This window comes from Microtus oregoni, unplaced genomic scaffold (genome assembly GCF_018167655.1).
Source record: "Microtus oregoni isolate MIOR12 unplaced genomic scaffold, Mior012 000006F_ref0000085, whole genome shotgun sequence".
NCBI lineage: Eukaryota > Metazoa > Chordata > Mammalia > Rodentia > Cricetidae > Microtus > Microtus oregoni.
Genome location: NW_024543065.1, coordinates 48,758,341 through 48,817,569, shown reverse-complemented (window position 1 = coordinate 48,817,569; position 59,229 = coordinate 48,758,341). Strand labels below are relative to the sequence as shown.

Genomic DNA, 59,229 nt, shown 5'->3' with positions numbered 1-59,229 from the left:
GTGCCTGGCACACAGCTAAGGTAGAGTTGATGTGGTTGCCCTTAAATTTTGCAGAGAAAAAAGACACCAAAGTCACTCAGGGGTTTCTGGCTGATTGTGTTAAGGGAAACATCCAGCATCTGGAAGTGAGATGGCTCAGTGGGTAAAGGCACTTGAAGTCAAACTCACTGACCTGAGTTCAGTCCTGGAGACCCACACAATCAAAGGAGAACGAGCTCCTCTGGGTTATCCTCTGACCTCTACCATTCTCCGAAACAAATAGTGCAATACCAGGAAACTTACAAAGTTAACATCTATTGAGAGTCTGTCGCCAGGCCTGTGTAATCAACCCAGCTCCATCAGGGGAAATTCGGACGACTATTCTAATAATCAGGCAGAGGGGACCAGTTAGTTTTCACATCCAGAAAGCTGGAGCTTTAAAGGGGAGTGACTTGTCACAAGAGCCCCCCTTACTGGTTCAGTGCTGCTGGGGGCAGCTGAGGTCGGTACAGTGTTGGCTGTCACCACATCCGGGGGACAAGGGTTGGGGAAGGAAGTCTGAGGCTGGAGTAAAAACCCAAACTACCACCTGGGGAAGCTGCAAAGAACCCAGAGGGAAGGGGGGGGGGGCAAGGCCACGTGGAGCTCACAGCTTGGCCACTTGAATGTCACCTAAATATCACACACCCACCTGTGCCTTCTCCTAGATGGGCATGACCCCAGCACGATCGCAGGCCTACCTCTGAACCTGGACTTACAGCCCTTTTTACCCGTGACCCTTGTAGAAGGGCTGGCAGGTTGGAGTCTCAGCCTGAGATCCTTGAGCAGACCTCACTCTCTTCCTCTACAGTATGGACTCCCAGCCCTCTGGGACGAGGACTCTGCACTGCTGTGAGGACCAGATCCCTGCATGTGCTCTACACCCTGCCTAGGCTGCTGGTCTACCAACACTCTTCCTGTTCTGTCAGTCTACGACTGGGTATGGGGTAGGAAAGGGGCTTTAGTTCTTAGTTCCTGAGCAGGCATGGGGTCTTCAACTAAATTGTTTATTGCCACAACATAGCATCTGTTGACCAGTTTACTGCCCCTGGGGAAGACATGTTTAGTGACAAAAAGGAAGGGCTGGCTCACAGAGACTCAGTCCCGTGTTCCACTTCTGCCCTTCCACTGGCTTGCCACCCAGCTCCACCCCAACCCTGTTCTATGACAGAACCCCAATCCCATCATCTCTCTCTCCCCAGATTCCACTCAGCCAAGGCAGAGAGAGTGACCCTCCCCCAACACCCCCTACCCTCTTGAAAGATGGCCTGGGGAACCTATCTTACTCCAAAGGGTTTATTGAGACAGTTTTTTTTCACATACAAGTTGGGGACAAAAGGGATGGGGCTTATAAACAGGAACCTGAAGGGGGAACCAAGGGCACAAGGTAGAACCCAAATAAAGAGTGAAATAAATAGAGGCAAAAGTGTGGAGTTGGAAGGAGACTGACAGACTATCACACAGTGATAACGTGGGGTGGATGCCATTAAAATCCCATTTATACAGATAGACAGCGAGCTAGGGGCCAGGGGCCCACTTCACCCTCTATATCTCAAGGAGGGCCTGTAGCTGGGAGCATGCCCCAGAGGAGTGGAGGCCCTTTCCAGAAGACCTGGCCCCAGATGCTTGTTAGTGTTGGAAAGCAGAAAGAAGGGACTGAGGTCCAAGAGGACAGCCTGGGCCCACACAGGAGACCCCTTTCAGCACAACCCTTCATCTGATGGGCGGGGGAAGGGTGGCACTCTAGGGTAGAGCCTGGCACCTTCTATTGTCTTAGAAAAAAACAGATCCCCCAGGACACCCAGCCCTGGCTGTGCTGAACTCAGGAGGACAGCTGTATCAGGAGTTCCGGCTGGGGCATGAGCACAAATCCCAGAGGCCATCCTTGAAGGGCGATTCCTGGGGAAAGGGCCATTAGCACCACCAGGCTCCAGGAAGATGAAAGAGGCCGAGACTCTGAGCCTCTCAAGGGAGGCTTGGGGCTGCCTGCAGAGAGAGGGAAAGCAACTGGTTAGGCTAGAGTCCCACTCTAGCCCCCATTCCTCCATCTTCTCAGGGAAGTCTCATTCTCACGGGACTGTGGGCTTTGGCACAACTCAAACTGACAGGCAAGTGGGATATCTTCTGGGGCAAGGATGCTGGGTTTCTGCATTCCCACCTAGAACACAAATGGCCTCTGGCCCTTACCTCAGCCCCACTGGCCTGGCCCCGCTCCCTGCCACTGTGTAGCCAGGGCGAGGCCAGGTGGGATCATACGAACACCTTGGCTAGGGCGTCAGCACCAGCACTGGCGATAAGTGCCTTGCTGGGATGGCAGGCCACTGCATGGATGGCCTCCTCATGCTTCTTGCGGTGGGCCGTGATCTCCTGCACACATGTCTTGTTGTCTAGGCTCCATAAACGCAGAGAACAGTCATGGCCTGCACAGGCATGGAGCAGATGAGGCTGTTACCAAGCCTGAGCTCAGACTTGGATTCTGAACCCTTCACCCGGCCTCATGTAAAGGCCTTAAGGTGGAGGCAGCTTAGCCCTAAGTGTAACCCTTCTGTCACCATCCTGCTAACCATTCTGCTAACTGCCAGATGCACACAAACACTGAGCAAGAATAGCTTAAAGTGGTAGGGTGTGGCTCAGAGGCTGCCAGCCCAAGGTCCTGGGTTCTATTCCTAGTACAGCAGGGAAGAAAGAAAACAGAAGAAACTAATTCCAGGTGATAGGCAAAAAGTATCAGTTCAAGGAGGGGAAGCCTTCCAGGTAGAGGGATGGCCAAGGAGGGCCTGGGGCAAGCAGCCTATGAGGCCTGATGACTGCAGGGAATTGAGACTGGCTCAGCTAGGGACTTTGCTGGGCATGACTAGCTTGAGGCTCTGTTCCTCAAGTCAGCCCAGCTAGAAGGACTCAGCCCAGAAAGCAGTGCCTCTGATCTTAAGCTTGTCTGTACCACAGCTGGGTCTGATACCACTGGCCGGGAGCAGAAGGTCTGCGGTGTAGCTGTTCAGCCAGCACATGGCAACATCAGGCAGAGCGAGCTGTGATCTGCTCACAGCCTCCACCACCACTTGCACATCTGCAAGCACAGGTGCACACACTCATCACAGCTGACATTGGTCTGAGGGACCCGTCTACCATTCTAGGAGATGGCTGAGCCTATTATCTGAGAGCAGAGAGGGACCAAGTGCACAAATTCCAAGGGGATCTGGGTCCATCACCATACACCTGTAACATAGGACAAACCCCCAGGCAGGAATACCAGGGGCAGTCGGTGAAGATGAGGCAGGAATGGAATTGCCTGCCATGGCTGTAGCCCCTTCTCTTTGCCTCCAACCCTCCTGAGGAAGGAACAGCAAAAGAGGCCCAACTTACTTCCTGACATCAAGAACACGCCATTGGGGTCCACGGCTAGGCAGGTGACTGCGTCCAGGTGGGCAACCATGGAGTGCACAGATTTACCTGGAGGGAGGGACAGAGAGTGGCTGGCAGTGGCTTCTCTCTGCAGGCCTTATCTGGGAAGGTGAAGCTGGGGGGTTGGGATTGACAGCCTATAGTATAAATATCAGGATTTGGCAGTCCAAATGTGTTCCCAAAAACACAGTGAGGGGACAACTAAGGCTGGGCCTCACCTGTCCGATTGTCCAGGAATCGGATGCCCCTATCGTCGTGCGCAGTAATGGTGAGGGGCTGATTTGGGTGACTCACCACCTGGTTGATCTGTGTTGGGCCTGGAAAGTAAGTGGGGAGAGGGGAAGGGACAGAGGAGGAAAATAAGAGGACTGGGACAGAGGAAGGAGGAGCAGGCCACTTCTGCAATTGGGGACATTCTACCCAGCCCGCTATGTCAAACTGGCTGGCCACCACTGAGCCTTGTTTCCTTCCTGCTTGTGGGCCCAGAGGGCACATTGGTAACATTCTGATCTCACTGATGGCTAGGTCCCCAAAGCTACAGGAGGAACTGGGGTCCTATGGGCATTCAAATCCCAGTCCCATTGGCCTGCCTGGCCAAAAGCCCTCACCGCTGCTCCCTCGGGACTCCAATGTGAGGAGGGCACTGCCAGCTTCCAAGTCATAAAGAACAGTGTCACCAGAACGAAAGGAGGCCACGACATGGGCAGACTCGGTGCTGGTGAAGGCCACTGAGGTGGGGATCCCGTGTTCTGAGAGCACAGGGGAGAAAAGGATACTTAAGGGGTCAGGCCCGCCCTGTGGCTGGGGGCCTCCTCTGGAGCCACCCCAAGCCCTAGGCTCTGCATCCTGTTGTGAGACACTGGCTCAACGCTCACCTCCAGACATGGGGAAGGTACAGAGGCAGCTTGGACTACTGCTGCTGGGGTCCCAGATGCGGACGGTGCCATCAGCGGAGCAAGATGCCAAGCGGTGGGAGGTGGGACTGAAAGCCAGACCCCACACAGCATCCCCATGGCCTTCCAGGACGTGGCTCAGCATGCTTGGGTCTGGGTATGCCAAGAGGAAATAGGCTATTAGTGATGTCAGCCCCACCAGACAGCCCAGGGCCTGCAGCTCTGATGGGACCTGGGTGGCAGCCCACTGCCCATGAGCTCACCTGGGCAGATTCCTCATCTCAGGAAGCAGCTCAACAGCTTAAAAAAATGAAGCTTCCGAGTTCACTGTCTCCCCAGGGCCAAGGTCAGCAGCTCGGGGCACCAGTGGAGCAAGAGGGACAATGCTGTCTTTGCTGACCAAGGTTGGCCCCCTTTAGCCCTGGAATGTCCTTTCTTGCTAGTTTCTCACAGCCCCTGCTGCTCAAAGACCCTTCTGTAGCCTCTCAGGCTGTTGGACTCCACACAGTTCTGGGTCAAGTCCAGCTGACACCTGAAGTATGGGCAGTTCACTTAGGACTGACCCTTGACCTTCCAGATAACTGTTATCTTGATGGTAAACACAACTCCATACTCTGCCACAATATTCAAAAGTAAAGCAGCACTGGAGAAGCAAAGGCAGGAGGATTTTTGTGAGCTGGAGGACAACCTGGTCTACATAGAGATTTTCAATATGGACAGGACAACACAGTGAGACCCTGTCTTTAAAAAATGGGGTGGCAGAGGCAAGCAGATCTCTGAGTTTTGAGGCCAGTCTGATCTACAAAGCCAGTTCCAGGACAGCCAGGACTACACAGAAAAATCTTGTCTCAAAAAAACCAAAACCAAAACCCAAAAAAAAAAAATGTGGTGGAGGTGGGGCTGGATAAATAGCTCAGTGGGTAAGAGCTCTTATGCCAGGCTTGGTTCCCAACCTTGGTTCCCAAATGGTGGCTCACAACCATCTATAACACACACAAATACATGTAAAAAGAGTAAAACAGGTATCAATGAATAGGGCAAAGACACTGAGTATGAGAAACTCTGGGTACCTTTTCACTTAGGAAAAAACAATTAGCCAAGCAAGCAGTAATGGCAGATGGCCTTTAAAACCCAACACTCGAGGGCAGAGGCAAGATCTCTGTGAGTTTGAGGCCAGCCTGGTCTACAGAGCGAATGCCAGAACAGACTCCAAAGCTATACAGAGAAACCTTGTCTTGAAAAAACAAAAACAAAAAACCAAGAAACCAAAAAAATTAACTACTTAAAAATTTTAAAAACTTTTATGGCCAAGCAATGGAGGTGCACTCCTTTAACCCCAGCATTCAGGAGGGAGAGGCAAGTGGATCTCTGAGTTTGAGCCCAGCTTGGTCTAGAAAGTGAATTCCAAGTCAGCCAAGGCTACACAAGAGACACCCAAACCAAACCAAACATTTTTAAGCAAGCATACCTAGAGTTGCTTTCTTTCTTTCAATTATTTAGCCTTATTTTATATACATTGGTGTTTTGCTTGCATGTATGTCTGTATGAGGTGTCAGGTACCCTGGAACTGGAGTTACAGTTGTGAACTGCCATATGGGTGCTAGGAATTGAACTCAATCAAAATAACAAAAACAAAAAAATGGGGTGGAGGTGGGGCTGGACACTCAGTATCATCTTTAAAAAAATGTCTTTTAATAAACTCCAGCCCTGGTGTGTAGTTAAGAGCATTGGCTGCTCTTCCAGTGATCACATTCTTTTCTTCCCCAACTCTTCCCAGATTCTCCCACCTCCTTATCCACCCAACTTCATGTTCTTTCTCTCTCTCAAAAAAAAAAAAAGAAAAAGAAAACAAAAATCAAAATAGTCAAAGACAGAGGATAAAAAAGCAAAAACTGCCAAGAAGAAACAAAACAGACAAACAAACAAACAAAAGAATCAACAACCCTAATAAGGAGTTTATTTTGTCCAACTATTCCTGGGCACGGAATAGTTGACATCACCCAGTGACACTGATCAGAGAGACTCACTTTCCCTTTCTCAGTATGATTCAATTGCAATAGCTTCTTACTTAGAGACGGGATTTGGTGTACACTTCTCCTAGTGAAAGACATTTTTGTTCATTGTATTTGAGAAAGGGTTTCTCTGTGAAACAGTCTTGGCTGTTCTGGAACTAGCTCTTGTAGACCAGGCTGGCCTCCAACTCACAGGATCCGCCTGCCTCTGCCTCCTGAATGCTGGGATTAAAGGTGTGTGCACCAGCTCCTGGCTCCTCTACTTAGCTCTTAAAGGGCTAAAAGTAAAGCCTAAACTCCCTGCCATATGGTCCCACTAATGCCTCTCAGCTCACTTCCTCTGCTCCTAATAAACCCCTCCACTGACCCATGATAAGACCTTGGCTGGGCCCCAAGAACAGAGTCTACCAAGCTGTCCCAATCCATTGGGGCCCTGACTTATGCTCTCTTGCCTCTGCTTCCCTCAAAAGGCCAGGCCATGCTAATTCTCAGTTGTAGCCCAACCTTCTCCTCACCACTACCACTCCTGCTTCAACTCCCTCTGCCCTACCCACTAATGCTAAATCAGATGGGGAGCTCTATAGAGTTGTTCCCCAGGGTTGTGACATGAGGTGGGTGTGGGAAGGGTCTGTCCTCACCGTAGCCATCATATGGGTCCATATTGAGGTCAGGAATCTTCCAGCTGTGGATGCGGGCATCAGCCCCACCGCTGTAACAGTACTCGCTGTTGCTGCCCATGGTGACTGCCAGCACAGGGCCCCTGCAGGGCGCAAGGGTAGGTGATGAAAGGTAGCTATGGCTCAGGCCTTCCTTGCTCATAGAAGCTTGAGGGTTTCTCCTAGCTATTTGTCTATTTGGTTTTTGAGACAGAGTTTTTCTGTGTAGTCCTGGAACTCACTCTGCAGACCAGGCTGGCCTAAAACTCAGAGATCTGCCTGCCCCTGCCTCCCAAGTGCTGGGATTAAAGGCGTGTACCACCAGCACCCAGTTTCTCCTACCTACTTTTAAAAATAGGTTAAATTTATTTATTGTCCCATATAACACTGTGCATGTGGAGGCCAGAATACAATTTTGTGATTCTTTCTCTCTCTCTCTCTCTCCTTCCTTCCTTCCTTCCTTCTTTCCTTCCTTCCTTCCTTGTTTTTCGAGACAGGGTTTCTCTAGCTTTGGAGCCTGTCCTGGAACTAGCTCTTATAGAGCAGGTTGGCCTCAAACTCACAGAGATCCACCTGCCTCTGCCTCCCAAGTGCTGGGATTAAAGGCGTGTGCCACCACTGCCCAGCCAGAATACAACTTTCTGGAGTTGGTTCTCTCTTCTCACCAGATGGACTGGAGAGATCGAACTTAGGTTGTCAAGGTTAGTAAAAGGTACCTTTAACCACTGAGCCATCTCATCAGTCTCCTTTCCTAGGTATTTTTTAAGGATGTCACAGGGAATTTTGCATCCATGCTCTGGTTGAGCCATCTGGGAAACCTGTCCGTCTCCTACTCTCTTCCTTTATTGCTCAGAAGGGCCTCAGTGAAACCTCAGTGGGAATGAACATGTCCCTGAGTAAGGGATGTGCTGAGGATCCACTGTACAGAGGGACCAGGGTGGAGACTGCTGTTCCAGGTCTCCAGGGTAGCAGACATCAGCTTAGCCCATGCTGCTGGAATGCAGGGCTTACAACAGGCTCAGGTGCCTCCCTACCTGTGAGCACGGAAAGCGTGAATCGGCTCCACGTCCAGTGCAGCATTTCTGTGGGAAAAAAGAAGAACCCGTCACTAAGACCCCAGGTCCTAGGGCTCTGCCCCTTCCAGGATAGCATCCTTACTTCTTGGCTGTAACTGCCTTCTGTAGGTTCCACAGTTTAAGTGTGCCATCCTCAGAAGCAGTGAGCAGTGCTGACTGGCTGTGGTGGAAGGCCAGCGAGCGGATACCATCGTAGTGTGAGCGGAGGGTAAACTTGGGGTTCCATGTCTTCTTGAAGGCGTCTTTGCTGTCAGACAGCTGGGGATGGGAAGCTGCCTCAGTATCCTCTTGTATATCCCAGCACTCATACAGACAGCGACACCACTCCTTTCAGACTGAACTGACCAGCCCCAGTCTGATCTCCCCTCCGCAGGCCAGAAAAGCCCTTCACATACTCAGCAGGTCTCAGCAACATGGAAGGCTTGAAGGGGTCAGGGAGCCTAATTCTTTGGGGCTTCACAGTTCAGAGGTCCCTCAGGGAGACAGACAGGTCTTAAATACACAGAACCAGGAACTCTGAGCCTGTGGCAGGGACACCAAGGCAGCCTAGCCTCCTCTGCAGGGATCAAGAGGCCCTGGTGAGATAGTGACAAAGCAGGATTTAACTAGCACCTGGTAAAGCAAAGAGACTGAAGAAAGAGCTGTGTGTGTAAAGGCCCTGAGGCAGGAGGCAACAAGACCAGGATACACACCAAAAGTGTTGCACGAGAGAAAGCCCGCAAGGTCAATGGCAGGCAGAACAGTGGGTTCCACTCAGAAACTTACAATTTGTTTCATCCTAAGCAAAAGCTCCAGAAAAATGGGAAGCCACATGAGGTTGTAGAACCTTAGGTCTTGGCCTCTCTAAGGAGACTGGGATTAGGGGAAGGTCAGAGTAACTGCAGATAGGTCCCTAAGCTACAAAGCCCTAGGGAACAAGTCTTGAAGTCCCTGACAGGGAAGCGAGCCACTGGGTCCCAGGAGAGATGCTCTGAGAGCATGGGTCCTACAAGATGAAGCTGCTCACTGCAAGGGGACGGCCAGGTTTGGGAGACACCGAGCTGTCAAGGAAGCCTCAGCACCATCAGACCCCCTTCACCTGGGCTCAGCAGCAATTTCTACCATGATTATCAGGAACTGGAGGATTTGTGCTCAAGCGGGTTCCCTACTCCCCGAAGCACCCATGGGGCAGGTTGAGGAACCCTGCAGTACACTCCCAGTAGACCCTGCCCAGCCTCACTTCTGCATTCTACACTAGCCTCCAACCTGAAAAGCGCATCCAAACCCACCACAGAAAGTCCCAGTGACCAAGATGCACAGCACAGGATGCTAGTCATGAGGCCCCTTCATTCTAGCCCCTGTTCCACTCACAATAGAGGTCCCGAGTGGGGAAGCATGGCTGGCAATCATCTCCCCACATCACCTAAGAAGGCATGAAACGAAGAAACTCCTGTGTTTTTCAGAGCTTGCACCTAAGTGAGGTGTTTGCCAGGTACCCCCTCTGTAAGGCTTGGTGTGTTGAGGTCTCCTGCTGGGGTATGGAATGACCTCTCACAGTCCTCATATGAAAGGGAAAGAACCCAGACCTGCAACATGCTCAGAGCTAAGAACTGAAGGGGCACCCCAAAAACTTACATCACAGCTGAGGTCGTTGTCATTGGTGACGGTGAGATCTGCCAAGTCCCCCAGGCTCACCTCCCCGCCCCCGATAGTGTCCATGATGAAGACGTCTGAGGAGAAGCCAAAGGAACCTGGTAGGGGGGAGGGGTAGGTGGGGCAGACAGGGCCAGGGAGAGAGAGAAAGGCAGAAAGAGGCAGAAAGGATGAGGAGCAAGGAAGAGAGGCAGGAAGACAGGATCAAGAATCTCAGCTGGAAAGGAAGACAGGGACGGACAGACAGACAAACAGGGGAGGACAGACAAAAAGAGAGGGAAACAGACAGACAGACGACCTTTTGGGACAGGTAGGCTGCAGATTGGAGACTGGGCCTTACCTCTGAGGACACAGAGACCCCGGGCTTAGCTCTGCAGCACCCCCTCTGTTATGGACCCCAAGGTACTGGCATGTGGGGTTAGAGATTACCTTCATGAGGCCGGGGCTGGGGTGTGCCAGGAGGTGGAACGGTCACTTTGGGGGGCAGCCCGTCCACATCCCGGAGGTCAGCAAGAATTCCCTGGAGTTTGACCCGACGGCTTTCTGCATGAAAGAGTCATAAACAAGAATTGCCCACCAGTTCTACCCAATCTTTGAGGGAAGCCCACCCCACTGCTGCTGGACACACAGACTGAGGAAATAGACTAGCAGGGACCCAGTGAGAGATGGCAGGCATCTCTCTACCCTAGGCCCAGGGGACCCCCAAGGCCCTTCTAGTCGGGAGTCACAAGGTAGGAAGAGACATAGCCCCATCCCCCTCTCCATATCAGTTTTCATCCTACCCCCTACTTGAGTTAGATAGGCCCTGGACACTTGCTGTGAGGACCGGAGCTGACTTCTGGCAGGGCCACTTGAATACAGCTCAAAGGGACTTTCCAGGGAAGGGTAAGGGCCTGGACCTGGCTTGGGGCTTCAGCTATCCTTGACCCACCTCAGGAAGTACATCCGCCCAGGCCTGGACAGGAAGCACCTGAAGCATGCAGGGTCAGATCCTGTCTTAGCCAGGCCTGTCAGTCAGTCTCCGACTCACCCAGCTCATGGGGGTTCCCCTCTGCAGCACAACGTTGAGGATCTGGAGACCCTTCCCCATCTTCTCCTGAGCCCAGGAAATCAAACTCATTGATAGCATCTTCCGAGTCATCTTCCTCATCCTCGTCCTCCATTTCAGGCACTAGGGCCTTGGATGGGAGCTAGGGTAGGGGAAGAAGTGGGAAAAGGAGCTGGAGTTCAGAGAGCAAACCCAGCTGGTTCCTGGGAAAAGGCAAGTCATCAGCTCATTTCCCAAAGCCTAGATCTGGGGACTGCAGAGGGCCCTCCTCTACCGCCAGCACTGGGCACTCTCATCTCTCCTCAGCTTTGTTGAGCCCCTCCCCAGCACATGGCTCTCAGGAAGTCATATGATACAAGCCCTGGGAGTATACAGAGACATACAATTGCAAGGGGATGAACAGAACCTCTATTTCCACTCTGGGCATAAAACTTACAGTGATAATATACCCTTGTCACTCAGCTGTGTGCTTGAGCAAGAACTAGTGGCTCACAGATGAGTTTACAGACATGGCTTCATTTTAATCCACAATCCTGTGAACAGTGACCCAAACTACTATCCTTCTTCCCATCCTGTATGTGTAGGAATAAGCTATACAGAATGAAGCCCATTACCCCAGGCCCCCAAATTCAAACTGGGCCCCAAAATGGGCAGCACCAACAAACTGTGGAGCCCAGGACACAGCTGATTCTCCAAAGTGGTCATCCAGAGGGTCTGAATCTAGAATTAACAACTCTCAGGCATCCACACCAGGGAGCCCACAGGGCATGGGGGACAAGACAGTGAAATGCACAGGCCTCTTGGTATACAACAGTGAGGGGGAAGATGGAGGTGATGCTCATGCCTGATTTAGTACTCAGAAGTTGAACAAGGCAGAAGGTGGCCAAGAGTTCTAGACTAGCCTCTACTGTAGTATGAAACTCTGCCTCAAAAGGAAACAAAAGAGCTGGGATGAAGCTCGGGCACAGAGTGCTTGCCTGGCATATGTGAGACCATGAATTTGAGCATGAGAACCACAGAATACACACACACACAAAAAAAAAATAAAGTGAAGAATCATTTCTGCTGTGAGGCCTGGTTCCTAGAAAAAGTGTCATCCAGGCTCAGAAGAAGAGTCCTGAGAGGCTGGGGAGACAGCTCAGTTGATTGCCTGCCAAACAAGCCTCAGGTCCAAGTTCCATCCCCAGCGCCCAGATAAAAAGACAGGTATGGTAGTGTGATGCAGGGCTGGGGAGAGGAGACAGTGTTTCTGAGGTTTGCTAGTCAGCCAGCCTGGAGGCTCATCAGTAAGTTTACACCCATTGTCTCAATAACACAAACTAGACATGGTGGTATAAACCTTCAATCACAGCACTCGGGAAGCAAAGGCAGGAGTATCTGTAAGTTCCAGGCCATCCTGATCACAAGCTCCAGGACAGCCAGGACTACACAGAGAAACTGTGTCAAAACAAAACAAAAACAAAAAAACAAAAATACAAACTGTGATGGCTGTTCTTGTTGTCAACTGACTACATCTGGAATTACCTAAAGCCCAAGCAGCTGGGCACACCTGTGAGCAATTTTCTTAATTAAATCATCTGAAGTAGGAAGATCTGCTGCAGGAAGGCTGCTTGTTCGTCCCAGCTGCCCAGAACCGAAATAACCACACAGAAACTATATTATTTAAATCACCGATTGGCCCATTAGCTCTAGCTTCTTATTGTCTAACTCTTACATATTAATTTAACCCCTCTCCATTAATCTGTGTATTGCCACGTGGCTGCGGCTTACCAGCTAAAGTTCCGGTGTCTGGCCTACATGGCTTCTCTGACTCCGCCCTTCTTTCTCCCAGCATTCAGTTTAGTTTTCCCTAACTATCTAAGTTCTGCCCTATCACGGGCTCAAGACAGTTTTCTTTATTCATTAATGGTAATCACAGCATACAAAGGGGAATCCACATCAAAGATCCACTTTGAATTCGGATCTTTTGAGGTGGAAGGATCCACCTTTAAATCTAGACCACACCTGCTGGTGCGTATAACAAACAAGGACATGAAAGAAGCAGCTTGCTCTCTACCTGTTGGCCCTCACTACTAAGTCCATTACTTCACTGGCATTAGAGTCTACTTCTTCAGGATTCTGGCATATACTGAAGATCAGCTGGGACATTCAGCCTAGTGGACAGAGAAACTACTGGATTCTTTTTTTTTCTTTCTTCCTTTCTTTCTTTTTTAAGTTTCTCAAGACAGGGTTTCTCTGTGTAATTGCCATGGCTGTCCTGGAACTTGCTTTGTAGACCAGACTGGCCCTGAGATCTGCCTGCCTCTGTCTTCCGAGAGCTGGAGAGTAAAGGCGTGTGCCACCACTGCCAGGCACTACTGGATTCTTGAAACTTCCGTTGGTAGATAGTCATTGTTGGACAAGTGGGACCACATTCTGTAAGCCATTCTAATAAATCCTCTTTCTATCTATCTAAGTATCTATAGATTTATATATATCAAGCTGGCTATAGATTTATTCTATCAGTTCTGATCCTCTAGAGAACTCTGACTAATACACAAATAAATACCAAAAATGGAAACAAACAAATCCAAAAAGTCACAAGGTAGACAGCTCTTGAGGAAGTAGACCTCCATATGAAGCATACAAATATTCCCCCTCTTTCTTTTTCTCTCTCTTATACACATACAAAAGAAAAGACAATCCCAAGTGGGGGTAGGGAAGAACAGAAGATTCTAACATCTAAACCAGGACGCCAAGTTAGAGTGCCCACATCAAAGATACACTTTAGCCTTTTGCCTCCTCCAGGGCTCCAGGTCTATCATTTGCTCCACCTGGACAGGACCCTGTGCTAAGTCATGCCAGGGACCCTAGGGATAGAGTGGGAGCCAAGACCCTCCCACCACCACCTCAAGAGTTTGTCAGGGTTCAGATAAGGGAACCTGGAGCTCTAGAAGCTGACAAAACACATTCTCTGTGGTCCCAGGAGACCCAAGGCAAGATAGAGAAAGTGTGCCTAGACTAAATAGAAAAGAGCCGCAGAAGCCACATCTGGGAAAGTGGTGTTCAGGGAAAGCTGAGACTTTTCCCACAACTGATGTCTCTGCCTCCACCTTAGCATGTCCTGCAGGTGGCCATCTACAAAGCCACTACTGCTCCACTTGTGATCTTGTCCCATGACCTGCTCAGAGCTGGGTTGTGAAGGGTTCAGCAGGTGTTAATGGGCAACTAAGGTCATATCACAACCAAGGACAGAATCCTGGAAACAGTACAGGACCATACTGGGTGCTGGGAGGAAGATGTTAGGGCATGCCGATAAGGTCAGGATGCTACATCAAAGTCACACAGGCAAGGGCCCTGACCACACAGCAGACCAGAACCCCCAAGATCATACTGACTCCCCAGACCTCACCCAGGCACATTTACTCATTCACAATTTTTTACTGAGAGCCTGTGCTTCACACCCTTTTCAGAACATGGGGATAGAAAGCAAGAGTCACAGGTAAAAACATTTCACTTAGGATTGGGGACAGGCTAGCTGAAGGGAAGCAGCTCTGCATGGGTCAGGGCACTGAGCTGTCCTGCAGAATCATAAATGGAAAGGTAGGATGGGGCATTATCTGGGGCCAGGGAAGGCCCGGGGCAGAGGCTAGGACAGCAGTGGAAGATTCACCCTCACACGCTGCTTCTTGTGTTGAACACTGTCTAGCTCATCATCCTCATCGCTGTCCTCATCCTCGCAGTTCTGCAGGAAGGGGATCTGCTCCAGTACCGAGCCACCCAGGCGCTCCTTGCCATCTTTGCCTGCTGCGTTTCTGCCAAGAAAGGGAAACAGACAGAGGGATGTCAGTCCTGTCAGGTGACAAGAGGCCAGAGATAAGATTCCAGACATAGCTGAGCTCCTAAGCCCCAAGAAGCCTTGGCTTTGAGCATGCACAGCCTCTTATTCAGCCTCTGTCGTGCACTATCATCCCTGGGGTCCTTGTACAGACCTAAAGCTATGCCTCACACCCACTGAATTCCAATTGTAATTGACAGAGCACCCCTGCATATGCCTGTCCTACATCTGGCCAAGTCAGACATGAGCTGGGTAAGAAGACATCGCTGCCCAGTGCCCCTCCCTTAATCAGCCCAAGTAGTAGCCACTCTGCAACACTCAGACACTTCGAACTCTTTACTATCAACTAACATGGACATGGGAGAGCCTCGTACCATCAAATAGGTAGCATTCCTTCTCTGCCTCCTGGCTCCCAGGGAAAACAGACCCCAATACCAAGTGCAGGCAGCATAGACAGACTTGAATGCCATCCCTTCCTTACAGATATCCACCCTTCCCCTGCTGTCCACTGTCACACCAGAGTTGTCAACTGCCAGGACACAGTTACTACTTTTCTAAAGAGATCAATTTAGCATACCCTCTCTGGCCATCCCAGAACACTTTCCTTTGAGGACTTCCTCCTTCCACATCCACCTCTGCCTCTTCTCTGACTTCCCCTTCCTCCTTCAGCTCTCCTCACCAATCTCTAGACTTAGGAGCCCTCGGGGTCCACAGTTAGATCCCTCCCCCAAACATCAGTGTGTTGTAAACTAGAGAGATGTTTAGGGCTCCAAGCTACATGTGGCCTTTTGATGTGGGGCACACAGATACTTTACCCTCAACACAACTGCACAACTGCATCAACTCCTGCTGTCCCTCCTCCTCCACCCAGGTTCCTGGCTTCAGAAGGTACCAATCCATTCCTCAGACTTCTTTTCCTCTTCCTCCCCCTAAGTCCTTTACAAGAGCCCATTTCTTACCTGTCCATTACTAAAGTCCATTAGCTCTGGCCTAAACCCCACGGTAAGCCCCCAGCTGGTCTCCCTGCTTCCGTAATCTCTCCTCAAAGCAGACTAAGATGTCAGATGATATACCTCTGCTAGAAACCACTGGCTTCCCACAACCCTGTGGGTAAGCATCCACTGTTTATCATGGCCTGGGAGGCACTCCGTGATCTGCCTCCTGAGATCTGGCCTCACCACAGACCACAGGCCACAAGGCTCATGTGTTTACTGCAGCAGCCATGCCACACAGGTCTCCTGCTTCCCATACACATCAAGCCCTTTCTGTCTCAGAATCCGGCTCTCAGTACTTCCCTTGCCTGGAGAGCACTCTTTCCTGCTACTCTCTGGCCAAATATTACCTCCACAAAGTGGTCCTCCCTCCCAGGTACCAAGCAGGGCACTACTTCTGTCACTTTTTTTTTTTTTTCTGGCCAGGCTGGTCTCCAACCCCCTGGGCTCAAACAATCTCCTGCCTCTGCCTCCTGAGCAGCTGGGACCACAGGGGTGTGCCACAGTACCTGGCAATCTCCTGTCACTCTCTTCACATTCTTCATAGCACTTAGCATCACCTAATGATGATGTTACTGCTCCTGATGAATACCAACTACTGATGGGAAGATGAACAAAATGAGCCCCCTAAGACAAGGGTAGAGGCCTCACGTTTCCCTCTGCAACCAAACCACCCGAGGTCTATCCTCAGCTAGGAAAAAAGACCATGTGACAACCTAAAGGGGAAGCCTAGCAATGGTGGAGCCCACAACATAATCTAGAAGGGCTGGCATAACAGCTGGAAACAGCTGATTTACTGCTCAGCCTTCCTCAAGGGGAAAGAACAACATTCCTGCTCAGGGTCTCACCTTTTGATCTGTTCCTCGATCTGTTTTACCAGCAGAGACTCGCCACCACTAAGTCCCCCGGGGCCTGGTGAAGCCCTGGGAGCCCCCTCGATAGGCTCAGTGGCCCCATTGAGTTCCACTGAACGGCCCAGAAGGGAACGCACTCGCTTGGACCGCATGTCCAATATGGTATCTGTGTAGCCCACCTCTTCCAGGTACCTGTGGAAGCAGAGCCAGGTCAGGAAACACATGGCACGCAAAACCCAGCAGCCTTCCGAGGGGCCACCAAAGAGCAGACGGCAATTTTTCAGAAGCAAGCCCTGAGCAGCAGCCTGGCTTCTGATACTTCTCAATGGAAGCCCTGGTCCCCATGCACGCTGTTATGGCACACTGTGTCCCCGACATGTAGGGGAGAGCCCATGTGCAGGAAAAGCCAGATGTCCATTGATGGACGCTAGGCAGAAGGTGACGAAGGCAGAGAGCCACAGAAAGATGACTATGATCAGCAGCACAGCGAACATGGTGTATGTACCATGCTCCATGTGATTCCAGGCTTTATAAAAATGGAAAAAAGAGTGTGAAGGTGTGTGTGTGTTTTCATCACACACAGAGACACACTTGTGCTTGCTTCTGGGATGCCTAGAAGACAAACAGAACTGAGCAACAGTGACCTCTGCAGGGAAGGATCCAGGACACAAGAGTACACTGTTTTTTTCTGCGGTACTGGGGATGGACCCCAGGGCCTTGAGCATGCGAGGCAAGCGCTCTACCGCTGCGCTATATCCGCAGCCTGCAAGAGAGCACTGTGGATTGTTCTACTTACTTCTACACCTGAGCATTTATTACTTCTGCAACTTAAAAAACTGAAGCCAGCTGAGACTGGCCTAAAGGAAAAAGAAAAAGAAGAGAAAAAGATCAAAAAGTCAATCATGGGTATCTGCAGCTTCCAAAGTTAAGGGGCAATACTGCCTTGCTGCTCTGCTAGAGGCCCATTTGGGTGCCTGTGCCCTCCTTTGCTTGTCTCATCTCTGTAATGCCTGTGTGTGGCCCAGGCTCTTATCTCCCAGGGGACAAGAGAGGTAGAGAAGCCTGGCAATCTGGACGGTGAGCTCTAGAGATGACTGCCTGGGAGCCCAATGTAGGCCCTCCTTGTATTTATTAAATGGTCTCTGCACCAGTGAATCGGGGCAAGCTAGCAGTTACACAGTACAGACACTGTGATTGGCTCTCATTATATTTGTTTCAGCCCTCTGGGGTTATTTGTGCCCACTTACGTTAGCAGTGGTTTGCAAAGACTGAGCTGAAAGCAGTCAAGGTCAGCTTCCTGAGGTCTGTCACGAGTCCTAAGCCTCACAATGGATTGGCTCTCGAGACCTTTGGCTTTCCAGAAGGGTGCCTATTACATGGTGGTGATTTCTGTGGTGCTGGGGATGGACTCCAGGGCCTTCCCTGCAGTAAGGACTCAACCCTTAAGCCACACTCTACCCACGAAATTTTTAACATTACATAACTTATCTAATTTATACGGAGGATTTAATAATAAGTCAAAGCATTATAAAGCCTAAGAACAGTAAAAGGAGAGTCGCGACTCTTAACACAGCACAGAGTACTCCATTAGTGACTCAGGGCACCCCTCCAAGTGCTAGGGCTGATGGTGGAGATGTCAATATGTACAGGGTCACATTTCCTCAGAAATGGGATTATTTACTGGGACTATTTACTTCTCAAGTATCCTAAAATGCTAAAATTTTTAAAGTAACAAAAATACTGACTTGGCTAGAGGCTGGTGGCCCACTTATTCTGTTTGGGGCCTCTCTCCTCTCAGGAGGCAGGACAGCTCACCTCTCAGAGGGCAAGACAATAGGGTTCACCTTCTCTGAGGTCCTGGGTTGAACCCACAGCACCCAGGTACTAATACTACTATCATTTAATTTCACTCTTTGAAAAATAATTTTTCCCAACATTATTCTTTTAAAAGGAAATGTCAGAGAGGCATGCAGGGTCAAGTTCAGGATGTGGGAGGGTGCCCCCTGCTGCAAGCCTTCCCTCTAGTTCCCATGGGCTGAGGGGTCATTCCAGATCTGTCTGGGTGGGATCCTGATAGTTCACATCCCAGTGGGGACAGGAAAGACTGTGGATTCCTTCGGTTTATCTTCTGAGCCAAGTATGCTGTGTGTTTCGTGCCCCATCCTGTCCCCCCCCCCCCACTCACTGTCGCAGAAGCTGTCGCCCCTCCTTCCACACCAATGGGCTGTTCTCCAGTGTGACCGACTCCACAGGGCCATTGGAGACTAGAGAGAAAAGAGGAGGGCGTCTCAGTCAGGACACCGACACTTTCCTGTAACCCTTCCATTCTCTCCCATCAAGTCCAAATCTGCTACCATCACAGGCCTTGTCCCCACTTCCTGAGTGTGCTCCACCCACTCTCCCACTCAGCGTGACTCCTCTTTTGGAAGTTCTCCACGCTGCTAGGCTCTTGACTGGCCGCTGCCAACCATCACCACCCCCTATAATAGCAGAACTGTGCCTCCACACGCATGGCTGGCTGCTGTTTTCTTATGCGAGGAGTAGGCAGTCTGGCTGTACTTCCTGGAGCAGCTCTGAGCGCCTATGAGCCTGCCTTCCATGCTACAGCTTTCACCTCTCACGATGAGGTGAGGCTGGCTGAGAAACCTGTTCTGTGAATTGCTCATCAGGTATCCACTGGGCATCTGTAAGGCCGCGCTACATGCCTGGGCCACACCAATCAAGAGCTTATTATCTTAGTAGGAGAAGCATGGCAATAGCTGATGACCTTTCTTAGCCCTGCAGGCAAGGCCTTTACAGAGCCCTGGACCAAGCTCCCAGCATCACCAGCACAGTCAAGCACATTGCCCTTGCCACAGGGTCTACCTACACTGACTAAGTACTAGTGCCTCACATGAAAACATCCTCTTACTCCCATGGGCATCTGATCCCTCCTTCCAGAAGCTTAAGCCACCAGTGCCCACAGAACAGAACCACATCTATTCTGCTCTCTGCTGTGAGCCAGCACATCACATATCAAATTTTGAGGGTAAATGACTGAATGACAGCCCAGTGCAAACACCAGCTCTTTGATGATGGCCTTCCTACGCTTTCCACAGCATGCCACAAATAGTCTCACTCACTCTCCTAACAGGAGGAGGCGGGAGCTGCTGAAGCACCCATAATGTCCCTGAGGACAGCAGGATGGCAGACAGGTAGGCCTGAACACAGTGTCTGATTAAACCCCACTGCAACCCTATGGCCACTGCTGCATTTCATGGAGCAAAGTAAGAAAGCACAGGCCATCTGCAACTTCTCTATGCCAAGCAGCTGCTGTGCCGAGGGGAGGGGGGCAAGGGAGGATGCAAGGGCGGGTACCTTGTTCTGACAGATCTGCCTTCTTCTCCCCCTGATTCAGGTCTGTCCCGAACTTCAGTTTATGATACTTGGCCCTAAAAGAGTAAATAACAAATGAGTAGAGAAGAGCAGACAGGGAAAGAGACTACTTCAGAAAGCCCAAGTTCCAAGGCTGTCTTCATTCACACCCTGCCCACAAGCACCAGCTCTAAGATTTTCAGTTACCCTCCTCCTGAAGCCTCAGTTCCGTCCCAGAACCATGGCCAGCAACACCATCAGACTATGGCAAGAATAAGCAAGGTAGCAGCTGTTCAGAATTGGTGCACACAGTAGGTTTGCCATAGCCCCAAATGCTGCTGCTGGCATCTGAATCCCACTCACTGCAATCTGCTTCACCCACTCCTAGGGATGATGGGAAGAGGAAAGTGAAGAAATTTCCTTTACTGGCAGGAGTGAGCTAGCAGCCTGCCACCCTCTCTGGAACAGTGACCTCTCTGGCAGGGGCAGGGCTCACCTCTCCTGCTTCAGCGCATACTCCAGCATCTTGATCCGCCGCACCAGGTCTGTCTTTAGATTCTCTTGGCCTTTCCTCTCACCCTGGAGGAAAGCCACCTGAGCCTGGGACAGAAGAGAAAGGAGGACAGCAGGGACTAAGGGTCACTGATGCTGTGTCTCCCTCCCCATTCAGGCACAGCTTCAGCCTCTCCCCCATGGATGCCAGGATTCAGTAAGAAGTGAGGTCAAGCTGAGTCTTCCTCCAGAATCTCTAGGTGTATCAACCATAAAAGAGCTCTGTCTATAATCTCAGCACTCAGGAGGCTAAGGCAACAGGGATTGCTATGAGTTCAAGTCCAGTGTGGGCTAAGATAAGACTTTACCTTTAAAAAAGAAAAGAAAAAAGCTGAGGAGCCATTCTTAACCCATGAAGTTCAAACAGGGACAGCCCAGCCTGACTTGACCGTGGCCTTCTGAGGAGTTAGGTCAGGGATGTGTTGGGGGTGTTAAGCATTAACAGCCCTGAATTCCCCCCTTCCCCCATCAGCTGCTGTCCCTATGGTTGCTGGTGGAGGTGGTATCCCACTATTCCTTTAGAGCATCTGTTGCTGGGAGGCGTAGGAAGCTAGCTACTTCTGGCACTCAGGGACAAGAGTAGGAGGCTGGGCTCAGCTCCCGCTGCAATGCAGAAGCAGTTTGAAGCTTTATGCTGCCCAGGGCATGAGGAGATAGATGTGTCACAGATATGGCGTATGGTTCCTGCTACCCTCTCCTCCCTGACTGCTAGCTGGGATGCCCTAGTCAACTCCAGTCTGTCAAAAGACCATTTAGAAACATTGAGCCAAAAGCCTTTGAGGCAGGCACCACCAATCATGTTCTGGAAGCCCTTCTACCAAAGTCCAGAGCATGGGGCTCTTTCTGGCTTTCCCAGAATGGCTCCACTGTTCTAGCCCAAAGCAGCCTGAGAGCCAGGTCTGGCTCTGCCACTGATTTGCTGCAGACACTAAGTAGTTCATCAAGCCTTCCTCTTTTAAGAGAATAGAGCACCATGGGCACTGTCCCTCATATGTAGCTCTAATCTGCAATGAAGGCTGCCATACCAGTCCCTGCCTTTGCCTCTCTTCATTTTTCTCTCCCTGTCCGCTAATTCAAAATTCCAGCTAGTCAAAGGGACCTAATCCTTAAACCAAGACGCATCAGGGAGAAAGGCTTGGGAGGCCAGGCCCTTGTGGATGGCTGTCTTCCTGCACATCAGTTTTGAAGTGCTTCCAGGGCTCCCCCAAAAACTCACAGGCTGACCTGCCCGGTTCCTCCAGGGAATGCTCAAATGCCTATTCAAGCTGCTCATTCTCCTCAGGGCTAGCAGGGTCCTTGACCTATCTTCCCTGTCTCTGTGCCCAGGCTTGCTATCCCTCACCTCCGTTTTTTACCCAGAGTTAATAGAGGACTGAGGCTGATCAGAAGTTAGGTAAGGAGATAGTTCAGAAGTTAAGAGCACTGGCTGCTCTTCCAGAGATCCTGAGTTCAATCCCCAGCAATCACATGCAGAAGTTAGGTAAGGAAGCTGCAGGCAGAAAACAGACAACAGGGCAAGGCAAACTAAAGGTACTCTTAAAAGTACAGCAAGGGTACACCAGAATGGGAACTAAGGTGAGTGAACAAAATGGGAGACAGTAAACATCATGGGCCACAGAGATGAACATGATGTCTACTGGAAGAGCACAGGGAGGCCACAGAAGAAAGCTATAACCAGGTGTGTACCAAAGGCATTACAGCTACAATGTGGAGAACCAAGTGTGAATTTAGCAAAGCTCAAAGAGGCACCCCAATTAAAAAAACAAAAACAAAAACATAGAACCCTGGAACTGGGCTGAGGATGTCAGAGTGCTGGCCTAGCACACATGAAGCCCTGAATTTGATATCCAGCACCACATAAAATTGCGCATGGTAATATTAATGCCTGTAATCTCAGCAAACACACAAATAAATCCAATAAAACCTTTTTTTTTTTTTAAAACCCAGAAGTACTGAGACTAGCTGAGTAGGGGCCTCCCCAGCACCCTCTTGGTCTGCTGTCCTCTTCCCAGTTCCTCTGGTAGAGAAGAGAGGAAGGAGAATCAGGAAGATGTGGCTGAAGTGTCTTAGATTGGTGGAATCCCACCAAAAATGGGAAATGTTGGCACCAGCCTGTCAGTCTCCTACATGAGGGCAGCAGGGGAGCTGAGAGCTAGAAGTGCCACACCCTCCAGCCACAGGGCCCCAACACCCTGAGCTCTGACTTGGGGCTGCCATCTCTCCCAGGCTGCTCCTCTAAGGCAGCATCCTTCTGGAACACAGAGCCACTCCTGCTGCACATCTTCCCATCCTCAAGCTCCCCATTCAGTATGTGGCCTGGAGCCTATAGCTCACACAGCTCCTGACAGTGCGAGCTTTCACTGGATCCCAGAGTGCCCAAGAGGCTGAGTGGAGGAGGGAACTGCACACTTTCTCCCTGGAGCCTCATCTACTCTCTCCATTGCAAGAACAGCAGATTCAGATCTCTCCCCAAGGACTCCCTTTTCAGAAGCACATAGCAGAATCCCACAATCAACTATGCAAGAGTACTGACAGTTCTCTGCAGTCTCCTGAATAAAGCAGCCTTTTCTGCTGGTCTAAAGTTTTTGAGGGGCCATATCCTCTGCTCCTGAGAACTCTGCTCTGAACTCTGGAGTTTCCTGGCCAGCCCTTTTCCCACCTGTGTCCTGGACATTGTATCATAAACAGCTAGGGACAGCTCCTCAGTACCAACACTGCCCGTCATGAAGGTTCTCGTGGAAGTTGCCCTTCAGAAAGTCTGAGTGCTGAATGGAAGAAAGGTGAGTGAGAAGGGATGTTGCTTGTCAGACGTATTGATGTACACCCATTACAAAGAATGGGACTATTCCTGTAACAGCGCAGACCTGTAGTTCCAGCACTCCAGAGGCTGAGACACAAGGATTGTGAGTTCGAGGCCATTATGGCTACAGAATAAGACCTGACTCACAAATAAAAAGGGGCCAAATGTGGTCAGTACCAAGTGCTTTTAATTCCAGCACTCAAGAGCTAGGTGTGTGCTGATGTGTGTGAGGGGGGTATTTCTGTGAGTTTAAGGCTAGCTTGATCTACATATGAAGTTCTAATACTGCCACAGCCACACAGCAAGACTTCCTCAAAAATAAATAAATAGACAGACAGATAAATAAATATTTAAAATAAATAAATGGAAAGAGTTGCATGAGCCAAGGATGATTCAGTGAGTAAAGATGCCAACTGCCAAGTCTGCTGCCTGAGTTCCATCTCAGAAGCCACATGGTCAAAGGAGAAAATCAACTCCTGTGATTTGTCATCTGACCTCCACAATAAAAAAACTTAATTTTAAACTTAAAAATAAAATTTAACAGGTGATGCAGAGCATGCCTTTAGTCCCAGGACTCAGAGGCAGAGGCAGGCAGATCTCTGTGAGTTCAAAACTAGCCTGGTCTACATAGTAAGTTCCAGAAAAGCCAGAGCTACATAGTGAGACCCTATCTTGAAGCAAAACACATTCATACACCATAAACTCAGTCAGTTATCAAAGCCATAGTGTGTGTGTCTATGAATGCATGCATTATCTAGAAAAACCATTCTCTAGGCACCCTCTACCCTGTTTTTTTGAGACAGGACCTCTCATTAGCCTGGAGCTCTTAGTGGGAAAGCTAACTAGTCAGTGAGTCCCAGTAACCTGCCCGTCTCCACTTCTCCACTACAGGATTCCAAGTGTGTGTCACCATGCCTGCCTTTTACATGGGTTCTGGAGGATCAAACTCAACTCCTTTGCTCAGCAAGTGCTTTACCAACTGAACTGTCTCTTGAGGCTTCAGAGATATTTCTGACAGGGTTGGAAAGGTGGAAACAATCCTAAACATCCATTGACAAGGGTCAAAATAAGTAAGTGATGGTATAAATACTCAAGGGAATGCTATGCCTTTATCAAAATAGAGCTCTCTGTGCAGATAGGAAAAGGAGACTTAAATGTATGACTTATGGAAAGTCACAAAATGGTATAAGCACATTTCCATTCATTCTGTGCACACACACACACACAACCCTAATGTTTGATTTAATGTAACAAAAGTACAAAGTGATGATGCTCTTCATGAGTTCCACAAAACTGTGGGGACAGACACACACCTCTCATTAAGAGGTAGCACACACCTGTAATCCCAACACTTAGAATGCTGAGGCAGGAGGATGGTAAGTTTTAGTTGAGCTTGGGCTACACAGCAAGGGGACAGGATGTTTGTTTTAGTGGATGCTGTCAGTTGTGCCCATGTTAAGTGCTGGAGGTCAAGATTCAGCCCTCACTCTGCTATGATGGCTTGGGTGACCTGCTGAGGCCTCTAAGCTTCCCTGGAGACTTTCCTCACCTGTGCTGAGTAAGGGAGAGAGAAAAGATCAGCACTGCCACTCACTGCTGTGATCCGCAGTGTTCGCCTTCTCAAAACCCCATTCCTCCTCCGCTTGTTAAAAACGAGGAAGGGATACCATTTCCCCTCTCAGAATGCTACAAAAATTGTGATAGCACGTATCACAGTACTTAATACAGTGTCCAGCACATAATATGCCCTGAATAAATAGCAGTTGCTGTCATTATTGCTGAGTGAGGTAATGACATGGCCTGCCTACATAATGGGGTATTGAGAAGATCTGATGAAATGTGCGCTGGGAAAGAGCCTTAGTTATAGCGTTGGGCACAACACGAGGAGCACTTACATAAGGATTTCTCCCTACCACAGCCTCAGCGACCACTAGCTAAGGAAGGGAGAAAAGTAAGATGCTCTCTTAGTTCATCCCATGGACAAAATTCGAATCAGTCCCTTATTTGGAGCCCTACTTCAATTAGACAGGAGCGAGCACTTTGCAAACACAAAAATGATTTGCCAGAAGCCAAGTACTGACTATTTCTGCTAATAACATCCCAGCCTAGGAACCATTTGACTCCCAGTGGCCCATCCCTGAAGGACTTGAAGTGCTCACCTTTCTGATTCCTGGATCTGAAAGACCACTGTCCACAAGCAGGACCTTGTTCAAGGTCACAGAGCCCAGCCCAACTCCCGTTAGGTGAACCATCACCTGGTACATTTCTTCTCCACAAACCATGAAGTCCCTTTTCAGGACCTTGCACAAACACTTCTTTCATGGGGTTCCCCCTCATGTTGCCTTCCCCCTGTTCCCCATTCCTCTGTCCATCACAGATGCTCTTGTCTTCACACTGCATATATCCAGCAGATGCCTCTGCAGTTCAGGAGAACTACCTAACATCTTCACATCTTCATACCAGAACCATCACTCCACTCCCTCCAAGCCTCCAAACTGTCGCGCCCCACTCTCAAGTTCTCCTAGAGATTCCTAGAGTAAGTCCGCTGCACTCTCCGTGAGTCCACCCAAATGACCCCTTCCCTACATGATACCCACACATCCCCAAAGTGTCCTTCTTGAACAAGAGGCTACAGACTTCATCCTGGGACACCTCCCATAAAGCTTCCTCCCATCCTCAGAAGTCTTTACACAGTCACTTTTCAATTCCTTCAGGCCAGACACTCCCCCCCAGGTACCCATCCCAGCTCTCAGACTTTCTCTCTTCACTCCTGACACCCAGTGGATGTCAAACATGTGTCGCGCCAAAAGGCACCTCGTCCATCCCACCCTGACAGCTAGCATCTGGTTAGGATACGGATGCGAGGCATTTTTATTCGCCCAGACCCCATCCACTTTCTCAGCACCTTGTCCCGGAGGACCCCGACTCGCGTCGCTCAGGCACCCGTAGGCTTGGGGCCGACGCTCCCACTCGCGGCTCCCTGCCGCCTCGACCCGGCTCAACTCCTTCGGCCGGGCCGGGCCGGGCCGGCGTCCCGCCCCGAGGCCCCGGGGACCCCGCCGCCGGCCCGTTGCTGTCCCCGCCCGCCCCCTCCCGGCCGTCCCGGCGGCCATTGCTTCAAGATGGCGGCGGCGGCGGCGGCGGCGGGTGAGGCGAGGCCGGGCCGGGGAGGACCGGGGCGGGGGGCGCGGGAGGGCGGCGGCGGCGCTCACCTGCAGCTCGGCGCGCTCGGCCTCCCAGCGGGCCTTTTCGGCTTCGAAGCGTGCCCACTCGTGTTGGATAAAATGCAGGATCCCAGGCAGGCTGAGGGGCTCCGGACCCGCTGTGGGGCCCGGACTGCCACCACCGCTACCTCCTTTACCTACCGGGCCGGGCCCAGGAGCAGGGCTGGAGGCCGGGGCCGCCGCCGTCGGGTTGGGAGCTGTGCCCGAGCCCAGAGGGCGACAGGAGGAGGCGGCCGAGGCGACCGCGGCGGCCGCTCGCTCCTCCATCATGGAGGCCCCGGGGCCGGCCCGCGCGCCCGTTCTGCCTCGCGCCTGCGCGGACGCGCAGCTTCACACATACACACCCCCACCTCGCGTGCGCGCGCGCGCTCTCGACGGGCGGGCGAGGGGAGCGGAGGCGAGCACAGGGTTAGGCGCGAGCCTCGCCCACCCGGGGTCTACCCCGGTGGTGTGTGCGTTCTGGGATGCTGACCGGGGAGGGGGGAGGGGCTGCCTCAACTTAGGCAAAGGACCTAGAGCCCCTCGCAATTGTCCCCCTTGGAGGAGTGAGACAGAACTGGACTTCTTTCTTTCTGCCTTCTTTCTCCCCAATGTCAGAGCCCTAGCCCGCTCCAGATGCAAATAACACCCCCCACCACTTTCACTCATTAAGAGGAAAAATAATAGACGACCTGGGGTGATTTCGGGAGTGGAATCTGTCCTAAGTCCTGACCAAGTCTGTTGTCATAGCAACCCTTTCCAACCTGGAGGCCTTTTCCAACCCCCTCCCATTTTGCATATGTGGAGCCCGAACCTACTATCTTTGCACCAGGAGGCGGTTGCTAAGGTAACCCAAGTCCCTGGTGGTTCTTCTGACCCTATCCTCATCAGTTACCATGGCAACCTCTCCTCACCTAGTGCTCAGGTAGAAAAGAACTCAGCCCCAAAGATATTCCTCTAAGAATGCCTCTGCCCCACCCCTCCCCCAGCCAACCCAGTTGGCATTACCATGGTAACCATAGCCCCTTCCCATATGGGAGGTCCATGGACAAACCAACCAGGTGTTTTTATTTAGAGAAGTGCTGCTGTGGGACCGTTGCTATGGTTACAGGGTCTAAGCCATTTCCAGGGAGATGAGAGACAATCAAAGCCATGCCCTGGCTACTATAACAGGGCAATCTCCCACCTTGTAGTGATCCAGAAAGATAGGGGATGTTTCAGGATTATCTCCAAAGGATGCATGTGTCTAGGGAAGAGGTTGTCATGGTAACAGCTTCCTTGGGACACCACCATGGAAGAGGGATAGTTATAGCTTACAAATGATATCTGACACACCTTCTACCCACCCACCCCACTCCTGAGACAACTGAAGTTGTGACCCAGCCTATGGACTTCAAACAGAAAAAAAGAGTCCTTGACTTGTATTGTGGGTAGGATGAAACTGCACTTGGTTGCATGGAGTTGGCTCATTGGTTGTTTTCTGGTTCCTCCCGCAGCAGAGATGACTCAAGGTGGAGCCACCATCCTTGATCACCCTCAGTCTGAAACCTAGGGAGGTAAGAAGTCTCCTTGATATCACGAGAATCACAAATGCTGCCCTTTCTATGTCCTTAAAGGCGTTCCTGAATAGACCTCCTTTTTTTGTACCTGGGTGAAAAGGCTCAGGCCACATCCAAGTGATACACTTACATACACTTTAAAATTTTCACTTATTTATTTATTGTGTGCGTGGGCATGTGTAGAGGTCAGAGGGTAGCTTGCCGGTGTTGATTCGTTCCTTCTATTGTGTGGGTCCTGGAGGTCAAATTCAGGTCAGACTTAGTGTCAGGCACTTTTACCTGCTGGGCCATCGCACCAGACTTTGTGCACTGTTTTGTCGTTGGTGGTGGTGGTGGTGGTTTGGAATTTTTCTGACAGTCTAATGGAGCTCAGACTGGCCTCCAACTCAAGCAGTGGCCAAGGATGACCTTGAATTTTTAATCCTCTTGCCTCCACCTCCTATGAGCTGAGATGACACACATTTAACACCACTTCTAGCATGTAAAATGTTCAGGGGAAGAAATGGAAAGCCAATAAGGTCTCGGCTTCACTCTCCCTTCCCTGACCACTTTTCCTAGGCAAGGTCCTATATTACTCACTCATGCCCCCTGCTGGCCTCCTACCTAAATTGTTTTGGTTGCCTGTCTGCTCAGGCCTGCTGAACACAGAGGCTGGGATTGGGGTTTGGGCTCAGGGCATAGCTTAGCTGGTAGAGTGCTTGTGGAAGATGGTAGCACATGCCTGTCATCCCAGCCCAGTCTTTGGTAGGTAGAGGCATCCTCAGCTCTATGCCTTGTTCAAGGTCAGCCTCGCCCACATTAAGCCCCTGTCTCAAAAACAAACAGCCTGGCACAGAGTACTTGATTAAGTACCTACTTAGTATACTGACTTCATGTGCCATATTCAGCCTTTTGAGCTCTGGAAGAGATGTAGTGAAAGAGTTGGGCTATGTGATTGATTGAAAAAAAAAAAACAAATAGAACTGAGCTGGGTGGACATAGTGGCCTATAATCCCAGAAGTCAGATGAGCAAGAGTTTCTTAGTTCAAAGCCAGCCTTCAGGACACAGTGAGATCCCATCTCAACAAAGCAAAACAGTTTATTAGGGTGTTTCAGTTTTTGAGACAAGGTCTCATTGTGTACACCAGGCTGGCCTCAAACTCATAGAGATCCTCTTGTTTCTGCCTCTGCAATGCCGAGATTAAAGGCGAGTGCCACTGTGCCTGCTGGTTTACTGGATTGAAGCAGGATTCTCAAACTAACTTCTTGCATCAAATCCCATGTCCCTCTTCTCTGCTGTGTGACTTTGAACAAGTGACTTCACCTCTCTGTGCTTCAGTTTCCTCACTCTATTTTTATTCAAATGTACAAGTGTTTTGCCTGTGTGCATGTCTGTGTACTAACTACATGCATGCCTGGCACCCATGGAGGCCAGAAAAGGACATCAGAGCTCTTGGCACTGGAGTTACAGACAGTTGTGAGCAGCCTCAAGAGTGCTGGGATTCAAATTCCAGTGCTCTGGAAAAGCAGCCATTGCTCTTCACTGCTGACCATCTCTCCAGCTCTGATTTGTGTTTGTTTGATTGTCGTGTTCTGCGCCCCCCCCTTCCTTATTGTATTGGGAATGAAACATTTTTATGCTATGCAATTATGCCACTAAAAGCCACACCTCAGGGGAACAGGCTACTCGATGGTGAATTCTAGGCTAGGCTTCTATTGCTAAGCTAAGCCCCCAGCCCTCTTTAAAATAAAATAAATAAATAAATAAATAAATAAATAAATAAAAACAGGGCCTGGGGACTGAAGAGATGGCTCAGCGGTTAAGAGTACTGGCTGTTCTTCCAGAGGTCCTGAGTTCAATTGCCAGCAACCACATGGTGGCTCACAACCATCCATATAATGAGGTCTGGTGCCCTCTTCTGCCCTGCAGATGTACATGCAGACACTGTATACATAATAAATAAATAAATAAATAAATACATACATACATACATACATACACACATACATAAATAAATACATAAATAAATATTTAAAAAAAAACAAAAAACAAAAACAGGGCATGAGCCCTGGTTGTCCTGGAACTCACTATGTAGAGCAGACTGGCTTTGAACTCGTGGGGATCCACCTGCCTCTGCCTGAGTGCTGGGGTAAAGGGCAGCAAGCTGCTGCTTCTTTCCTCCTCTTCCTCCTTTTGGATCTTTGTTTTGTTTCTTGAGACCGAGTCTCGCTATGCAGCCCGTGCTCGCCTTGAGCTCTCCATACTCCTGCTTTTGCTTTCTGAGGGCTGAATTACACAATGTACTATGGCTTTTAAAAAACGGTGATCAAATACACGTAACATCAAATGGATCATCTTAACCAATCTTGCACACACAGCTCCTTGGTACATTTACAACTATGTGGTGTCCCACACCTGTAGTAGACTCAACACTGGGAGGTAGCTGCGAAAGATCAGCGTCCACTTAGGAAGTCCTGGAGGGCTAGTCCTGAGATTAGATCCAGGAAGAAGGGCTGAGTGTTTGAGGGAGGGGGCTGCTGAAAACCTGCACCAGCCTCCCTTTTTATCCTTTCTCTCCAGGATGTCCTGGACGTCTGGACTAGAGTCTGACATCGGGCCCCATGCGGCTCACCCGCTGCTGGGCTGCTCTGGCAGCCGCCATCATCCTCAACCTCTTAGTCTTCTTTTATGTATCATGGCTACAACACCAGCCCAGAAACTCCCGGGCACGGGGCCCCCGCCGGACTCCTGCCACTGGACCCCGTGTAACCGTCCTGATTCGGGAGTTTGAGGCCTTTGACAACGCGGTGCCAGAGCTGGTGGATTCCTTCCTGCAGCAGGACCCAGCCCTGCCTGTGGTAGTGGCGGCTGACACACTCCCTTATCCACCCCTGGCCTTGCCTCGCATCCCCAACGTTCGCTTGGCGCTGCTCCAGCCGGCCCTGGACCGGCCAGCCGCGGCCTCGCGCCCAGAGACATATGTAGCCACCGAGTTCGTGGCCCTGGTCCCTGACGGAGTGCGGGCCGAGTCGCCAACCCACCTGGAGCGTATGGTGGAGGCGCTCCGAGGGAGCAGCGCGCGCCTGGTAGCCGCCCCAGTCGCCACCGCCAACCCAGCGCGGTGCCTGGCACTGAACGTCAGCCTGCGGGAGTGGACCGCGCGCTACGGTCCAGCACCCGGCGCACCGCGCTGTGACGCCGTGGATGGCGACGCTGTGCTGCTACTGCGCTCCCGTGACCTCTTCAACCTCTCGGTGCCCTTGGCGCGGCCTCTGGCCACCAGCCTCTTCTTGCAGACTGCTCTACGGGGCTGGACAGTGCAGCTACTGGACTTGACCTTCGCCGCGGCGCGCCAGCCCCCTCTGGCTACGGCTCACGCGCGCTGGAAGGCAGATCGCGAGGGGCGCTCGCGGAGGGCGGCGCTGCTGCGTGCTCTGGGCATCCGCTTGGTGAGCTGGGAGGGCGGGCGGCTCGAGTGGTTTGGCTGCAGCAAGGAGAGCGCACGCTGCTTCGGGACTGTAGCGGGCGACACACCTTCCTACCTGTACGAGGGCCGCTGGACACCGCCCTGCTGCCTGCGCGCGTTGCGAGAGACTGCGCGCTACGTGGTGGGCGTGCTGGAGGCCGCAGGCGTGCGGTACTGGCTGGAGGGCGGCTCGTTGCTGGGTGCAGCACGCCACGGTGACATTATCCCTTGGGACTACGACGTAGACCTGGGCATCTACCTGGAGGACGTGGGCAACTGCGAGCAGCTGCGGGGCGCCGAGGCTGGCTCGGTAGTGGACGAACGCGGCTTCGTGTGGGAGAAGGCAGTGGAGGGCGACTTCTTCCGAGTGCAGTTCAGTGAGAGCAACCACCTGCACGTTGACCTGTGGCCCTTCTACCCCCGCAATGGGGTCATGACGAAGGACACGTGGCTGGACCACCGGCAGGATGTGGAGTTCCCAGAGCACTTCCTGCAGCCGCTAGTCCCCCTGCCCTTTGCTGGCTTCATGGCGCAGGCCCCTAACAACTACCGCCGCTTTCTGGAGCTCAAGTTCGGGCCTGGCGTCATCGAAAACCCGGAGTACCCCAACCCTGCACTCTTAAGCTTGACAGGTGGCTGAAACCCCGGTGCTCGCATCTGGGGCTAGGGGAGCGGTAATTTACAGGAAACAGTTCTCTGCCTTTGGAGGCCCTGTGGGTCTGGACATGCTTATTTGATTGAGCGGTGAGGCTGTGCATTGGAGGGAAAAAAAAAAAAAAGGTGAACTGCCCAAGGAAGACTTGAGGGAGCCCACAGGAAAAGTCCGGCTTTGGCAGAAAGCAGAACCCTGCGGAAGATTGGAGCAACATACATATTCTTGAGCCCTGAGCTGGGGTAAGTGTGGAGACCTTCTACTCCATCCAAGTAATGGAGGAAAGTGGTGGCCTTTGATGGAAAAGCCCGGGGATCAGAGCCCATCGTCAGGGCTTCACACAGTCTCTGCCCTATTATGTTCCAAGATCCTTAGACCCTTGTAAAGTGATGTCCGGAGGACAGACCAGCCAGCTTCAGTCTACCACACACAACTTAGGAGGCCCTGGACCAGTTGCACAGTTTTGCTTTCGGCCTGTTTTGTGAATGCCTCCAAATTGGTGTCTAGAATCCGTAGGATCCTTTGCTGTAGTGTTTGCTTCCTCCACCAGAGGGCGCATCTGTCCGGCCATCATCTCTGGTTTTCTTGGCATGGCTCTGGGTGGTGGGACGGCACTGGCCACCTCCCCTCCTCTGAGAGAACTCTGCGTGATGTATCTGCTGCTTCTAGCCCCTTCATGTACCTGGAAGACTAACAGGGCTCTGGTTTGGGATCCTGGCTGACATATTTATTACCTCTTTCAGTTCTCGGCCCCCGTTTCCCCACTTGCCCTGAGGGGTGAACCTTCGCCATAACTCGTAGTTAAGGAGAGCTTACTGGGGCCCAGGCATACACACGAATGGATTCATCCTCACTCCTACTCCCTGAATTGACAGCTGCTATTACATCCATTTTCCAGGCAGGATAACTGAGGCCAAAATGGCAGTTATTTATCCATGAGCAGATAGTTTAGGAAGTGGCCAGTCAATAGGAGACTTGAATTCAGGCCATCATTTCAAAGCCCATTTTATGTCTCGCTCTAGAAATAGTACCCAAGTGGGACCTTGCGGTAGTTGTGCCATTTACCAGGTTAAAAACAATAACTTTCCTTATTTAATTATACATGTAAATTATGGTCAAACCACTACGACCAACTGTATATTGTTAAATAATGCCTAATTTATATTACTTTAAAATTAAAATAAAAGATGAATAGAGCCTTTCGTTTTCTTGCTTTGAGGATTTCCTCCACATGCTTCCTGGCTGTGCCTTCCCCACTCCCCAAACCCCCCATTTATTTTATTGGGAAGAGCAGGGGTTTGAGACAGGGTCTAACTTTGTAACCTAGGCTGGGTTTCAAACTTTTGATCCGCCTGTCTTCGACTCTGGAGTGCTGGCTGGGATTGTAGGTGTGTACCAAAATGTCTGGGCCAATGGAGGATCCCAGGCTTGCTATGGATCCCAGGCTAGCCTGCAATTTATCTAATTCTCCTGCCTCAGTGTTCCAGGTGCTGGGGTTATAGAAATATGCCCCCACACTCTGGTCCTGATTTAGGAAAGGAAAGCTAGGGATGTAGACCCAGGTTTATGTAGCCTGCACAGGCCCTAGGGATGTAGACCCAGGCTTATGTAGCCTGCACAGGCCCTAGGGATGTAGACCCAGGTTTGTCTAGCCTGCACAGGCCCTAGGGCTATAGACCCCAGGTTTATCTGGCCTGCACAGGCCCTAGGCTTGGCACCTGTACCACAGACTGGTCAGAGCATAGTAACTAATAAAGCACAGGAAGCCGGCACAGCTTGTGCATTTGTGATCTCAGCTATTTAGGAGGCGGAGGCTGGAGTATTTCTAGCCCAGGAGTTAAAGACCTTCAACACAGCAAGACCCCATCTCAACCAAACTAAATGAAATCACCAGGAGTGGTGGTTTGTGCCTACAACCTCAGCTGGAGGAGCAGGAGTTCAAGGCCATCATCAACCGCGTGGAGAGTTCCTGGCGAGCCTGGCTTACAAGTGACTGTCTCAAAAAAAAAAAAAAAAAAGCCAACGTGCCAGGCGATGGTGGCACACACCTTTAATCCTAGCACTTGGGATTAGGGAGGCTTAGTAAATTCAAGGCCAGCCTAGTCTACAGAGCTAGTTCCAGGACAGGCTCCAAAGCTACACAGAGAAATCCTATCTCAAAACAAACAAACAAAAACAAAACAAAACTATTGGGCCAGGCACAGCAGTACACTCCTTTAGTTTCAGCACTCCAGAGGCAGAGGCAGGAGGATCTCTGAGTCTGAGCCCAGCCTGGTCTACAGAGTGAGTTCCAGAACAGCCAGGGCTACACAGAGAAACCTTGTCTCAAAAGACAAACAAACAAATAAAGATGAAGGAAGGAAGGAAGGAAGGAAGGAAGGCTGAACAAGCCAGCAAGCAATGCTCCTCGGTCTCTTTGTTTCTGTGACCTGAGAGTTATCAGACGAAATAAACCCTTTCTCCCCACAGTGCTCGGGTCGTGGAGCTGGTTTGTTTTTGTTTTGTTGTTGTTATTTGTTTGTTATTGAGACAGGGTTTTTCAAACAAACAAACAAAAAAAAAAGAATGTAAAATGCCAGGCGGTGGTGGCGCATACCTTTAATCCTAGCACTCGGGAGGCAGAGGCAGGCGTATCTCTGTGAGTTCGAGACCAGCCTGGTCTAGAAGAGCTAGTTCCAGGACAGGAACCAAAAAAGCTTCAGAGAAACCCTGTCTCGAAAATCAAAAAAAAAAAGAGACAGGGTTTCTCTGTGTAGCCCTGGCTGTCCTGGAACTCACTCTGTAGACCAGGCTGGCCTCGAACTCAGAGAGCTGCCTACCTCTGTACTGGGAGTACTGGGAGTGTGCCACCACACTTGGCTGGGTAAAGAAACTGTTGAGGGATATCCTGAGGTCACACAATAAAATGATGACGATGATGATGATGGCAGCTAGAAGATGCAGCAGGTAAAAACTTGCGGCCAAGCCTGAGAGCCTGAGTGGACCCCTGGCTCCCACATGGTGAAGAAACATTCATTCCTCCCCCAGGAAATTAATAAAGAATATGTAAGTTTACTACTTACCAGTTAATTACCAGCCAGAAGAGGAATTATTTCTACATTTTAGTAATCTGTACATTCAGATCAGACCAATTAAATGTTAGCCTTCCTTGCAGGCAGAAATACTGTTGACCTAAGCTCCACATGAAGTCACCATTGTAAATACAAGGCCTCTGTGAGGCTCTAACTACCTCTGGATATTCCAGGAAATACAACACCCATGTAAAACGAGGGAAGTAGCTTTCATTAGACACTTGGCCAAGGCCTGCCAGAACATTTTTCAACACATCTGGATCTACTAATTTAGTGGGTACCAGTATCAACCTCCTGGGGTATCAAGAACGGGTGGGGCAGGGTGTGGGGAGCACACATTTTACACATTAAAAATGACTAGCCTTTGCTGGGACTATAGTCAGCAGTAGAGCGGCAGTGGGTTTGCTTAGCATGCAAAAGGCCTTAGGTTCAACCCCCAGCACTAAGGAGGTAGAGGCAGAAGCAGCAGGAACTCAAGGGCAACCCCAGCTATATAGAAAATTGCAGGCCATCAGCTGGAGACTGGACCCTGGGTAGCAGGCAGAGTGGGCTACGCAGGATGATGGAGGGAGATTGGAGGAGGCACAGGTGATGACGGATGTGGTAGGATGATTATGTGCAGAGATGAGGACCTCAAAAGCCACAATGAAGAGTCTGCACTTTTTCCTGAAGAACAGAGAGGCCCTGAAGTCTTATGAGCAAGGCTACATTTTAAAAAGCAACACAGGCAATTGTTCAACTGTCAAGCTCTGTGGAAACTAAGCATCCCTGATAATGACCTCTCAAGTCTGCCGACCTCTACTGCTAGCCTAGTTAATCTGAAAGAATCATGAAGTCATGTAATATAAGCCCTCATTAACTTTCTTCTTTATCATAATCATACAAGTTAGCAGATGCCTTTTACTTTTCTATATAAATTTCACAATCAGCGTCCCAGTTTCTTCAAAGATATATCTGACGGGATTTTGACAGGGATTGCATTGAATCAGTTGGCCAATTTGGCTAGAACTAATATCTCAGAAATATTGAGAAACTGAAATTTGAAAATGTTTCCAAGCCTTTTTCATATCTTTTAAATTTTCTTTATCCATTTTGTAGATTTTCCACATGCAAATAATACATATTTATTTGTATGAGTTTGCATTTTATGCTATTGTGGATTATTTTTATTGGTCCATGTGTTTTTGCCATGTATATTAATGAAATGGATTTTTGTATATTTGTGTTATAGCTTGTGGAACTGCCTGGGCTTTGTTTCTTGATTCTACTGGATTGTTTCTGAACATTTGGAGAGAGGTTCTGTGTGGGCAGCCGTGTTGTCTGTGAGTCTGTCGTGTTTCATTGTTTTTATCTACTTGCTGAATATTGACTTTTCTTGCCTTATTTGTCTCGTGGGAAAAAAATTAAAAAAAAAAATCCAGGCCAGCCTGGACTATATGTTGAGTTCTCAGCTATGTGACAAAGCAAGACCCTGTCTCAAAAGCCAAACCAAAACAGGACCTGAAGGAGAGAAATTGGATTTGTCCTTTGACCTCTGCATGCATGCCACATGCGCAGATATCAATAATTAAGTATAAAAATTAAAACAAAAACTAAGTAACTAGAGAAGGTGATGGGTGGGTAAGTGATGCACAGAACTGGGGTGGGGACTGGATTAAATTTCCTGAGAGAAGACCTTGCTGAGGTGACATTTGAGAAAAGATTCAAAAGAGCTGAAGAAAGATCCAAGTAGGGATTTGGGTCAAAGGTGTCTAGGGGAAGGAACAGCCAGAGAAAGGGCTCTGGAGCAAGAGGCAGCCTGGTATGAGCAAGAAATAACTAGTTTAGGCAAGACTGGGTCAGAGTGCTTGCCACGAAGCCTGAGTTCGACCCCCAGACCACACATAGTGGGGGATAAAATTGACATACTCACACATACATTACACACGTATCTGCATGCACATGCCCACATATACATACACATCATATATATATATACATATATATATATAGTTGTTTTGTTTTGTTTTTTGTTTTTCGAGACAGAGTTTCTCTGTGTAGCCTTAGCTGTTCCTGCAACTCACTTTGTAGCCCAGGCTGGCCTCAAACTCACAGAGATCTTACTGCTTCCCTGCCTCTGTCTCCTGAGTGCTGGCATTAAAGGCTTGCATCACCACCGACTGGCTTCTGAAAAAAAAAATTAAAGAAAGCCGGGCGGTAGTGATGTGCACTCCCAGCACTTGGGAGGCAGAGGCAGGCGGATCTCTGTGAGTTTGAGGCCAGCCTGGTCTAGAAGAGCTAGTTCCAGGACAGGGTCCAAAGCTACAGAGAAACCCTGTCTCAGAAGAAAAAAAAAAATTAAGAACTAACAAAAGCTGGAGGAAGGCTAGGACCTGGAGTTCCAGGCTAGCCAGGACTATGGAGTGAGACCTTGTCTCCAAAACCAAACGGAACAAAGAGAGAGACCGACCGGTGTGACTGGAGTGAGTGTGGTGGATGGGTGGACTAGATAGGCTACAGAAGTTACTGAAGGGGGATGCTGTAAGGTCTCCTGGACTATGAGGAGCACCTGTCTGTAGAACACCTCTGAGCTGGGAATGGGAGCTCCCAGAAGTGGGAACTGATGCCCTCTTGTGGACATATGGGGAACAGTTCAACCGGGAGAGCCCTGAGGTTGGGAGTCTCAAAAGCCACCTGTCTTATTTCAGATAGGTGAGGGGTCGGTGGACCAGGGAAGCTGCCAGTGTGGGAGGTGACAGGAATCGGGTGTGGAGTTCTTTTGAGAGCAGGAGAATGTGGTGTGTGGTAGCCTGAGTATGAGATATGAAGGCCCGAGGCTGCAGCTCAGTTGGAGGAAGGTTGCCTAGAATACGCACTGCCCTGGGTTTGGTCCCCAGTGCTGCATCAAACTGGGTACAGTGGTCACATGACTGTAACACTAGCACTCAGAAGGTAGAGACAGGAGGATCAGAAATTCAAGGTCAGTCTCAGCTACAAGCTTGGGTTAAATGGGACGTTGTCCAGGGGGTAAATAAAAGGAAGAAGGAAGGAAACTCATGAGCCAAGCATGGTAGTGGATATCTGTAATCCTAGCACTTAGGAGGCTGAGGCAAGAGGATGGGAAGCTCAAAACCAACCTGGGTTACATTGCCAGAACCTATCTCCCTTTCGCCCCTCCTGTGCTAGAACAGTTTGAAACCACTGATGTAAAGTTACTGTCCAACCGTATCACAGAACTGAGTCTTGGGAATGGACCCATGATCACATGCGTGCTAAGCAAGTGGTCTACCATCTGAGCTACCTCCCCCACCTATGTAGGTCTGCCCCTCTTCTGAGGCAAGGTCTGATGTAGCATAGGCTGGCCTAGAACTCACTATGTGAGGCCTAGCATTCCTCCCCCCTCCAGTAGGAATTATAGGCATGTACTGCCATGTGTGTATTCTCTCTCTCTCTCCTGAGTGAGCTGAGGGGTAGGTTGTGGTCAGAGGACAGTATGCAGGAGTTGGTTCTCTCCTTCATTCTGTGGATCCTGGGGACTGAACTCAGATTATCGGTCTTGGCAGTAAGTGCTGGAACCCACTCAGCCATTTCACTGGCCCTAGGTTATTTTGGCCTTATTAAGATTTTATGTGTGTGGGTGTTTTGCTTATGTGTATGTATGTGCACTGTATGTGAGTGTGGTGCCTATGGAGGCCAGAATAGAGGCAGCTCTCTTGGAACTGGATTCACTGGTGTCTGTGAGCTGCACTGTGGGTGCTGGGAACCAAACCCGAGTCCTATACAAGAGCAGCAGTGTTCTTAATCACTGAGCCATCTCTCCAGTCACACACCCCCTTTCCCATGGCTTTTGGTTTTTGTATTTTCATTTTGTTTTGAGACAGAGTCTAACTCTATAGCCAAGGCTGTCCTCAAACTCACAGCAATCCTCCTGGCTCAGTCTTCCAAGTGCTAGCATTTATTTCAGTAGCTCTCGCTTTGTAGCCCTGGGTACCCGTATACTGGGGATCCTTCTGCCTCCCACGTGCTGGGATTACAGGCGCATACACCCACCTCTGTTAAAATGCTCTTACGCTTTCATTACAACACAGTAAGGGGTAGGACATAACAGAGAGCATTTAAAAAGCCCAGGTTCATAAGGACCCAACATCAAACTCATTAGTAATGTTTGTGTATACCACAGGATGGGGCATGGAATCAGGTATGAACCATAATGAACCGTGGGGAGTAACAACCAAAATCATGCTGAAGAGACTCAAGACTCCTCCATCTTAGCTGGGCGGTGGTTGGGAGGCAGAGGCAGGCGGATCTCTGAGTTTGAGGCCAGCCTGGTCTACAAAGTGTGTTCCAGGATAGCCAGAGCTGTACCACAGAGAAACCCTGTCTTGAAAAAGCACACATATACACACACAAAGATTCCTCCATCCTAAGACCCAGGTTGGCAGAAGATCCAGGGAAATGGAATAAATCAACAGTGACCTACAACAGGAAGGACAGCAGCTGTGTCTAACACGCTAGACTCAAGATCAGGACCCCATTGAGACAGGTGCCAGACTGCAGCAGAGCTCACAGCCTGCACACACACAGCCTTAACAGCAGCACAGCTGGGCATATGGCACACACCTGTAATCCAGGCACTCAAGGCTGAGGCCATAGGATCCAGAGCTTCAGGCCAGCATGGGTTAAAAAGGTGAGTATCCCCGAAACACAGCAAGACTCTAAGTGACATAGCAGATTTGGGGTTTTCAAGAGAAAGAATAAAAGAGCCAATCAAAGTCAGGTGACTGGTCAGTACCATTAATTCCACCACTAGGGGATGCTAAGGCAGAAGGATTGCTTTGTTTGAGGTCTGCCTGGGATACATAGGAAACCCTACCTCAAAAATCCTAAAACAAGGCCAGGCAGTGGTGGTGCACACCTTTAATCCCAGTACTCGGGAAGCAGAAACAGGCAGATCTCTGTGAGTTCGAGGCCAGCCTGGTCTACAGAGTGAGTTCTAGGACAGGCTTGAAAGCTACACAGAGAAACCCTGTCTTGAAAAACCAAGAATGACCTAGGACTTTACAGATGGCCCAGCATTTAAGGGCACTGGCTGCTATTCCAGATGATTGGGATTCAATTCTCAGCACCCACATGGTGGCTCACAATGACTCCAGTTCTAGGGGATTTGTTACCTTCTTTTGGCCTCTACAGACACCACACACACACACACACACACACACACACGGCACACAGATATATATGCAGGCAAAACCTGTTTAAAAAGAAAAAACAATCCTAAACCAGGCTTGGTGGCAACACCTTTATCCCAGTATCCAGGAAGCAAAAACAGGAGGATCTCTGCTAGTTCAAGACCAGCCAGGGCTACGTAGAGAGACCCTGTCTCAAAAGAGAGAGAGAGAGAGGAAGACGGAAGGAAGGAAGGAAGGAAGGAAGGAAGGAAGGAAGGAAAAGAAGAATTCTAAAAAGAAAGAGCCAATTATTCTATGGGAAATATTTGGATAGTGAGAGTAGCAGGAAGTCACAGGGGTATATGAACTTTCCAAAAATTGTACATGATCACATCCCCAATGCTGGGGATGAAGCCAACAACCTTTGCATATTAGAATGGCTCTACCACTGAGCCACACCCCAGCCCTCACTGGGGGATTCTGGGCAGGGGTCTACCACTGAGCCACACCCCAGCCCTCACTGGGGGATTCTAGGCAGGGGCTCTACCACTGAGCCACACCCCAGCCCCTCACTGGGGGATTCTGGGCAGGGGTCTACCACTGAGCCACACCCCAGCCCCTCACTGGGGGTTTCTAGGCAGGGGCTCTACCACTGAGCCACACCCCAGCCCCTCACTGGGGGTTTCTAGGCAGGGGCTCTACCACTGATCCATGACCCCAGCCCCTCACTGGGGGATTCTAGGCAGGGGCTCTACCACTGATCCATGACCCCAGCCCCTCACTGGGGGTTTCTGGGCAGGGGTCTACCACTGAGCCACACCCCAGCCCCTCACTGGGGGATTCTAGGCAGGGGCTCTACCACTGGGCCACACACCCAGGCCCTGTACAAGATTTGTAAGTAGAACACAGAGAGAAAATGCACTGATTTTTATAAGCACAGGCTCACTCATTTTCCCAAAGGTAATACATTATTCATTTTACGCAAGAGGCTGTAGTACCACTGTCAGCAAGCCAGGATCAATGGTGATTTTAAACAACAAAATTTTAAGTATAGTGGTGCTTGCCTTTAATTCCATCATTCAGGAGAAAGGCATGTGGATCTCTGAGCTCAAAGTCAGTCAGGCGTACACAGTGAGACCTTGTCTCAAGAATATTTAAAAAAAAATACTATTAGGGGCTGGAGAGATGGCTCAGAGGTTAAGAGCATTGCATGCTCTTCCAAAGGTCCTGAGTTCAATTCCCAGCAACCACATGGTGGCTCATAACCATCTGGCCTGCAGGCATACACACACAGACAGAATATTGTATACATAATAAATAAATATTTTAAAAAAAAAGCAAAATGTTAAAAAAAAATACTATTAGCCGGGCGGTGGTGGCACGTGCCTGTAATCCCAGCACTCGGGAGGCAGAGGCAGGCGAATCTCTGTGAGTTCGAGGCCAGCCTGGTCTACAAAGGGAGTTCCAGGACAGGCTCCAAAGCTACAGAGAAACCCTGTCTCGAAAAACCAAAAAAAAAAAAAAAAAAAAAAACTATAGCTGTGTGGAGATCAGAAGAGAACTTTGTGAAGCTGGTTCTCTCCCGCCTTCACTGGGATCCAGGGACCAAGCTCACATTGTCTGGGACTGGAGTGACAGACGGTTAGGAACCATCCTGTGTAGCTATGCATGGAATCTAGGCCCTCTGGAAGAGCAGCAGCCATCTCTCCAGCCCCAGTTACACGTTTATACATAAGGCAGTGTATATAAAGAATGCCTCGCCTTCATGATTGCATGTGCACCACAGGAGCGCTTGGTACCCATGGAGGTCAGAAGAGGACATCTGATCCCCTAGGGAGGTATGGATGGTTGAGCCTTTCTACCCCTTACAGTTGTGAGCTGCCATGTGGGTGCTGGAGACGGAACCAGTTCTCTTAAGCCCCCTTTGATAGGTATTTTACATAGTATTTGTGTATACACATTGGGATGATGTGTGGCTTGCAGGAATGTGTTCTGTCCTTTCGCCTGGTGGGTCCTAGGGAGGAAACTCAGGTTCCTGTCTTTGCAACAGGTTCCTACACCCTCTAAACCATCTCCCCGGCTACATGATCGCTGGAGTTCAGTGAAGCCTAAACTTGTCTTTGGCATTGAAATGCTCAGTGTGTTTAGTCAAAATATACTTTTAAAATAAATTTATGCATTGGTGTTTTTCCTGCATATATGTCCCGTGAGGGATCCAATTCCCTGGAACTGGGGTGACAGACAGATGTGAGTTGCTAGGATTCATAGTGTGTCACTATGTCTAGCTAAAAATTTATTTTCTTGAGGCAGTGTCATAGTCCAGGCTGGCCTTTAGCTCCTGATTCTTCTTCCTGTGTCCTTTCCCAGGTAAGAACCTGGAACCTGCTTCCCAAATGCTGAGACTGCAGATGAGTGCAGCACACCTGGTACTAGTCAGATTCTTAGAACACCTCATCCCATACACTTGACACCATTTTATTGCTAAAAAAATGTGCTCTGGAGTGACAATATTTATCTTTGGCTTTCCCTCAGGACTTGCGGGAAAGTGCTTGTTGTCATGGAGAGACTTGGGAAGGTCAGAGAACTCACGCACATGCACACACCACACACACACACACACACCTTCGGCCACTACATCACAATGCATTTGTCTTCAAAGGACAGAGAACTCTATGCGGTAGACAGGTAGGCCGGATGGGTGACATGGGTGGCAAAGGAACCAGGATGGGGGGCAGATCTGTGGGCACGTTCATATAAAGCACATACACCCCAGCAAGGAGGCTCCCAATACCCACTGCAGGAAGGAGGAGGGACCCCTAGAGCTCACGGACTGTGTAAACAGTCCATCAGAGTCCACACCAGCCTGTTTCTCCAGCCCTCATTATCCCCACTTCCAATGCGATGCCACCAAAGCATATGAAGTCCTGAAATTCACATGACAGACTCCTTTTCACAGGAGGCGGCGTCCCCAGCGGGTCCCCGGTACTGTTTGAGAAGGGGGTTCCCCTCCTCTGTGGTGAGGGGCAGTGGATTCAGAGGCATTTCATTCTTCACCTGGATCAATTCAGGCTCAGAGCTTGGCGTCTTGGTACAATCCACATAACTTTGAAGCAGGCCTGCCCCAAACGCGTCACCTTCCACATTGAGGATGGTACAGGACCTGTCCCTAAAGGGCACAAGCAATGACAAAGTGAGAGGGAAGGGAGAGGAGGCAGGAGGCCAGGGCCCAGGCGGCCTGTCTTCTTCCACTAGGAAAGCTGTTCTGTGAAACAGGGTCTCTCTACATAGCTGTCCCGGAACTCACTATGTAGACCAGGCTGGCTTCAAATGCAGAGATTCTCCTCCCTCCCTCTGCCTCCTGAGTGCTGGAATTTAAAGGCAGGCACCACCACACCTGACATCCTTATTTTTTGAACACGATCAGTCGGGCAGATTAGCTGGCCGATGAACTCTGTCTCTGTCAGGCCCAGGGTGTACATGGGTGTTAGGGATGCAAATTCAGGGCCTCAGACTTGTGCAGCGCGTACCTCACTCTCTTCCCATTGTACAGATGGGGAAATTGAGACACACGAGGATTAAGATCACAAGGTTATGACAGACTGAGCTCAAGCTGCATGTCCGCCTGTCCTAGGAGTCACGATTGCAAAGTACGATGGCTCATTGCTTTTCTGGGGTTCCTTATGAAACCTCAAAGGTTGGCCAAGCACAGTGGCTCACACATGTATTTCTAGTACCCTGAAGTCTGACGCAGAGGATGATGCAAGATGGTTCAGCAGGTAAAAGTGCTTGTTGTAAGATGGAAGCTTGAGACTGAGCTCCAAAATCCATACAAAAAGTGAACGGAGCAAAACCAACCATATCATGAAACATATCTCATCCCCTATCATGTACACACAATAATACATAAATTATTATCATTATTTTTGTTTTGTTTTTTTGAGACAAGGTTTCTCTTTGCAGCCTTGGCCATCCTGAAACTCCCTTTAGAACAGGCTGGACTTGAACTCAGAGATCCACCTGCCTCTGCCTCCCGAGTACTGGGATTAAAGGTGTGCACCACCACAAGAACATAAGGATTAGGGCCCCCACATGCTCCCTCTAGACCTGCCTCATGTCTTTCTTCCTGTGCTCAGAAGTCCTTATCCTCTTTCCCAGGATACCCCCAGCCCCACCCCGCAAACTCCCAAGGCCCCACTCACACTAGCCAGTCCACGGCCAAGATCAAGGAGATGTCCTTCACAGGGAGACTGACAGCTTCTAAGATGATGGCGAGTGTGAGGACACCCCCTGCAGGGATGCCTGCCGCCCCCACACTGGATGCTGTAGCTGTGACCCTGGGGAGGGAAGAGAAGTGAGAGAGCTGCAGCCGGGATGGGAAGGAGGGGGGCGGGGTTCCCGTCACAGCTCTGCTGCACTCACAAGATGGTGATGATCTTCACGAAGTCAAGGGACACGCCATTCAGCTGAGCAATGAACACCGCGGCCACACATTGGAACAGGGCCGCCCCGTCCATGTTGACCGTGGCGCCGATGGGCAGGATGAACCGGCTGATGTGTTTGGCCACGCCGTTCTTCTCCTCTACACACTTCATCATCAGAGGCAATGTGGCAGAGCTGATGGGGGGTATCAGGGTGAGCCTGGAGGAGCACTGCCGGACCACAAGGGCTAGGCCCACTCCCAAGCTGACGCTGTCACTACAATTCAGCCCCACATCATCGGAAGACCCTGACCACCTGCCCAAACTCCCTTTCCTCCACCATCCGAAGGATCTTCTAGCTCTCCAATGCCCTTCTCTTCCCAAAGCTGGCACCCAGCGTCCTACGAAACAGAGGGATCCTGAACAGTACTTGGAGTATAGCATGCTATGCATGGGAGGACTAAGGTCTCGCATGCACCCTCTAGACCTGTCTTGTCTTTCTGCCTGTGTGCGGAAGGCCACAAACACCCACAAGAAGCTGCATGTAGTGACACAGGTTTGTAACCTCAGCACCTGGGAGGCTGAGGACCAAGTTTCTTTGTGTGTCTGTGGGGTTTTTTTTTTTTTTCCTCCCTCTCTCTGAGACAGGGTCTCTCACTGTGCAGCTGCAGCTGGCCTGGAACTTGCTTTGTAGACCAGCCAGGCTGGCTTCAAATAGAGATGGACCTGCCACTGACTCCCAGGTGGTGGGATTAAACCACCGCCACACCTAGCATGGATTCCAAGTTCGAAAGCAGCCTGGGCTAACGTAGTGAGACCTTGTCTCATAAAAATAAAGAGGGCTGGAATGTAGGTCAGTGGTTAAGCACGTGGCTAGATTCCTCCAGTTAGGGGTCATGGGTGTGGCTCTCTGGGGAAGGCTGATCCCTGGCATGCTCAAGGTCGCGGTTTCAATTCAAAGCACCACAAAAAGAGAAAGGGGTGCTGACTAAGAGTAAAGGTTTTTGCTGCTAAGCATGACACTCCTGAGTTCAACGCCTAGTGTAGGAAAAAGGACCCATTCCTTCAAGTTGTCCTCAGATCTCCACAGATGTACAAATACACATGAGAATAAATGTCTTTGTTGTTTTGGTTTTTTGTTTCAAAAAGGCGGGGGGGCTGCTAAGGAAATGGCTGTAGTTGTACAGACATAAAGATCAGAGTTCAATTCCCCATTTCTATGTAAAACAACAACAACAACAAATCACACAGTACAAATGTCTGTGTAGCACCCCTACGGGAGGTGGGGATCCCAGCAACTTGAAGGCCAGCTAGCTTGAGCACAAGGGAAAATCAAAGCAGATGTTCTCTGATTACACACACCCACACATATGGCACAAGAGACAGAAGAAAAAACGAGAAAAAAGTCTAAGGAGTTCTCTCATTTCTTTCAAGGGCAGTGGAATCCAGGACCCCAAATAGCTGATGAAGGGGTCCGGAGAGGTGGTACAGCAGTTAAGAACATTGGCTGCTCTTCTAGAAGACCGGGGTTCATTTGTCAACATCCACAAGGCAGCTTAGGGCTGTAAGTACAGTCCCAGGGGAATCAAACACCCTCTTCTTGCTTCTGCAGGCACCGTACCCACTGCAGACACACATGCAGGTAAAATGCTGATACACATAAAACACAGATGACCCCAATCACAGTACTTCACAGGTCCAACACTGATACCACTCCCAGGTCCCTCGGTTACAACTGGTAACAGGCCTCACCTAGAAGAGGTCCCAAAAGCTGTGGCCAAAGGAGTCATGATGCCCCACAGAAACCGATAGGGGTTCTTGCGGGTGAAGATGAAGTAGATGAGGGGCAGAACCAGGAGCCCGTGGATGGCATGGCCCAGGAGGCAACACAGGATGTATTTGCCGAGGCGGATGAAGAGTTGGCGGACGTCTTTCATCTCCACAATCTTGCTGGCCACCAGGAACAAGATGCCCACAGGGGCGTACCTGATCATCACAGAGACAGGTTACGGCTGCCGATCACAGGACTCACAGCCAAGTCCTGTGCTCAGCACTTCAGCTGAAGTCTGGAGTAGCCCACGTCTGGCCTGGGGAGACCCAGCTACCTATAGACGTGCCTTTTCCCTTTGAAGGTAGCATGGCTGTGAGATAAAAGCCAGGGTGTGCTCCCACACCTCCCAGAGCAGCGACCTTGGACGTAGACCTGACAATGAATGAAGTACTCAGCACTCTGAGTCATTTTCTTTCTGGGTTTGCTTGTTAAAGCAGCTGTTGCCAGAAACACATTCAAAGAACAGAAAAGAAAAGGGCCTGACTGGGTGACGCTAACCCCCAGGTCTGTGTCATTTGCCACATGCCCCGAGCTTTTGATCCTGGCTGACTGACAGCCCGCTAGGGAGTTCCTATTACAAGTATGTCAGTCACAGCTAGTAGAGCTAACACTGAACATGCGTATAAAACGGACTACAAAGCTGTCATCCCACTTAGGTATTAATTAAGTTATAAGAATCAAAACAACAAGGCCAGGGGTTGGAGAAGATGGCTCAGCAGTTAAGAACACTGGCTGCTTTTCCACAGGATTCAGGTTCGGTTTCCAGAACCCACATGGTGGCTCATAACGGTCTAGAATTCCAGTTCCAAGGGATCTGGTGTTCTCTTCTGACTTCCACAGGATCCAAATTCACATGGTGCACAGATATATATGCAGGCCAAACAGACACACACATAAAATTCTTAAAAAAAAAAAAAAAAGTTCAAGGACACAAAACCCTATCTCAAAAATTAAAGAGGGCTGACAGGTGTGGCTCAGTGGTAGAGCCCCTGCCTAGAATCCCCCAGTGAGGGGCTGGGGTGTGGCTCAGTGGTAGAGCCCCTGCCTAGAATCCCCCAGTGAGGGGCTGGGGTGTGGCTCAGTGGTAGAGCCCCTGCCTAGAATTCCCCAGTGAGGGGCTGGGGTGTGGCTCAGTGATAGCTCAAAGTCCTGTTTTTAGTCTTCACCACAAAATAAAACAAACACCAAGCAGACAAGGTAATACTACTAACTTACAGAATTGCTACAGGATGAAGTGAGACACTTGCTGGAACGTATTTGTACACACACTTCTGGTTCAACAACCATCCCCGTCTCCTACAGCAAAGACCCCAAGGTACACCTGCTGCTGGCTAGGCTTCCCAATACCCTCCTGCCTCGCTGCCAAGGTTGACTGTTTTCTCAGTGCTTTTTCCATTACACAAAGAAAGACACCAGTCCCCAGTCACCTGTGCAACTATGGAGGGCCAGTTGGCCAAGTCCTAGCCACTCAGACTTGCCCAGAAATTTTATAAGCGCAAATGCTTAAATAAATATTTGCCATTGTTTACTCTGAGCATGGGACAGACCAGCCACTGTCCTAAGAACAGTGCATGTATTGACTCTTTGGTGACCTCTGAAGCAGCTGTCACAGGCCCCACTGTCTACAGAGAAAAAACCGGGGCACAGGGAAGTTCTAACAAGATAGAGCACACAGCCGGGAACGGGCAGCAGCAGCAGCGCAGGAAACCAAGCTATCTTAGAAGCTGTCCTCACCCACATCATCTCTTCGCTACTCCAGCGCAGTCATCTTACTGATCAATACATACTAGGATTGTGGACTTGGCTCAGCAGTAGAGCCCAGAACCCCCTCCCCAGCGAAGGGCTGGGGGTGTAGCTCAGTCAAGTGCTGGAATTAAAAGTGTGCAGCACCTCTGCCCAGCTTGTTTTGCTTTTTAAGATATTGTCTCTCTGGTTTGCTTGTCTGCTCTGGTACTGGCTATGTAGAACAGGCTGGCCTTAAACCCACAAAGATCCATTTGCTTGCCTCTGCCTTCTGAGTACTGAGATTAAAGGCATGTACCACCATGCCTGGCTAAAATTTTTCTTTTTTTATATTATGTGTATGAGTGTTTTACCTGAAGGTATTCCATTCATCATGCACATAGCTGGTACCCTAAAATACCATTAGAGGGGGTCTGATCCCCTGGAGGTGGAGTTACAAATGGTTGTGAGCCACCAAGTGCGTGCTGGAAATCAAACTTGGGTCCTCTGGAAGAGCAATGAGTGTTCTTAATCCCTAAGCCATCTCTCCAGCCACAGGAAAGTTACTTTTCTTAAAGATTCATTTTTATGTGTAAGGAGGTTTCGCTTGTATGTATGTCTGAGCACCACATGGATATAGTGACCATGCAGGCCAGAGGGGGACAAAGGATCCCCTGGAATTAGAGTCAGAGATGTTCACAAGCCACCCTGTGGATTCTGGTTGCTTGAACCCCATCTTCTGGAAGAGCTGCCAGCCCTTCACCACTGAGCACTCTCCCCAGTCCCAGAAAACGTCTGTTTTATGGGTTTAGTTTTGTTTTAGTTTTTGGAGACAGGGTTTCTCTGTATAACAGTCCTGGCTGTCCTGGAACTTGCTTTGTAGACCAGGCTGGCCTCAAACTCAGAGATCAACCTGTCTCTGCCTCCAGAGTGTGTCTAGGTAGTTTTTCTGTTTGTTCGTTTTTTTTTTTAAATATCTGCTTTTTTATTTTTAAATATTTATTTATTTATTATGTATACAATATTCTGTCTGTATGTATGCCTGCAGGTCAGAAGAGGGCACCAGACCCCATTACAGATGGTTGTGAGCCACCATGTGGTTGCTGGGAATTGAACTCAGGACCTTTGGAAGAGCAGGCAATGCTCTTAACCTCTGAGCCGTCTCTTCAGCCTGTTGATTTTTTTTTTTTAAGTAGCCATCTTGTCTTTTCTCTCAATTTCTGATCTTTAGATCCAGGCCAGGTGGGCAGAGTCAATGTGAGACCAGATGGACTAGGCGGGAAACCAGAGGCATCTGCGTGTGGTTTTTGCTTTCATTTCCTGAAGTCATTTAACGAAAACCAAAGTGCAGCCCTCCCATCAGTGGGTGCTCACTAGTTAGGAGCCCGGCACAGGGGATGGGATGCAGGTGCTCTTGGCAGCTGTAGACAAGCTGAGCGAGACCATGGCCCCCAATCAACCTCTTTTCCTATGTTTCTATGATTCACCTACACTCTATGGCAACAGGGTAAGGCAGGCACTCTTTCAGAGACTTAATTCAAAAGGAGCCATGTTATTACATGGGAGGCTATGGTATATGAGTTTGGCTCTCTTCTATCACCTTTTAGTAAGATCAAGAAGGCAAATGTATCAATCCTAGCAGTCATGAAATACAGGATGGTCACCATTTTATAGATGGATAAACTGAGGCACATTGGGAGGCTCCCCAGATCATACAACAGACATGTTCACCCCTTGTGCCCACCACCTACCACATAATCCAGGAGACCAGGACCATGGTGGCATCATTGAAGGAGTTGAAGACACGAATGAGCAGTTCACCATCAGGCCCCAGCTTCCTCAGGGCCACACCAAAGATGATAGCGAACACCACCAGGCCCAAGATGTTCATGCTCTCTACCTCACATCCCAGCTGTGGGAAAGGAACAGAGAGCATTAACAATCTACACAGCCACTTGTCCTAGGCCCTGCCAAGATCACCCAGAGGGGGTGGGGCTGGAACTAACCAGCCCTAGTTATTTTTTATCAGCTTTACACAAGCTGGACTCATCTGGGAACCCCAGTTGAGACAAAGCCTCTATCAGACTGGCCTGTAGGCCAATCTGTACAGCATTTTCTTGATTAATAATTGATGTGGGAGGGACCAGCTCAATGGTAGGTGCTGCCACCCCTGGGCATGTGATTCTGGATTTCATAAGAAAGTAGGCTGAGCAAGCCATGGGAGCAAGTCAGTAAGCAGCATTTCTCCTCGGTCCCTGCTTCCGTTCCGCCTCCAGGTCCTGCCCTGAGTCCCCTCATGATGGACTGTATAGAGCTAAGGGAAAACAAACCCTTTCCTTCCCACGTTGCTTTTGGTCACGATGTTTCTCACAATAGAAAGCAAATTAAAAGGGTACTCAAGCAAGACTGGAACTGAGAGGAGGTGCCAGCCAGGAGTAGATGGGGCTGGGATGGAATTTAGATCCCAGTAATCAGATCATAAGGCAGATGTCTTGCAAACACCACTAACTCCAGTCCCAAGGGATCAACTCCTTCTGTGAACCTCTGTGCTTGAAAACACACACCAATCAGTCTTTAAAATAAAATGGGGATATCCCAATAGCTCAGTGCACCAGACCTGACTCCAGGAAGAAGCTACATGGTGGAAGGAAGAACCAACTCCCACAAGTTGTCCTCTGACCTCCACATGAGCACCCTGGCATGTGCCCCCTCACACATACACACACGCACAATTTTTAAAAGCAATAAAAGGTTCTGGAAAGGACCTAGAAATGAGTGTAAATTGAGCACTCAGAAAACAAGAAGAAATCTACCCACTCTGGCCAACAGGAAATGAACTAGGCAGACGAAGTTTCAAGATGAAGCTGAGGAGGCGGAGAAAGTCAACGTTCTAGAGGGAAGGGGGACATGAGCACTGGGGATTCTGGGTGATGGAGAGGGTAAGATTGGCACTGTGGACAGGTGGAAGGGAGGATGGGATCAGGTAGGGGAAGAGTGAGGAGCTGGGGGTGGGGCTCTGCTGGGGGACTGCCTAGCAATCGGGGAACAACCTCAGTAGATATAGGACTACGGAATTTCATAGGGTCTCTTATAATCCAAGCTGGCCTCTGAATTCCATATGTATAAAAGAGATAACCCTGAACTTTTGACCCTCCTGCCCCCACATCCCTAATGTGGAATCACAGGTAGGCACCACCACTCCTGGTTTACATGGCGCTAGGGACCAAACCCAGGACTGGTCACATTCACACTAAACAAACGCTCCACCCACTGAGCTATATCCCCAGCTCCAAGGAAAGCAGACTTTAAATCAAATTTCACACTATGCTTTTTTTTGGAGCGGGGGACCTCAAAGCAGCAAAGTGTGGGAGGCAGAATGGAAAGACACAATACAATGGGCCTGTGGTGTGGCCTCCTCAGTCCTTGCCCCGCTCACCTGGATCATGGTTGCGTTGATCTCTCTTTTTGTACAGGGTACGGCTTGCTGTAGACAGGGATGGAAAGATCAGTGCCATGTAAGGGTCAGCATGGCTCCCCAGTCCCGTGCTGGGGACAGCAATGACTTTCCCTGCTCACCTGGACCATGGCTTCGTAGATCTTGCTTTGTATACAGGGGGCATCTTGCTGTAGACAAAGTTGGAAGAATTAGTGCCAGGTCAAGTGTCAGTATGGCTCCCAGGTACCATACTGGGAACAGCAATGCCCAATAGCTGCTCCACCAGCCCCTCTTTTGAGAGACTCTCTTGTAGCCCATGCTGGCCTAGAACTCCCTATGCAGCCAAGGATGACTCAGGTGTGTGCCACCATGGCTTATGCAGGGCTGGCGAATGAAACCCGGGGCTTCGCTCACACATACCAGGCAGACAATCTACCGAAGGAACCACACCCCAGTCTCAAGGAATGCAGATTCACAAGACAGAGGGCAAGGAGGGTGGCAAAACTGAAAAGCTACCCTGGACCCGTGGCAAGGCTCTATAGGACCCCGACCCTTCGGCTCACCTGGATTGCAGATGTGTTAGTGGTTACGTACGAGGTAGCATACTGCAGATGGGGCGGGAAAAAAAAAACACTGTCAATTGTCACCAAAGCTGCTACACACCATCCTGGGAACAAAGCCACAAACTGGGTGCAAGCATCCCTTGTTCCTCTTTTCAAAGACAGGGTATCTTGTGATCCAGGCTGATCCCTAACTCCCAAGGATAACCCTGAGCTCCTGACTCCTCCCCACCCACTTCCCAAGTACTGGGATTATTGGTAAGGGCTGTCCTGCCCAGTTTCATTTATTAAGACATTGTCTCCTTGTGTAGTCTGAACTCTCTATCCTCTCCCTTACCTCAGCCTCCCGGAGCTAGTATTACAGCCTCCACCAAGCCTCTCCCACATTCCCACTTCTTTCTTTTTAAAATTTAATTTAGTGTGTGTGTGTGTGTGTGTGTGTGTACCCAACATGTGCATGTTCCCCATTGCCCCCCAACCCAGTGTGTTTGGAGGGCAGAGGACAACTGTGTTCCGGGAATCAAACCCAGGTTCTCAGGCGCCCACAGCAAGCCCTTCCTGTCTGCTTTCTGTTCTACCTGCTGTCTAGCCAGCAAACCGCCCCCATCTCATTGGGTGAGTCTCGGTGGCAACCCCAAAGCCCCGTTTTCCTTTTCTCCCCCCCATTCCCAGTCCCTTAGTACACCCCAGAGGACTCACTGAGCGGAATGCAGCAGACACCAGATTGGAGGGGAAAATATTCCTGTAGAAATAGACGTTGTTGTTAGGTACTGTCGTGGGAGGGTGGGGAGGGGGCAGGCAGGAGAGGGACAGGAATCTCTTGGTCTTGATTGTTTAAGGAAGTGTCCATGTAGCCCTGGCTGGCCTCAAACTTAATATGCACCTGAAGGTGACCTTAAACTTCTGATTCTCCTGTATCTACCTCCAAAGTACTAGGATTACAATAAAGATTCTTTCTAACACACACCCCCACCCTGTGTACAATTTTTTTTTTCTAGATAATATCTTACCGTGTAACCATGGCTGGCCTTGAACTCACAGAGATCCACTTCCCTCTGCCATTGCACTGGGATAAAAGGTGTGGGCCACCTTGCCAGGCCATAAACATTTATTTACTGGGGGGAGGCGCACGTGTGCCCCCCTGCTCTTATGTGCACAGGCGTCAGTTTTCTCCATCTGTTGTGTGGGTCTCAGAGATCAAACCCAGGTCATCAGGCTTGGCAACAAAAGTACCCTGAGCCCCTGAGTCACACACTCCCCACATCCTTTTAATAGAGATGGAAACCAAGGACCTTTGAATTCCCTACCACTGAACTACATTCTCAGCCTTCATTTTATTTTTTGAGACAGAGTCTTGCTTAGTTATCCAAACTGGCCTTAAATCGTGTAAGCCCAGACTGACTCAGACCTGTGATAGTTCAGCCTAGAGCAGCTGAAGGGATAGCTGAAGGGATAACTGAGTCCAGCACCACCAACCAACCACCAGGATGTGGGAGTCTCAACTAGCCTCTTCTGGCCCCAGGAAGCTGGTGTTTCAGAACCAAGGGATTGTGGCTTAGAAATAAAATTAAAAAACAAAAAAACAAAACCTGGGCTTTTGAGAGAGAGGCAGGCAAAGGCAGGGTAACACCAGGCCTCAGCTCCACCCCCTAAAATCATTTAACCAGACGGGAGTCTTGCATCAGCTACTTCCTGGAGGGCTGAGGACCGGGCAATCCCTAGGGGGCAGGCTGGTGGGTCGGAGTCGTGGCAGTGAGAGGTTAAGATCTGGTGACAAGGGATGGTTGTTCCGGTCATGAATATGCATCTGTCCTTGCATGGCCACTTGTGTGTGGCGGGTGTTTGCCATATGCCCGGCGGCACAGCTACTGTTTTACATCACCAACTCCTTTTGAACTGAAGGGGACGGCAGGTGTGTTGTGCAGGCATGGGGATTGCTGCTGAGAGAAGGCTACACAGGGTGACCCCTTCTCAAAACCCATAAACACACACACACCAAAAACAAAAACAAACAAACAACAACAACAAAAAAAAAGGGAAATATTGAGGCACAGAAAGGCAAGAAACATGCCCAAGGAAGTGATAGGTGGGATTCTTGTTTGTCCCTTTTTTGGTGGGGATGGTGAGAGAGAATCTATCATAGCCCAGGGCGGCCTATAACTCCTGGTTCTCTTGCCTCCACCTCACCAGTGTTGGGTCTTAAGAGGCGTGGGTCACCACGTCTGGCTTGACCTGCCCTTTAGAACATGGGCTTAAAGCTTTTACGTGGCTAGTGACATCATGGAAAGTGGCTCCAAACTGGGCTGTAAGTGATGGTGCACAGTTTTTAATCCCAGCACTCCAGAGACAGAGGCAGGCAGATCTCTGAGTTTGAGGCCACCTGGTCTACAGAGTGAGTTCCAGGACAGCCAGGGCCACGCAGAAGAGAAACAACAAAGCGGCACGTGGCAGCTCACCACCACCTGTAACTACAGTCCCAGGGAATCCAGTAACCACGCTCATGTGGTGCACAGCACACACACCGGCAGGCCATTCATACACATAAAATAATAATAAAAATGTGGAGTGCCTAGTCCCCTGTATGTGTGCTTCTGTGTGCCCCTGTTTACCTGTATGCCAGCTGGTCGTGAGGTGTTCTTGGCTAAGACTGAGGGTGACCAGCCAGCCAAGCGTCCAGCTGCTTTGAGCTTGGGAGGGAGGGAAAGGCTCCGTTCATAACAAACAGCCTGAAGGTGGGTGTGCCTGCTCGCCACCAGGGCAGGGCCCAGGAACCAGCTAATCTCCACCAGCCAGGAGGCACACGAAATATGGACAAGCAGAGCCCAGTCCTCCATCTCAGCCCCTACTCCCTACTCTGACCCAGAAATAGAGGATGCTCTGTTTTCTGACTCACTTTTTCCCCCCGCCCCTCAGCTTTTCCTTCCAGGAAGTCCCCAATCTGAAGACACTGAATCAGAGGGCCTCATGAGGAGGCCACGTGGACCCGGAATCTAGAGTCCTCCGAAGTGGGGAGGACCCTGGAGGGATAAGAATCACTCCCCACGTTGGGGGAGGCACTGAAGGAGCGTGCAGGAGGAAGTGAGATGGTAAAGGCAGAAAGGCCGCAGCGGAAGGCTGGCTGGCTGCCAGGGGTTAGAGTGAGCAAGCTGTGTCTGGGTGACGTGGGAGGACACTTATCTGGAAATCAGGAAGCCCCTGACACCCACATTGGACGTCCTGACAGAGAAGTACAAAGGTCTCATACCTTGGGTCCAAATCTTTGTCCAGGAGCCCCATCTCTACGCCCTTCACCACCCAAACGCCCCCTCCCAATAGTCTGCACAGTTGTTCTTTAGTGGAGCAGCAGACCTTCATTCTTTAGGAGGGGGCTTGGCTCTGGCTCTTTTCCTTAGACCTTGTATCTCTCTAGACACCACCCCTCACCGTGCAAGGCGAGGAAGGAGGCTGAGGCAGGACTGCTGGGAGAGCAGCCTGAGCTACGTAGCAGACTTTGTTTCAGTAAGCAAAATGAAGCCCTGTTATCCCAGTCACTTGGGAGGTGGAGACAGAAGATTAGGAGTTCAAGGCAATGTTTGGATGTACGAGGCCGTGTTTGGATGTGCGAGACCCTGTAACCTGTCTCCAAAAACAACAAAACTAGGAAGGGTTACTCTTTTTTCTTCCTCTAAAAGTCCTCCAAGTCTAGACCTGCCCCCAAATTTAGGTAACTTCCGTAAAGGGTCCTGTTAACATTACCTTGGGTTTTCCTAGATCCTAGAAGGCGTGTCCCACTCTGGAGGAATCTAAAGTCCCACCATTAGTGGTGGCACGCACGCGTGATCCCTGCACTCGAGAGGGCAGAGCAGGAAGACTGCCGTGAGTTCAGGGTCATCCTGAGCAACAGAGACTCAGAAAAGAGTCCTTCCTCCCTCGTACCACCGTTGTCACTAGCACCGGGCCCTTCCCACCCCAATCCCCTGCGGGAACACACCTCACGAGATCCAAGAAGGAATCCAGCACCTCCTTGGTGGGTCCACTGTGGACACCGGTGTCTCCGACTGAGCCGTTGATAGCTGTAAAGGAGGCGCCCGGCTTCAGCACCAAAGCCAAGGCCACGCCGAGCCCAGACGCGAGCAGTGTGGTAACCAGGAAAAAGAGCAGCGCCCAGGCGCCCACACGGCCGAGCGCGCTAGGGTCCAGGCTGGCCGCACCTCCGATCAGGCTGCACACCACGAGCGGCAGGATGATCATCTTCAGCAGACGCAGCAGCAGTTCTCCAGGGAAGGCGAAGGCGGTCAAGCGCGCCGGGCCCAGCGCTTCAGCACCGCCGGCCGCCAAGACCCCCAGCCCTATCACCACGCCGGCCACCACCGCCGCCACCGTGAGCAACACCAGCAGGTTGGCGCGAAGGCAGCGGCGCACCTGGTCCCAGGAACCGCAGCAACCACCTGCTTTCGCACCTTGGTCCTCTCTGGAGCCCAGCACCGCACCGTTCGCGGTGGGATCCACCGCCATGACCCCTTTGGGGTCGGCCTTGGGGGGATCCACCGCCATGCTGAGCCGCAACTGGGGTTCCTTACGCGCCTAGAGACTAGGAGCAATGTTTTCGGGACGGAGAGTCGAGGCTGGAACTTTGCAGGGGTCCTTGAAGTTGTGTGTCCACAGGCTCTCGGAGGCTGGCGTATCCTAATCTCTCTGGGCTGTGCGCCGAGACGCCTTTACTTTTCCTGGTGATGTCGGATCCCCGAAAACTGGGAGCTAAGAGTGTCTGGGTTGGTTTTCTTTTTTCTTTTTTTTTCTTTTGGTGTGGTGGCGGGGAGGAGAGGCAACTCTTCAGACCAGGACGTGGGGATCTTCGACTCCGGGAAAGGCTTGAGGCCGCCCAAGTGGCCGAGGTCTTAAAGAAACTCAGTCCAGGTGGCGGAGATCCGGATGCCTGACTCCGGTAGACCGAGATCCGGGATCCCACGGCTAGGGCGCCTGGTTCTCGGTCCCTGCGGTGCGTACTGGAGTCCTAGGAGGAGTAGACTGAGGGTCACGGGTCCTGGAGAGGAAATCAAATTCTCAAATGCAAATAGGCAGCGGCCGGAGGATGTGGAAAGTGGCGCCAAAAAGCGTAGAAAACACCTCCCAGGCCGCGCCGCGTGGCTCTGAGGCTGCTGGACGGAAGCGATTAGGATTAAAGACGGAGGGCGGGGCTTGAGAAGGCGGAGGCCAGTCCTCGAGCGCTGATTGGTTATGGAGCGTTCGGCGCCAGGTGGTAAGCGAGGGACTGGACCAAGATCAAAGAGGGGCTGGTCACCCAATCAAGGCTGAATAACAATGCCTAGAAGGGGTGGGGCAGGAGAGGGGGCGTGGCCAGAGAGGATGCGAAGGCGTTCAGAAGGGGCGGGTCGTTGGGAAATTATACCAACCCACACCCACTCACATGCATCTCCTGCTAAAGAACTCTTATCTGTGGACTGTAGTGGATAAAACAGTCGGACCTCTTGAAATGGCAGGTACCTAGACATTGAAAGGTTAGTTTTCTTTTTTGCAGTTTTTGGTTTTGTTTTATTTTTCAGACAGGCTTTCACGTTGCCCAGGCTGACCTTGAAGTGTTCTTGCCTCAACCTCTCAAATCCTGGGATTACGGGCCTGGACACTCCTCTCCATTTAAAAAGTACTTTAGAGGGGCTGGAGAGATGGCTCAGCGGTTAAGAGCACTGCCTGCTCTTCCAAAGGTCCTGAGTTCAATTCCCAGCAACCACATGGTGGCTCACAACCATCTGTAATGGGGTCTGGTGCCCTCTTCTGGCCTGCAGGCATACACACAAACTGAATATTGTATACATAATAAGTAAATAATTTTTTTTTAAAAAAAAGTACTGAATAAAAAAGGGCCGAGTGTCACACTCCTTTAATCCCAGCAATCAGGGAGGCAGAGGCAGGCAAATCTCTGTGAGTTCAAGGTCAGCCTTGTCTACAGAGCCAGTTCCAGGATAGCCAGGTCTGTTTTATAGAGAAAGCTTGTCTCGAAAAAACAAAACAAAACAAAGGATTTCAGGAGGATAAACCAGGTGGTGGCGTACTCCTTTAGTTCCAGCACTCAGAAGGCAGAGGCAAGCAGATCTCTGAGTTTGAGTCCAGCCTAGACTACACAATGAGTTTCAGAACAGCAAGGGCTACACAGAAAAACCCAGTCTCAAAAAACAAATGAAAGAAAGAAGGAAGGGCCAAGGGGTGGTGGTGCTTTAGTAGAAAATCATCTCCCTAGCCAGGAGAAACGATCTTTTGCGTTCTGCTTCCTCAGACAGTCATAGATTGGGTGCTCTCCATAGGAGCATGCCAGATGCAACACACACACACCCAGACACACACACGCATTCATGCACACACACGCATGCATGCACAAACACACAAATAAATGTAACAATTTTTTTAAAAAAAATATTGGTCTCAGGCCAATTCATCCCAAAATGCATTCCTAGTCTAGACTCTGTCACCCTTCCAAGGGTAAGAACAATAGACTCGGAGAAGGAGAGTAAAGAAGCCTCCTGAACCCAGACTCTTGGGGATTTGGGACTGGTAGGGTGAACCTCAGCCAGGAAAGGTTGAAGGGTAGGGATTAGGATTGGCTGGGAGTGTTCTGCCCCACTGCCTGTCCCCTGTAAAAGAAGAAACACACAAACTGGTTCCAGCCAGCTCTGTTCCCTTTGGCCGAACCTCCTACCCGGATTCCTTCAGATTTCATCAGTGGGAGAAAAGCCTGGGGCTTCCCAAGGGGTGGAAAGGGCAGTGAGAGGTTGGGCTGAGCCATGGGCAACCAAGAAGCCCTGCCTGGGCTCTGTTGACCGCCTGGGAAATGCCCTGAAGGGTGGCTCTCCTAGAAAGTCTGCTGTCTGCCTATAGGAGGAGCAGAGAACAGACACTTTAGGGCTCAGGTCTGTTCTAACAGCCTTCTGGGCAGGACCTCATTCACAGCTCTTGTTCAGGCCTGCAATCCTAACTATGGGAGGATTCCAAGTTCATGACCAGCCTGGGCCACAGACAGTGACATCAAGAGTAAAGATGGGCATGAGGGGCAGGAGGGGAAGACTAGCCTGAGCGACAGAGACAG

At 50.3% G+C, this 59,229-nt stretch overlaps 3 protein-coding genes across 7 annotated transcripts; 1 reads left to right on the top strand and 2 right to left on the bottom strand.

Annotated features, from left to right (window-relative positions):
- Positions 1-1,298: 1,298 nt before the first annotated feature.
- Strn4 (striatin 4) lies at positions 1,299-26,664 on the bottom strand. Of its 4 annotated transcripts, none has more exons than XM_041653310.1 (18): positions 26,319-26,664; positions 20,251-20,354; positions 19,758-19,831; positions 18,586-18,664; positions 16,395-16,592; positions 14,396-14,531; positions 10,720-10,879; positions 10,119-10,232; positions 9,672-9,787; positions 8,140-8,315; positions 8,016-8,063; positions 6,964-7,085; positions 4,296-4,466; positions 4,029-4,169; positions 3,639-3,737; positions 3,382-3,468; positions 2,206-2,438; positions 1,299-2,004 (listed from the first exon to the last, which is right to left on the bottom strand). In XM_041653310.1, exons 1-17 carry the CDS (start codon positions 26,598-26,600, stop codon positions 2,269-2,271), a joined length of 2,277 nt encoding a protein of 758 aa, XP_041509244.1. In that variant the 5' UTR covers positions 26,601-26,664; the 3' UTR covers positions 1,299-2,004; positions 2,206-2,268. The 4 variants fall into 4 exon arrangements, with proteins under 4 accessions (XP_041509244.1, XP_041509243.1, XP_041509245.1 ...); XM_041653309.1 differs by having other exon boundaries at positions 14,390-14,531; positions 26,319-26,663; XM_041653311.1 differs by having other exon boundaries at positions 9,672-9,766; positions 14,390-14,531; positions 26,319-26,663.
- Positions 26,211-34,020, top strand: LOC121449101 (fukutin related protein). 2 transcript variants are annotated; one of them, XM_041653314.1, is made up of 3 exons: positions 26,211-26,253; positions 27,809-27,865; positions 30,429-34,020. In XM_041653314.1, exon 3 carries the CDS (start codon positions 30,470-30,472, stop codon positions 31,952-31,954), a length of 1,485 nt encoding a protein of 494 aa, XP_041509248.1. In that variant the 5' UTR covers positions 26,211-26,253; positions 27,809-27,865; positions 30,429-30,469; the 3' UTR covers positions 31,955-34,020. The 2 variants fall into 2 exon arrangements, with proteins under 2 accessions (XP_041509248.1, XP_041509249.1); XM_041653315.1 differs by having other exon boundaries at positions 26,213-26,253; positions 27,806-27,865.
- An 8,086-nt stretch (positions 34,021-42,106) lies between these two features.
- Positions 42,107-57,305, bottom strand: Slc1a5 (solute carrier family 1 member 5). The gene is made up of 10 exons (XM_041654365.1): positions 56,122-57,305; positions 52,851-52,893; positions 52,155-52,196; positions 51,732-51,779; positions 51,592-51,639; positions 49,907-50,067; positions 46,355-46,588; positions 44,604-44,798; positions 44,384-44,518; positions 42,107-43,350 (listed from the first exon to the last, which is right to left on the bottom strand). The coding sequence occupies exons 1-10, from the start codon at positions 56,682-56,684 to the stop codon at positions 43,116-43,118; spliced, it is 1,704 nt and encodes a 567-aa protein (XP_041510299.1). The 5' UTR covers positions 56,685-57,305; the 3' UTR covers positions 42,107-43,115.
- Positions 57,306-59,229: the final 1,924 nt, after the last annotated feature.

What these genes read in the sequence shown, in the direction of transcription:
- Slc1a5 (XM_041654365.1), bottom strand. Translation starts at nt 56,684, where the DNA reads ATGGCGGTGGATCCCCCCAAGGCCGACCCCAAAGGGGTCATGGCGGTG. An exon ending in GTGAAGATCATCACCATCTT is followed by an intron (nt 44,519 to 44,603) that starts GTGAGTGCAGCA and finishes TTCCCTCCCCAG; the next exon opens with GGTCACAGCTACAGCATCCA. An exon ending in TTGGCCGTGGACTGGCTAGT is followed by an intron (nt 43,351 to 44,383) that starts GTGAGTGGGGCC and finishes TGTGCCCTTTAG; the next exon opens with GGACAGGTCCTGTACCATCC.
- Strn4 (XM_041653309.1), bottom strand. Translation starts at nt 26,600, where the DNA reads ATGATGGAGGAGCGAGCGGCCGCCGCGGTCGCCTCGGCCGCCTCCTCC. An exon ending in CCAGCCCCGGCCTCATGAAG is followed by an intron (nt 9,788 to 10,118) that starts GTAATCTCTAAC and finishes CCCCCCTACCAG; the next exon opens with GTTCCTTTGGCTTCTCCTCA. An exon ending in ATTCCTGGACAATCGGACAG is followed by an intron (nt 3,469 to 3,638) that starts GTGAGGCCCAGC and finishes CCCTCCCTCCAG; the next exon opens with GTAAATCTGTGCACTCCATG.
- LOC121449101 (XM_041653314.1), top strand. Translation starts at nt 30,470, where the DNA reads ATGCGGCTCACCCGCTGCTGGGCTGCTCTGGCAGCCGCCATCATCCTC.